At 37.8% G+C, this 72089-nt stretch overlaps 3 protein-coding genes across 3 annotated transcripts; 1 reads left to right on the top strand and 2 right to left on the bottom strand.

Moving 5' to 3' along the window:
* On the top strand, positions 13480 to 17898 carry LOC109223363 (putative transferase At4g12130, mitochondrial). Its single transcript, XM_019387643.1, has 5 exons — positions 13480 to 14326; positions 15447 to 15694; positions 16009 to 16107; positions 17096 to 17254; positions 17334 to 17898. Exons 1-5 carry the CDS (start codon positions 13890 to 13892, stop codon positions 17570 to 17572), a joined length of 1182 nt encoding a protein of 393 aa, XP_019243188.1. The 5' UTR covers positions 13480 to 13889; the 3' UTR covers positions 17573 to 17898.
* On the bottom strand, positions 19796 to 24002 carry LOC109223361 (somatic embryogenesis receptor kinase 4-like). Its single transcript, XM_019387642.1, has 4 exons — positions 23381 to 24002; positions 22186 to 22446; positions 21008 to 21889; positions 19796 to 20603 (listed from the first exon to the last, which is right to left on the bottom strand). The coding sequence occupies exons 1-4, from the start codon at positions 23814 to 23816 to the stop codon at positions 20125 to 20127; spliced, it is 2058 nt and encodes a 685-aa protein (XP_019243187.1). The 5' UTR covers positions 23817 to 24002; the 3' UTR covers positions 19796 to 20124.
* On the bottom strand, positions 31541 to 39097 carry LOC109223360 (maspardin). The gene is made up of 8 exons (XM_019387641.1): positions 38858 to 39097; positions 37364 to 37489; positions 35632 to 35730; positions 35146 to 35288; positions 34787 to 34895; positions 33540 to 33647; positions 32298 to 32438; positions 31541 to 32118 (listed from the first exon to the last, which is right to left on the bottom strand). The coding sequence occupies exons 1-8, from the start codon at positions 38930 to 38932 to the stop codon at positions 31699 to 31701; spliced, it is 1221 nt and encodes a 406-aa protein (XP_019243186.1). The 5' UTR covers positions 38933 to 39097; the 3' UTR covers positions 31541 to 31698.

The following is a 72089-nucleotide window of genomic DNA, read 5'->3' as shown; positions in this document are numbered from 1 at the left end:
GAGATCCACGCCACGATCTTTGACCAATCACGGATATCTCGCCTTTTCCGTTATCAAGCTATACCTATATCACTCGGAGTCGGTTGTACTTAGTCTCGACTGCTGCTGGCCTCGGTCTCGACGGACACTTCGATCTTTGGACTCGATGCCTCGTCTTTGAGCTCGGGTCTGATTCATTACGAGGTTATCCCTGACGCAACTCCCTTGTCTCGATCAAATAGTAAAATCGGATAGGCCCGATTTTGACCGTATACAACTATATCTTAATATTTTAAAGATATTTAACATTATCAAAGAATTTTAACTATAATAATATATTAGTGACCTCTTTCACTAAATTATCAATTAATAATGATAAAAATTACCAACAATTAAACTAATTGTACAAATATTTTTCTTTTTAACAGTTATGAGCGATGAAGATTGAAGCTAAAAAGTAAATGTGTATGCTTCAAATTTGATTTCACCATGTTTATCTTCATACTAGTAAAGAATTTCCCGTGCGAGGCACGGGCCAAATTCCATGAGAATACTATTTCTTCATTTCTATATTTGCGTATTTATGCTTTCATTGTTGACTTATTCACATAAGTTAACATCTCATCTGTGATTAAATAAAATAATATTTAACTTATATTATATTGATAAAAAAATGTGCAACATTAAACTTATATTAACCGAATTGTCCTTAAACAAATTAAACAAAAGTGATTCATACATTTTTAGTAGGAAATACTTCCTTCCATTCATAGAATAAAACTGGAAAGATTATTGGATTTCCTTTACTTTTCCTTCTTCACCTAACATAATTTCGTAAAATGAACCTAATTTATTTTTACTTAATCCATGACTGACATTGAAAACAGACATGAAATAAATTAAGTGGCCAGAAATTTTACTGAGTATATGTTCTGATATTTAAACACATCATTTTTTGGATGACATATGATATGGCACTGTCATTTTTTAAATCCAAATACTTGATAATATATTTTCACGCACTATAATTCTGTTGGAATTGACTTATAGCTAGCGTCAGATATCTCAAATTAAACTTTGTGTTCTTAATTTGGAGAAATAGGTAGTTTAAATTTACAAAATAAATAAAAAGGGAATAAAATTCCTTTTTTCTGTCGGATAGCTATGCAAGTAATTCTTTTTTTTTTGACTTGAATTGGGGGTTTAACCTAGGGCATGGGTTAAATTAAGACATTTTCTTTGTCTTTTATAATTTTAATTGATACTTTATATTAGTACTAAATCTCTTTTAACAAAATCAAGCAAAATTTGCAAGGGCAATTTTTTTTTTAATAATTATTGGAGTACATTGTTAGGTTGTAACAATAATGTTCTAGTTGAGTTTTAAGGAAGTGCTGTTGCGTTTTTATTAAGGGGTGTGAATGGGAAATGGAAGAGGCACCTTTTAGATTGCACCTCTCCATATCAACATTCCTTTGTCTATAAATTTAGAGGCTTGGCCTCATTTTTTAGACATGAAATCAGACATGGAAAATCTGAAATCTTCTCCCTTCTTTTTTACATTGTTGCATTATTTTCTAAATAAACATAAGTGTCATGTGTGATTTGCTCCGTTTGTTGAGTTCGTTGAAGTTCTGTGATTTGAAGTGCCGTTATCACAGAATAGTTATTCCGTTCTATCCTGGGAGGAATTAATCCGTATACCTTGGGCAACAGTGAGGGGATTAAATTCCTTAAGGAAACACTGTGCATTCAGTGGGCTCGGAATTATTTTACGATTTTGTTTATTGAACTAATTAACATTTGTTTGCTTCTCTGATTTTGAATACAGTAATACAACAATCTTAAGGAATTTAATAATTATTCTGTTATGGCCGATAGAGATATATACGAAGTGGTATTGAATTTAATTGTTGTTTTCTGCCATGGAAAAGACGATGAAGTATTGTCGATGCTGATCTTGGGCAGAAACTACTTGATACGTTGCATCATCAAGATCACAAAGAGAGGAAGAATTTCGTTTCTGGTATCTGGCTTCCAACATATATATACAGTATGCTGATCTTATATGGCCTAGTCACAAAGAAATAAACTACCTTGAATAAAGAGGGGCATGAAGTCAGTGGGTTCTAAACCGGCAAAGAAAGAAAACGGTATACGACTTAGTTACTTGCTTTGGCAATTAAGGAGTTGTTATACTTTCTGCCAACAATGCCAATTAATATGAGAAAAGGAATGATGAAATTTCCTAAATATTCATAGATATTGGCACGGTTCGTTTATGGCTTACTTTATGTTATCATTAAAGTGGATCAAAGTCTCCTATTTAATCCTGTTACACAATGATTTAAAAGAAAGGCAACACAAATGAATAATGAACATTTGAACGTGTGGATTCACTGGTTGGAATATACATGTATTGCAACGGTTCATAAGATTTGCATCGTTCTGGTAAATTTCCAAAGGAATTCTGAAAGGAACATTGCTCTCGGTACATGAATATCAAAGTCTTTGCGGGACTAACTCAGTATCTTCAACAGAAAGTGATAACTATACCGGGTTATGCTTTCTCTACTTTATTTTTGATTTTCTACCCTGTGTAATTTATGAAATTATATTTTTGAATGTTAGGGTAGATGTTTATTATGTGATGATCTCAAAATAGATCCTATTTGCATGCTAGGAATAGGATAACATATTATTGAAGGAAAATTGTTATTCGTATACCAAATAGAATTGAATTGTCAGTATATAGTTGGTTAGCATGCATAAAAATATGTGAAAGATTATTTCAAGGTATGTAAGATATGAATTAGGCTTACCGTAATACTTGAAGTATTCTTGAGATCATGAATATAATATATGTAAAGATGAACATATATGAGTTTGATTAGAGAAAGAGATCAAATTGTTTAAAGTGTTATAATGGTTTAGTTGGAAAACCATTTGCAAAGGGAATTAAAATTCTCATGATTTTCTACACACATTATGGAGAATAAAATCTTCGTGATTTTCTACTCCTGCTTCGAGATCAAAATTTGCGTGATTTGTTACTCGTTTGTTGAGATTAAAGTCTTCGTGACGTTCTACTCATTTGTCGGAAATTAAAGTCTAAGTGACTTTATACTCGTTTTGGAGATTAAAATCTTAGTGATTTTCTACTCCAATTTATTATTCGGTTTGAAGATTAAAAACTTCATCGTTTATCAAATTTGATTGTGTCACATGTTAATCGGTTTGAAGATTAAAAACTTCACCGTTTATTAGATTCGGTATCAGATATTACTCGGTTAGAAGATTAAAAACTTCATCGTTTATTAATTCTGATTGTGTCAGGTTGGTTTGAAGATTAAAAACTTCACCATTTATTAATTCTGGCTATGTCGTGACACAAACAACAATTCTTGTGGTTGGCTCAACAACGTAATAGAGGTCGTCGAATATGAATCTCCTTTTGAAGAGATATGTATGGAATATGGTGAATTCACCAAACGATTGCCCCTTAGTTACCGCAATCTAATAGAATTGGGAAAAGAAAGAATAGAACGTCAAAGGAGACGATGAATGCCTAGTTGATAAGTTTTGGTTTACCCAAAACTTGTGGGGGGAAGCTATGCTTACAGCTTACCGAATACTCATTCACGTTCCTCAGATCAAGACACATTCGATTCCATATAAAAAATAGAAAAGAAGAAAACCACACTTGAAATATTTCCAAGTGTGGGGGGTATTTGGATAAAGTGTAAGTTCTTAAAGCCAAAAGGATAAAAATCGGATCGAACACTGTTGCTTCCGTTTGATAAGATATGCAACAAATAGTAAGACATATCGTTTTCTGATTCATAAATCAAAAAACCCGACATTCATATTAATACGGTTATCGAATCAGATAATTCTGAGTTCTTTGAGAATATTTATCCGTATAAAAAGGAATGTGTGTCGTCTAGTGAAATATCTAAGCGAAATCGGGAAGAAGCAAAGAAAAGTACGTTGAATTAGAAAATTCCAAGATGTAGTAAACGTCAAAGGATAACTACTTCCTTTGGACTGAATTTTCTGACATTCTTGTTGGAAAATGAGCCTCAAAAGTTTAAAGAAATAATGTCGTCCTCGGAAGCACAATATTGGAAGAGGCAGTCAATAGTGAGATAGAATCCATATTAATTAATCATACTTGGGAATTGGTTGATCTTCCTCCAGGAAATAAACCTTTGCGTTCTACGTGGATTTTCATAAAGGAAATAAAAGTTGATGGTACTATTGACAAATATAAAGTAAGATTAATTGTCAAATAATTTAGACAACGAGAAGGTCTTGATTATTTTGATACATACTCGCCGGTAACGAGGATTACATCTACTCGGGTGTTAATAGCGTTAGCCGCCGTGTATGGCCTTGAAATCCATCAGATGAACTTAAAGAAAACCTTCTTAAATGGAGATTTGGAGGAAGAAATTTACATGGAACAACCTGAAGGGTTCGTGGTTCCTGGAAAAGAAAAGAAAGTGTGTCGACTTGTTAAGTCACTTTACAGACTAAGACAAGCACCCAAACAAGGACATGCGAGATTTGACCAAATAATATTGTCAAATGATTTCAAAAATTAATAAGTGTAAATACATGTGTTTAAGTTAAGAATACTTCAAATCATATAGTCATTATTTGATTATATGTAGATGATATGTTGATGATATATTTAAAATGTGGGAGCTTTTAGCTTATGCATGACAAAAGCCAATGTTAGACGTAATGTCTAAATGATATAATTTTTGAACCCCATTGATATAGTAGTTGGTAAATTCATCATTTGTTTAGTCTTAATGAAGACTAGTTGATGAAACTACTAATTCGGAAGTTGGTCACGTGCCTTTCTCGAAAGATCATTTTCTTTATTGAAAATTTATATTGTTTAGTTCTTTTATGAAATGATGTCACTTTGAAAGTTGTGACTTTTCATAGAAAGATACGTTTGTACATTTTTGTATGGACATGATCGTTCATGAACGAATGTATTAATATGTTGATCTATAATGAGGTGAACCAACCGATGGACATGATCAAAATCTATTGCAAATTGGATTGGTTTCATGAATGAAGGTGCTATAAGTTGCATATCATATAGACGTATGAATGAATAGCATACAAATGCTTGAAAATGGCGGAATGATTGCGAAATGTGTTATATATTAAAAGGTTGTGGCCACAACCGATGCCAATCATTCCAGCTGTTGTTATAATTACTACATTAAGTGTAGTCAATAATCTGATATGTAATCGAAAGTCGAGACGTATTAGTCTACAACATAAGAAAGTTTGCATTTGAACTTTCATGACAATGAAACGAGTTTTGAAGTATTTGAAATATACTCCAAATTATGCTTTGCACTACAATAAGTATCCCGCGATAATATAGGGGTATAGTGATGCAAATTAGATCACCGGTTCAACCGATTCTAAACAGTCGGTGGAGGAGCGATGTCTTGGAAATCGTCCAAACAAATGTATATTGACCACTCTACAGTGGAGGCTGAGTTTATAGCCTTAGACAAGGCCGGTGAAGAAGCTGAATGGCTCCGGAATTTCTTGAAAGATATTCCATTTTGGCCTAAACTTTTGGCACCTGTATGTACACATTGTGATAGTCAAGCGGCAATAGGCAGGGCAGGGAGCATTATGTATAACGGAAAATCTCGTCACGTTCGACGGAGACACAATACCGTTAGACAGCTACTCCCTAGTGGTGTTATCACGATTGACTACGTAAAGTCAAGAGATAACGTGTCGGATCCACTTACAAAAGGCCTATCTAGGGAGGCAGTTGAAAGATCATCGAAGGGAATGGGGCTAAGGCCTAGGACAAGTCATCATGGCGGTAACTCTACCTAGCAGACTGGAGATCCCAAGAGCTAGGTTCAAAGAGATCAAACAAAGTTATGAATGATGGTTCAACATTGTCAAATAACCCAACCCATTCTCGTGATTAAGACAATGTTCAGAAATCAAGGTAAAGCATTAAGGCTTTTTGATGAGTCAATAAAGCTTAAAGCTTTTTAATGATTTTCAAAGTCTGGCAGGATATGACCAGATAGTGTGTCTATAGGATTACACGTTTAGAAATCACCTATGTGAGTGTAAAGTGTAAGCCGCTTTAAGGGGAATGAAAGTAAAGGCCCATTCTCTAAGCACTCATGAAACCAGGCGGTGTTCATGGCTGAAACGAACACAACCGTGAGAACCAAAGACGGTTAAGGGTTAATTGTATGACTTATGGTTGTCTAGGTATACACCAAAGTTCGACGGTTCAAAGATATCAAATATACCGATTGACCGAGTATATCCGACATAAGTTCACTACGAAAAGTTCAAAGGGAAAACCTACTTATCCAGATGCGGTTAATCCTTATTTGTGAATCACACAGTATTTTCGTGCATGTTTTTCCTCCTATGACCATTCCCCATTCATGTAGGGGATTGTTGCGTTTTTATTAAGGGATGTGAATGGGAAATGGAAGAGGCACCTTTTAGATTGCACCTATCCATATCACCCTTCCTTTGTCTATAAATTAGAGGCTTGGCCTCATTTTTTAGACATGAAATCAGACATGGAAAATCTGAGATCTTCTCCCTTCTTTTTTACATTGTTGCATTATTTTCTAAATAAACATGAGTGTCATGTGTGATTTGCTCCGTTTGTTGAGTTCGTTGAAGTTCTGTGATTTGAAGTGCCGCTATCACAGAATAGTTATTCCGTTCTATCCTGGGAGGAATTAATCCGTATACCTTAGGCAACAGTGAGGGGATTAAATTCCTTAAGGATACATTGTGCATTCAGTGGGCTCGGAATTATTTTACGATTTTGTTTATTGAATAAATTAACGTTTGTTTGCTTCTCTAATTTTGAATACAGTAATACCAACAAGTGCCTCTTAAACGTTTTTTTAACACGACTCAAATAGGAAGAAAAAAAATAATTCCAATAAAAATATAATAGCTTCTTAATATTTGGTAATAGTTTCCACAGTAGATAGTTGGACTTCCTAATGTCAATGAAACAAACCATTCTGAAATAATAGTTCAGTCATTTTCACTAGCAAATATTTTTTTTTTGGTTAAAGGGAGAAAGCATTTTGTTGCATACTAAACGGTTACAGGGAGGTTACTGGTTACATGAACACTATCATGGATATATCTATCTACCTTTTTCCAATTTTGCCTGACGGCATTACAATAAAATTATATGTCACCAACTTCACTTGATATGCAATTTATAAGATGGTATTTTTTACTTTTTACAAGAGACAAAAAAATACTATTTGGAAAAAGCTTTGGTTGGGCCCGGGCTAACCTTACTAGTGCTACTTATAGAACATTGGGGTTTGTTAGGGTTTATTTTATTAGAGTATGATATCACCGATGATAGTTGCTTTTGTTGTGTTTCTGCAATTAAATGAACGGTTGCGATTCGGAGTTTAGTTTCAAACACAGTCCCTGATTGGTTCATATTATGTCTCGAGGACAAACACACCCCTTCCGTATTATGTGTCTGTCATTGTATTTATATCCCATTTCACTTTTTTCATAAATGCTTGAAAATAACAAACACACACATATATATAAGACGATACATGAGAAAATACAATTAATCAAGAAGCACAACTCGGTCACAATTTTTTAATAATGGAGTAGTAAATATTTTAATTTACTGATTTAATAGACTTGTGCAAGTGTCACACCTCCTTTTTACTACCCCTGGAAGGGTATAAGGGAGTTTTTTTCAACTTAAAGTGACAATCGAAACGGGATCATTTTATTAAAATTCAGAGTTGCCACTTGGGATAATTTTATGGTGTCCCAAGTTACCGGTTTAGATCCCGAATCGAGGAAAGATTGACTCTGTTTTACAGTCCGCGAACACAAAAATCCGAGTAAGGAATACTGTTAACCCGGGAGAAGGTGTTAGGCATCCCTAGTTCCATGGTTCTAGCATGGTCGCTCAACTGTTATAATTGGCCTATTATCTGATTTTAATACCTGTTTTAGCCTATGGTGCAATTTTAACTTTATAAACCGCTTTTATTTATTTTTAAGGAAGATTGCTACGTCATTTAAAATACGTCTTGAACCACGTCACATAAATGCACCCGCAGTCCGCAACACATTTTTATCTAACGTTGTTGAGATTTGGATTTGGGTCACATAAATGCGCACCCGAATTTAGGAAGGTAAATTATTAAAATAATGCGCCTAAAGCAACTACGCGTTTGCACTTTGCGAGGGCCATGGAAAATTCGCTAAATGGCGCACCTCGATTTCTAAGGATTCAAATACTAATTAAATGAGGGCCATGCATTTTGAGGTTTTATTTGTCATGGCGCACCTCGGGTCTACCTAACCCCAAAAGGTTTCTAAATTAACTCACGAGGGCCATAAATTATTTGTTTGACTAACATGGCACACCTCAACCTATTTTAAAGATTCTAATTAATTAAGGAAACTTAAAAGATTCTAATTATTTAGCTAATGTTCGAGATTGGCCTCGATTAAAGGCATGCATTAAACTAACAAAAAAACATTCGACTTTTAGGGCTTGGGCCAACAATGGACCCAATTGCTAATCGAGGACTCCGTAGCGAGCACAGCAACACAACTGGGCTTAACGTGAAGCCCAGGTCGAGAAAAGCTAAATGCTGATGAGCATAACTAGGCCAACACTTGGCAGCCCAGATCCGATTCTGCACTGACACTTGGTGTGGAAACATTCTTTCTATGAAAACCTTGAATTGAAACAGATACAAAGACGCATTCAATGCCAACATATATTCTAAAATGAAGATTCAATTCCTAATATGATAGCAACTCTTGCACAAGTTATTTCACCATTTTAACATTGCAAATTCATTGGTTACAACTCATGCATGCCCTGATTCAAACCAACACCTTTGACTCGAACTTTTCCAGAATGAACAAAATATAAAGAGTCAAGCTAAATCTGAAAATTTCCAGATCTGAAATCAAACTCAAATTCCATTTGAAAGTCCTTTTGAAATTCACAGTGCTTATACACGAACAGGGGCGGAACTAAAGTACAAACTTCTGAAATTGGTAGACTATGCTTCAGGCTGCATATAAGCAAGTCTAAATATATGATTAATGGGAAGCAAACTCAACTCAAATTTACTAGACTAAGGCAGGAATGGTTTGAAATAATCAGCATGTAACCTATAGCTATAAAACACATTCAGAACCAACCAACTTCACAATCAAACTAAAGGGTTGCAGCTTTCAATTCATACATATTATACTAAATCTAAAAGACATTCACGAATCAACTACATTCAAGCAGAATCTCATATCTAACCCTTAAGACAAAACATGTAGCCCTGATGACATGAATGACTCATAAGAAGGCTAGGCTAAAAGAAACACAGAACAGAATACAAGAAACTAGAAAAAAATGGTGAAGCAACAGAGAATTAACAATGATCATTTCTTCAACTTGAATTACATGGCTTCACATAACAGCTCAACCAAAAATTTCATTTCCATTCATAGTGTGAAGAGAGTACCTGAAAATTGAAAGGGAAAAAGAGATGAAGAAACAGTAGACAGCAGCAGAACAAGAGCACAGCAGTATCAATGCAACAGTGACCTCACAGCAGCTTGAAACCCAGACTTTAAAATCCAAAATCAAACCATCTCCCAACTCAGGTGCAAGGTGTGAAACTTTCAGAGATTTTAACTAATGAAGAAGATCAGAAACTCCCAGCTAAAACAGAATTTTGATCAGTTTTTATCAAAGAAAATGCTGGAAATCAGTGCAGCTTCAGAATTTTCAGCCGTTTTTGTTTTCTCAGAATTTTATGTCTTCCCATCTCACTTGAATGTCAAGCAAATGTGCCTTTATAGGCAAGGCATTAGGGCTGCAGAAATTAACTATGTTTTGCACTTCTACCCTTTTCATATTTTTGTTTTTGCTCTCATACCCTTAAGGTAGAATTCAGATTCTCACATGAGTCCCCTACCCCAGCTTCCTAGAAGCTTCCCCAATCAGTTACACACAGATTCCCTGAACTAATTACCCCTTAAACCACTGAAAATTACCCCTCCAGCCAAATATGGGTCAAGCTAACCCAACTCAAATTAGTATGGGTTTGTGACCCAAGTTGAATTCTCTCTTAGGCTCTTGACTTTTCTGAGCCCAATTCAAATCAGTCAGAGATTCATAGCTTTAGGCACTGATCAAAAATTCCCCAAAAGAAAACCCGGAAACCTTTTAAAATACAATCAGAACAAAGAAAAGGGTGAATGAACTAATTAACCTAAACACATAGCAGGAAATTAACTAAGTTATAGGCCTAATTATATTAACTAGGTGATTAAACAGAAAAGCAAACCAGAAGATTAACGGACTAAAAGAAATCAGAAAAACTGATTTGAAAATAAAACTAACGAGGAACACAAGAACATAATTTATTCTCAACCAGAAAATTAGTCGAGTTTCAGTTGAATCAACCAGAGAAAAAGAAGGAGAGATGAGGAGGAACGAAAACTAAAATAACACCAAACATGAACAAGGAATGAAGGAAGAACTCACCGACCAGGCTCGAACTCGCGATTGATATTCTGATTTAGTCCCCAAATAACGTCAATCGCTTGTTCTTTGCCAAGAACAAGCGAACAACATTATTTTGTGACCAAAACGACCCTGAACACTAAGAAAACTTGGAGGAATATCCTTGCATGAATGAATTCGGCTTTGGCTTCTAGGACTCGAACCCTAGATTTGAGATTCGAGAAGTTCTAGCCATATTCGAGGGGAACGGAGTGTGGATTTGGAAAGAGGGGAGTGAGGGGGTTCTGGGTTGTTAGTTTGGGGTGATTTGGGGTGGTTTGGTGTGGCGCCGCCGCCGGAGATGGCAAGGTTTTTTAGGGCGGCGCTCGAGGGTTCGTCTCTGAGAGGTGAAGGTTGAGAGAGATGAGTGAGATAGGGGGGGGGAGGTTTCCGACACTTAAATACTTGAGGAAGATTAGTTCCGGATCGTTCGATCAACTGAGATCAACGGTCCAGATCAAATAGATGAACTGGTGTCGTTTGGACTGCTGGGGGACTGGACCGGTTAAGTAAATGGGTTCTGGGCTGGGTCGACCGGATTTTAAAGGGAAAATTGGTTTTGTGCTAGGGAATTTCGAATTTTGGCCCAAATCTGACTTTTCATTCTTTTCCCTCTTTTCTTTTCTCTTTTTTTTTTTTCAAAATTCTTTTTCTTTTCCAAAAATTAAAATGACACCTAAATTAATTCCTAAATCAAAATACCCTCCCAAATTAAATTAATTAACTCTAACTAGTAATTACTATAATTAATTAAAACCAAATTAAAGGAAAAACTACCAAAAAATCAAAACTAAAATCAAAAGGTGCAAAACTAAGTTATTTGTGATTTTTTCATTTCTTATAAAACAACTAATTTGCTAATTAATCCAAGAAATGTAAAATTAAATCCTAAATGCAAATGCAACACATTTTTTGTATTTTTCATGAATTAAACACAATTAACATGCACAGACAAATGCAAGCAATTTAACGAAAAATGCTACAAAAATCTACGAAATTGCAAATAATGGGAAAAATTTATTTTCTTGAATTTATGGGAGTAATTCACATAGGGCAAAAATCACGTGCTCACAGCAAGTACATGTAAAGCAGTAAGAGAGACTGAGTTCTTAAAGTTTAAGGACTTTCAAGTTTCATATGAGAAATTCGTCATCTAGCTGTAAATTTTAAGGATCCTCAATTTTAGAAAGTAGGGAGGGAGTGATAATGATATTTTCTGAAGAATCATCTCCTATACAAGAATAACAAAGCAGGAGCCAAGTATGAGTATAAGTAAAATATTTCGGAATATCTCGTGAATTTGACACTTTATTTGGTGCACATCTGAATTATATTTGGTTCTAATTGCACACCCCCCCCCCCTTCCCCCTCCCAACTTGGAAGTTTGATAACCTTTAACCCCCGAGGCTGACACCTAAATTTTAGGCGCTCAGCGGTGAAAAATTAAAAATTTATCTTCATGGTATTATTTTTTAACTGTAATTACTGTATAGTCGTAAATAATAATTTATTTATTTTTTATTGAGTATTTCTTCTGCTTTTTAATGTACCAATGCATCTTTACATCAACTTTTAAAAAAATTTAGTTTCTTTTATGCAATTTTCGGGCCAAATATGTAAAAAGGACTTAATTGAAACTCCATTATTTTCGCCAAGTAAAAAGTTTAAGCAAAAATAATAGAATTCAAGCTGTGAATTTTTTTTTCTTATTTAGATGCAACAATTTTAAGTAAACAGGGTATACTAGAAACAATCTCTCTACCTCCACAAGGTAAGGTTATGGTCTACGTGCATACTACGCTTCCCAGACCCCATTATGTGGAATTAAAATGGGTATGTTGTTGTTGTTATTAATTAGATGCAACAAGTATTTATTTTAACTGGTTATTTTCTCTTCTTTTTTTTGAAGAAATCTTTAATTTTTTTTACTAGAGCTCCATCATTTTTAACTAAATAAATTTTTTAGCTAAAATAATAAAATTTTAATTGTATATGTAGACAATAAAATCGCGTCGAGAAAATAAAATCAAGACCGAAAATATTGCAACAATCGTAGCATTTTATTTTCGAATATTTTGAGTGTACAATCTCGATGAATCCTCTGATTCTTCTTTTCAACAGTAAATAAATCCAAGGGCCTTTGAGCTTGATCTTGAATATGTAATTGTCGCCACGAACGATGATCTTGTTCTTGAGCTTTAGCTTGATTGCTTGAACTGGACCTTGATTTGTTCTTCGTTCTTGAGCTTGAACTTGATTGCTTGAAGCTTGAAACTTGTAGAGAAATTTGCGGCGTTTGATCCACGAGCTCTCTCTTGCTTCTTTTTATAACTTCTGGTGTCCTTTCTGAGTTATGAAGACCCCTATTTATAGTTGTGGAACGGAGGAGTTGTGATAAGAACAAACTCTTTCCGACCAATCAAATTGAAGTGTGACATGGCCGCATTTGATTGGCCAGAACATGTCACTTGCACACGTGGCACGATTTCATTGTCTTTTAGTGTGACTTGGCATGCCTTGTCATTTTGACACGTGGCATGATCCCATTGGCTCTTTTTGTTTGACTTGGCGCGCCACGTCATTTGACACGTGACACCAAATTGGACCTATAGGAAGATGACATCTTGGGCCTAATGAATTGGGCTTATCACTTTAGGCCAATTAAATGGCTAGCCCAATGAATCAAGACTTATTTATTTAATCCATATATAATTATATTAGCCCGTAGTATTTATTGGACCAATATATCTTGAATTTAAAATATAATCCAAATTTATTTATGGATTTAATATTTATATGCCTACGGTATATCTTATTACAGTATTTCATCTTTAAAAGCGATGACAATTTGTCTAAAGGTTTATTTCTCCTTTGTCCTAAAATACAACTTCGTCAGTAAACGGGTCTGTCTTCCAAGTCTAAGTAAAAATTGAAGTCGCAAAACAAGTTGGGTTTCCTTCCCATCCCAAGCTGTGCAGAGAGGAACAACAATCTTCATCTTTATTCCCATTTATTGATTAGAATTAAAATAATACTATATGCGACTTAACTTATTCTCTTTTTGCTAGGTGGGGTTAAGAAACCACAATTTTGAGGAGTGAGGCTTGGTACGATTTTCCTTTTCTTTTAGGACCTGGGTATTTTTCTCTGGGAAATTTCATCGAACACCTAACACACAACTACCTTCTCCAGTCACCACGTGGCTGTCCTAGCACCGTCTAAACCCCACGTGTCTCGGACTCAATTTCATATACCCGCCATCTTCATACCTCCCACAACCGTCACCCACGCTTCAACAATGCACCGTTTCAAACAATCTCTTCACTTCTTCAAACCAAACGCTTACAGATGCTTCTCCACTCAGCTCGAAAATGCGGGCCCCATGGCAACCCATCTCAAGACCCGATCCGTTATCCGATTTACCGGACCCGACACCGTTAAATTCCTTCAAGGTCTCGTTACCAACGATGTACGGAGGTTAGGGGACCCACAAGATCAGGATAGGACTACCTTGGCCACTTCGAATGTCCCGTTCGTTTCGGTTCCGCCGGTGTATGCAGCTCTTTTGACTCCTCAAGGGAGATTTTTGTATGATATGTTCTTGTACAGGCCGCCTCGGCCCGATGAGAAGCTTGATCGGACTGGTTCTGGGCCGGGCCCTGATCCCGGGGAGCTTGAATTGTTTGCAGATGTCGATGGTTCTGAATTGGATGAGCTTCTGCAGATATTGAAAAAGTGAGACTCTTTTTTGCTATTGCCTATTTATGTTAATTGATTCAAGTTTGTTGCTTTATGTCATTTGCTTATCAAGTTCCAGTTAATTTTGATATGAACACTAGAATGTCCATAATTGCTAATGTAGCTGTCAGGTATACCAGGAATCAATCAATTAGCTATGCTTCAATCATAAACTAGATAAGGTTGGTTATGTGAATCATCTGCATTCAGGCAGCTCTGTTATTGCATGCATTAAGGATAACTACGAACACCAAGGATAGAATAACTTGAGATGGTTTGGTCATGTCCTGCGTCAACATACCCATGCACCCAGGGGCGGATGCAGCTAAGTAGTACCGCACCCAGGGGCGGATGCAGCTAAGTAGTACCGGGTTCATCTGAACCCAGTACCTTTAATTTATGTATAAAATCCACTAAAATTGTAGTAAGGAGTAGATATGAACCCATAACTTAAAAATATAATGGGTTCAATGCTAAAAATTTAAGAGATTGAACCCATAGAACTTAAATCCTGGATCCGCCTCGGCATGCACCCACTCCGTAGGTGTGAAATTATGGTGAGTGAGTGTTAAAAGGGGAGCGGATAGACCTAAAATCACTTAAAATCACATCGAATGAAGTTGTTTCGAAAAACCTACAATTTTTTTTGAATCACTGAAGATAGGCACAATAGAAGAAAAAGATCTATATAGGTGATGTCTACTAGTTGGGAATAGGTAGGTGATATCTACTAGTTGGGAATAGGTTTGTGTCTTGTTAGAGAACTTCTAATATTGTTATTATCATTATACTTATATATATTGAACTTATACTTTAGTTGATATGATGAGGACTTGAGTTGAGCTTAAATGGAGAAGCGAGGATTCATATAGCCGACCCCAGCTTGTTTGAGACCGAGGGTGATGTTGTTGTTGCTTGCTAGTTGCTTCCTGGTTGCTGGTGCTCGTTACAGTGGTCGAAACTTGGTTTTCTTTTCATGAAAGGTTTACTTTGAGGAGACACTGAAATGATTGATCAATTGATATTGGAGATATTGATCCATTGGATACAATTACTTTTACTGTTTTATTGCTTATTTGTTCGACTCTTGTTAAAGATACGTGTATTGTTTATGCAGGTATAGGTTGAGGTCTAAGGTTGATATGGAGAGCGTGGCTGATGACTTCTGTTGCTGGCAGAGGTTTGGCCAAAATTTAGATCACAAATCCTCTGTAGAGCCAGAGGCTGCCTCCCTTGGATGGGGTGGTGGGTTTGATCGCTCTGGCCAGTCATCTGCACAAGGGAACAATCGTGGGTGGCTATGGTATAGAGATCCCAGATTAGATTGTCTTGGATTCAGGGGTATTTTTCCTTCCAATATAACACGTAAGTCTTGGTTACTTACCTTTCCAGTGCTCCACCTTTTTCCGTTTCTCGTTTGGTCCACAAACAAGTTGTCTCAGCCGCATATCCTGCTGATCTGTATTGGCTTGTTTTCTGCACCTTCATTGATACGCCCCTTAGACGCAGAATTTGACTTTGAACAAATCAGATTATTGTTAGTATAATAGGCTCTTGGGCATGTCATCTAAGTACTTATTTCCACATGATCAAACATAATCTTTAATATGTAATTTTGACATGCCATATCACTCGTAGATCTTGTATATGCTGCTCATATATTTTGATATTCGCGACAGCACCTTTGGTTGAGGCAGACAAAGAGACAAATGAAGAAAATTATCTTCTCTGGAGGTTGGAGAAGGGAGTTGCAGAAGGATCAGCTGAGATTCCTAAAGGTGCGCCTCGATTGATCTATAGTATAGAATTTCCTGAGCTATGTGTTTCCCCTTGAGTACCTTTCTCCGTCCTTGTGGTTATAAATTCAAATAGTATGTTCTCATGCTTAGCACGTTGAATTTTCATTTTATGTTCTTGTGTTTAGCACGTTTAACTCCCCCTTTTTTTGTGCGTGTGTGTATCTGTGTGTCCAAGCTTGTTAGTCCTACCGTTGCAATCGACCAACTGAAACTTGAGTGCGAAAGTCAATATTGCTCTTCAGCAATATGCATCTTGCTTCACTACCCCCTGTGAAAACCGCAGCTGAATGTCCTCTAGCAATTTCTTTCTCCACTTAGTCTGTGCTATCTTCAGTGGTTTATGTGGTAGGTGTGATGGTTTGTAGGAGTTAGAGGTAAGTTTGCAGGGGAGAGTAAAAGGTATTTTCTGCTTGGTAAGGGAGTCTGCGCAGGTTTGACGGGTTGGTGGGCTGTAGCAGCTTGCTGCATTAGTTTGCTTAGTTGGTCTGTGGGAAGATTAGCTCCTTTGACAAAGGTCAATATTGAGGATGATAAACAAAGATATAAAGAATTGATACACTAATAACATAAGAATTTCATCCTGCCTTTTTGGGTAATATTCGTACATCTTTTCCAAGTAAGTTGTTTCCACACTTGGAGGTTGTCATTGTGGAAGTATGCTTTCTGCTTGCTTTTCAGCTTCTTTCCACGCGATTGTTTTATGAGAGTATATCAATTAGAGAATCTAGAATGTCCAAGAGTCTAAAATACTCCAGATGTAGGGAAATGGATCTGTGAGAGCTTTAGAACTTTTGCGTCCTAAAATGGAATTGAGTTTCATTTATTCCTATCTTTAGTCTTCATATAATATATCTACCTTAATTGATAGTAAGTTAGAATTGTAACACTATTACAAAATTATTACTTCATGTAAGATAAGAGCTCTCTTGTGTCTGGAAAGTTTGTTGATCGCCGACTTCATTTTCAGGAGAAGCTGTCCCTCTCGAGTACAATCTAGCTGGTTTAAATGGAATAAGCTTTGATAAAGGATGCTATGTGGGCCAAGAACTCATTGCTCGCACACATCACCGTGGGGTCATTCGAAAACGTTTGCTTCCCCTTAAGTTTGTGAATGACAGTGGAAAAGGTAGCTTTCTTAGTACTTGCCAAAGTACTTCATAATACTTCAGAATCTTTGACAAATCTCCCTTCTCCTTCTAAACCAGAGGTGGAACAAAAAGTTGCTCCAAGGTCAGAAGTAGTTGATGCATCGTCTGGAAAGAAAGCAGGAACTGTCACAACTGCCCTTGGAAGCCGTGGTTTGGGTCTTCTGCGCTTAGATGAAGCCTTTAAAGGCTCTTTAACAATACGGGATCTGGACGATGTCAAGGTCCAGGCAATTAAACCAGAGTGGTGGCCTGCTGAGTGGTTATTAGATCATCAAGAGCAGACTGCAGCTGCTTAGATATCCTGTTTACTGACTGCTTGCATCCTGCCAAGGTTGGCAAATAACCCATTTCAAATTTCAGGGTTCCTTTTTTGAAGATTACCAGTACACTAAATATGAGGAACAGAAGGAATAAGACCAGTTCATCAGACGACAGAGTTCTGTAGTAGCAATTGTTGTTTTGTTGTACAAATAAATCTCTTTTATTGACTAGGATGTTCCCCGTCTTGGTCCCCTTCTATTTAAGCAAACATTGTCGATCTTAGGATCTAAGATCACGATGTATGTGAACAGTTTGAAATTCCAGTTGCTGTTAATAAAAACTGTTTGCTTCTTAACCTTAACGGTTCCCCCCCCTTTGAGTTATAGGATGTTTAGCGTACTATTATCCTCAGATCATGCGCTGAAGAACAGCAATATGGATGCGTAGAAATTAGCATGTTATGTGAGAATTGGACTGGATTCAATAGCAGCTACTGTGCCTATTGATTATGTACCTTCTATTATTTCGAGCTCCGTATTGTACTTTACTTTAAACTCAGTAGGCGTACACCCATCTAAATTATGTACCTTCTATTATTTCGAGCTCCGTATTGTACTTTACTTTAAACTCAGTAGGCGTACACCCATCTAATTGTTAGATACTGACGATTGGCTAACGAACTCCAAAAGTTAGCCAGTTCTGCAACGTTGCAAGTCAGGGTGAGGTTCATCCAAAGCTCTAACAGGGAAGAGCCGAGGACATTGTTGAATAATAAAATGGATTTATCAAGCAAGTCTAAGAGAAAATGTGATGAACGTTATCATTTTATTGATCTTTTTCTAAAATTTTATTACCTAAAGGGTAGGGGAAAGGGAAATGGGGAGGAGATTACAAGATGGGGAAATTTTAGAAAAAGCCTCACAGATAGAAATTGAGAAAAACACACGAAAAATATTGAATCTAAAATTCTTTTCCCAAGGCAAGAAAGTTGCCTACGGCGAGTAAAAGTTTATGCATATTAATCGAATCTTAAAATCCATTTAGTGAGAGGGCAATGCATTGAATTTTCCATATTACTGCACAAATACATCTTCAGAAATGTTAAGTGCTCTTAAGTAAAGATCCCAGGGGAGGACAAAAAGGTGAAATCTTGTTATCCCCCGGCCATCAGCTACAGATCTCCAGCAGGCAGCGGCATTGCAGACAAAAGGTATTCACCATTCATGTCCTTACTTTTCCAGTTTCTACTTCTGCTGAAATGGTGTTTGGTAAAAGGAATAATTGTTACTATCTGATAGATTCCTTGATATCTTTACATTGTTACTATCTGATAGATGCCTTGGTATCCAGGGGCGAAGCTATATGTTTTGAAGGGTCGTCGGAAAATTACAGTGTACTAGGTAAAATATTAGATTTTAGAGGTATATATCATATATTGACCACCCACTATTTATCGGAGAACTTTTTTCACTTCTTTCAATTTTGAACACCCTTGAGTAAATTTCTGGTTTTGCCACTGTTGGTATCTTGTATGTTATCCTCAATTTCCATTTTTCTATGTGATACTGTCAACCTTTTCTCTCTAAAGTTCAATATATGATATTCTTTGTTCTGTCGATGTTCTGATATATGTTTTTTGGTTTTGCCTGCTTCGTTTGGGACTGTAGAACAAACGTTTTAGCACTTCTTTATCCAGCGATGCACGAATGTAATTGGTGCTGGAGGGGTAATAACACGTTCTATTTTGAATTCTGTTTTACGAGCTGCAAGCTATTTAATTGAGGTGATTATGTAGGAATTATCATTTGTTTCTTGGGAGAGCGTCCATTAACTTAGGAATTGCTAAGTTTTCGGTGGCCTTTTAGGTTCATATCAATGGATAGCTGAGAAAATTGGCTTGAGCCAGTCTTTACCAATGCTTTTAATGTAAACAAGAGTGCTGTGGCAGCCATAAGTAATACATCAACAGGTTAAAATGGAAGTGAAGAAAAGAATAGTATTTGTGTGGGGTGGGGGAGGGAATGGGGGAGGAGCACAGAAAACCATTTTCATAATATTATTAGGAAACTATTTTCCAGGAAATGTTTTCACTTCTAATTAAAAACTGGAAAATAATTAATGATTTGAACTTGAAGCATTCCTAGAGGTATTTCCACCTCTTTTTCCACATTGTGGTATTAGTTCTTTGCCAAGAAAGGTGGATATTTTAATATGGAATGGCTTTTGCGATGATTTTCTTCTCTGTATGTATGACTATATGAGATAGTAAAAAGAATGCATCCATTAGATTATTGACCCTGAATAATACATTGAAATACTGTCAAAAGATCAGATAGTGGTACAAGTTCATTAGCTTCCTCTTTATCTCTTGTGAGCTTCAATCAAAGACGCCAAACGAACGTCCCAATCTCACCTTCAAACCTTCCAAAGAATCTGTTCAATCTGCTTCTTTATTTACAGAAGATCAAGTGATGTTGCATAACATAATCCATCCAAAAACTGCAGTCGTTATCGCCATGGTACTTCTTCCTATTGTTAATAATCAGCAGCAATTTTCAACGTGGAAAAAGACCTTGTTTTTCGTTTTTCAGCCACCACTGGACTTGTTCAATTCTTCATTCACTGAAACCATACTTGGCCTACTGTCTGGATCCTCAAGAGTACAACTTATTGCAAGTTTAGTAAGCAAAGTTGCTTCACTTACAGAGAATGTTCCCTTAAGATTTGGGTCAATAAAATTCTCAAAGTTGTAAGATTCAGCTGCAAGTCGCATTGAGCAGTCAAGAAGTCCTTTACCAGATAGTACTTGAAGGATAATTACTCCAAATGCATATACATCACTCTTTTCTGTAAAGCGTCCAGTCGTAATGTATTCAGGAGCCATATATCCAAGCGCAGCACTGACCTTAAGCGCTGAATAAACGACATCATCAGCAAGTAGCTTTAGTAGACCACAGTCCAGTATTAGTGGAGTGAACTGTTGATCAAGGAGGACTTTCTCCACTGATATGTTGCGATGAACCATCGAAGGTTTGTTCGGTTCAGAGCTGTGCAGATATCCTAGACCTGATGGAAAGAAGCATAACAATATCAGCCAAAAGGTAAATGCAAAAGGTACATGCAGGAATTAAATAAAGGATTTAACTTATATACACTGATAGCGTAAAAATTTAGCACTATCACTAATCTAAGGTTGCTTGCCTTATTTTTCGAGTAACTAGTTCCACTTATTATAGACAGTTACTTGTTGTAGTGTAAGCGTTTCTTTTACGCTGTCAATGTATTGAGCCGAAACAGCCTCTTTACCTTCATAAGGTAGGAGTAAGGATTGCGTACATACAACCCTCCCCAAACCCCACTTGTGGGAATATACTGAGTATGTTGTTGTTGTTGTAATGTATAGATAATGTTGAAGAAAATTTTGAAACTGAATAAGATGCAATAATGGACAAAAAACAAAGAAAACCAACCTTTAGCAATCCCCTTGATGATTGAAACTCTTGTGGACCAATCAAGAACATGGCTGCTGTTTCCTTCAACATCAAGATACTGAGAGAGGTTGCCTTTAGAAGCAAAATCATAGATTAAAAAGCACTCACCCCTTCCCTTTGAACAACAAAAACCTCTTAATTTGACTAGGTTTTCATGTTTCAGTGAGGTTAATAAGCTCAATCCTTCCATAAACTCAGTCTCCTCCGACTTACAACTCGTCACACTGATCATTTTCACAGCTACTATCGATCCATCTTTTAAAATTCCTTTATAGACAGCGGAGAAGTTGCTCTTTCCCAATAGATTTACCTCACTAAAATGCTGAGTTGCAGACTCAACTTCTTCCAGATTGAACTTAAATCCATGTAAGAACTCGTATCTCATGCTACCATAACTCTTTTCTGGAGTCATAGGGTCCCAATGATTTGAGTACTCAACAGTAAGTAACGGCGAGGGGCTTCTCTTATATATTTCCTTTGTCTGATCAGTACTAAGCCTATCATCAGATGCATCAGATGTATTTCCAACTCTTTGTTTAAGCCTTCTACGCCTAAATATACCGAAAACTACAGCAACTACCAAAGTTACAGTGACTGTAATCACTGAAGCAACAATAATTGCTTGAGGAAATTTTGATGATCTTGAACAATGAGTTTTATTACAATGTAAGCGACTAACATTAGCCGTTTCTGGAACATCTTTAGGGACGCCGTTATTATTGGTATTAGGATCTCCATTGGGAACAACTTGATTCACATTGACATTATCCCAGGCAGTGCAAACTCTCAATGAAGTAAATCCAGTACCACATAAACCAGGATTGCTTTCATAATTGAATTTTCCACTCAATCTCCTCAAAGCTTCAAAATAAGAAAAAATACAACACATTTAACAGACTATAACTTCAAAAACTAAACCAAAAAAGGAAATGGTAGATTATAAAATGGAAGGGGAGTCTTGGCGTAACTGGCAAAGTTGCTGCCATGTGACCAGGAGGTCACGGGTTTGAGCCGTGGAAATAGCCTCTTGCAGAAATGCAGATTAAGGCTGCATACAATAGACCCTTATGGTCCGTCCCTTCCCCGAACCCCGCGCATAGCGGGAGCTTATTGCACTAAGTAGATTATAAAATGGCAAGCTCAAATAGGGAACTAACCTGGAGGAACAACTCCAGTAAAGGTGTTGTTTTGTATTTCTAGAACTTCTAATTGGGGAGCAGCAGCTAATTTTGATGGAATTGGACCAGAAAGTTGATTGAATCCCAAATATAACCTTTTCAGCATCCCTTGGATTCCTAAATTTGATGGAATTTCACCTGTTAATGTGTTATGTTCCAATGCAAGAACACTTAATTTTTTCAAGAACCCAATCTCTGTTGGTATGCTCCCTGTCAACTGGTTACTACTCAGGTCCAGCACTGTGGAACCACAAAATGCATAAATCATATCAGAACAGATATCATTGTTAGAGTAGGAAAAAAGATATAAAAAAATCTCCAATTTCTTTTTCTGAATTGCCAAAGTTTTGATTTTTAGATGTCACCTCTTTTTTGGAAAACTTAAAAATTCAGTATTTTGTGCAAGACCAAAAATATAACCTACAAGAAAGAGTACTCAACAACAACAACAATAACAACAACCCTGTGAAATCCCGAGGTCTAGGGAATGCAGTGTGTACACACTGAGACGGATTCAGATTTTAAAGTTTATGGGTTCCTATAACGATCTCAAGTTATCAATTGGGTTCACAATCAAATATTTATATATATTTAATAAATTTATTAATATATATATACAAGGACTGTGCAAAAGCTACTGGGTTCCCGGGAACCCGCACGCTACCCTCTAGATCCGCCACTGTGTACACAAACCTTACCCCTACCCCGAGGAGTAGAGAGGCTATTTCCGATAGACCCTCGGCCAACTTACAAGAAAGAGTGAAGACTTAAAACTAGCGGTGGGGATGTAACAGTGGTGGAACAAGGAATTCTAACAAAGGATTCAAAAAGCGTGAGGAAGAAATTCTTGGAATAATTTGAACCTGCAACATTTAGCAATTTTCAAATCACCTTTATTGTTGAAATTAAAACTTTCCTTATGTAAGAGAATTCAACAATATATATACACACAAAGTTAAACTTTTACCAAATTTGAACTATATACACCTTCTTCTCGCAAAACCAAATTAAAAAGCCACCAATCCACACAAAGTCTTATTTAACACAACCAAAATATCTGCATAGATCTCTAAGAAAATTTGCAACCAAAAATGAAACCAATTTTCATCAAAAAAAATTCCCAATATTCCCAACAATTTAAATAGAAGGATATTTAATTAAAATAGCTACAAACCTTGTAAACTTTCCATGCTACCAAGTTCAGGTGGTATAGTACCAGAAAGATTATTGACATTAAGATAAAGATCAATCAACTCAGTCAAATTCCCAAGTTCCTTTGGTATTTCCCCAGACAACAAATTATAGTGCAAGTAAAGACCAGATAAACACTTCAATTCCGCCATTGCTGGTGACAATTTACCAGTAAGTCCTCTACTTTGCAATGAAATATTTGCTACTTTATGATGTTCATTACAAACCACACCAAGAAAAGCACCACTACATGGATCACCATTACTTGTCCATGAAAAAAGTTTCTTGTTTTCTGGGTCTAAAGTAGACTTTATTTCCATTAAAGCTCTTACTTCTGCATTTCCGTTACTAGGTTTGATAGTACAAGAAAATGCAAGAAATAGAGAAAAGAAAGTTAAGAGGAAATAATTAGCACCCATTTTGCTGAATTTTGTGATCTTTCAGAATAAGAGAAAAGTTGAGGTTTTTAAGAGGTTATTGTTGTAACACCAATGAGCTTTTGCATTGGGATTGAAATGGAGTTGAGCTTGGTGCTTCACAGTAGAGAGAGAGAGAGAGAGAGAGAGAGAGAAGAAGTAAATTGGTGTGAATTGTCGAAGGAAAAAAAGAGGGTTAGTTAGATATACGACGACTTTTGAGCGTAGTGTCTGACACATGCATGCACATTCCTAGACATACCCATCTTGTAATTCTTTAAGTATTAACTTAAATCCATAAAGTTGTTATGAACCGTGTACCTTTTTTTGTTTAACTATCTAGAATTGGGAATCATTAGTCGGACTAATTCAAATTTGTATCGCATATGGATTATTTCAGGAATTAAGAATTGTTTCCTGCATAGGCGGGCCCAAAATTTGAAAGTAGTCGGTGGTGGGGAAGCCAGAAATTTTCTCAAGGATATGTGTTCAATATATATTATGTACCTTTAAAACTTAATACTTTACCTATATACGCAATATAAATTTCCAACAAAGGATGGTCAATTGACCACCCTAAGCAAAGTGTGGCTTCGCCCCTGGTAGTCGGGGCACCACTTGAGTCTTAGGATGCTAATCAAAATATATACCTATTATATATTTAAGATATATACACAGATATACACATAATTTTCTGAAGTTATTGAGGGTCGGTGACCTTTCTATCCTAAGAGTAGATCTGCCTCTGGTTCCAAAGGCGGATTCAGGATTTTAAGTTTATGGGTTCAAACAAAAATCACAAGTTAATAAACAATAATATTGGGTTCCAAGCTAAATATTCTTTTATATTTAATAAATTTTTCAATACAAATACAGTATCTAGACAAAAGTTACTGAGTTTACGAAAACCCGTAACTAACGCACCGAATCCTCCCTTCTATCATAAACCTTTTCATTTCCGGAACTGAAATCCAAGATCTCTAATTAAGGGTCAAGTGAACTTATCCATTTAACCATGCCACTATATTCCTCGATGGTATGAACCAAGTTCTTTGAATATCACTATAAGATAAAAAGGAAATTGTCGTGTCTAAATTTTATTTAACAACTAATTATCCTTATAGTATAATTTATTCTGATAAGTTAGATAAATGTTTGGTTGAAAAACAAAGAGATAAATAAAAGAATTTTTACAAATTTTCAGAACGAAGAATGTAAAAATTTGTTAAATCTGAATTATTGAGGTTCCTCAATTTTTTTTTTAAATTTTTATTTTCAATTTCCCTCTCTGACCGCGTTTCCTTTTTTCCAATTCAAATTTGTAATAATGTGAACATGTAATCAGCTTCCAGCCGTACAAAACATGTATTCAATTCTGCAATATTTACACCATATAGTAATAGTAGTATTTAATTAATTTCCTGTGGAGATAATAGCTGTTATTGCCAGATAGTCTACAGAAGAATCAGTCTACACGTATAATGTCTCACCCCAAATGGAATTTAAATATACAAATGCATATATACAAGTATAGAAGAGCATGCATGTGATTTCTCAGATTGAGATTTAGCTAAACGCGGATTTAAACAAGCAATTTAACTATTATTGGCTTAATGTAGTAATTCTTAAACGTATATACAAAATAGATTGACACCACTTGAAAAATAATGCAAGGTAAACATTAATTTCAAATAGCAAAAGAAGCCTTAGAACCTGAATAACAGGTTTGAATTTTATGAGTTCAACCTTCACGATATGAACTCATTACTTTTAAAATTTTGGATTCATATTTAATATTTTGCTAAAATTGGTGGTTTTTACTTATATATCTAAATATTTGTAACGAAAATACTGAATTCAGTTGAACCCGCGGCACAAACACTGCATCCACCACTTTAGACTCAAATCTATGCACAACTGTGACAAAAGATGAACACCGCTTTTACAGATACTCCCTCCGTTCACTATGAACTTTGCACACCCCTTAAGAAATAATAAATGAAGTGTATAATTTACCATTATACCAATATTTATTGATGCATATTTTTAATGAATTTGAGAAAATAATTTCAAATGAGTAATTAATATTATGTATATACAGAAAAAAAGAAATTGTCTTCTCTTGATATGCTTAAAGTGACAAAATAAAAGTGAAAATTTATTTTGAGAATATTGAACAAGTAAAAGTAAATGGAGGGAGTATTATGTACATTTATTTGAACCGTGCGTAACTAAGTCGTCGCCAAAAATATGAATGAACCAAGTTATGGGGACACTGAGAAATGTAAATGCAGTGTGCTATTTTTGGGGCCAAATTTTGAATCAAAGCCGAGAAATTAATGGGTTGATGCTGAAATATCGGTCCTTTTTCCACTATAATTCTAACGCTCCTTTTTCATTCTCAGCTCTCTCATTTATGTTTCCTTATTCATGAACCTGTACATCTCATTCAATGATTCAAATTTTGAAAAATTCTCTGCTTCGACCCTCCTCCACATCTTCCCAAAAATAAAGAGGCACTATTTTAGAGGTAGTGGATTTTAAATGATTAAAAATGGTAATGTTTGAATGGAGTAAATTCTAAGCAAAATATACTACTCTTTCCTGTTCAAAATAAGTGATTTTTTTATTTTTTTCACACATATTAAAAAATTTACCTTTTAACATTAATTAGCAATGAAATCGACCATATTAACATTTACTATCTATTCACATAAACACTCCTAACACATACTCTTACATTATTTACTCCAATGGCAATGTAGGAAAAAAATAATTAATTCATTCTTGAAATGTGAAAAAATCACTTATTTTGGACCATTGTGGACCTGAGGGAGTACTATATCCAATGTTTTAAGGACCGGTTTTTTTTTTCGAATTAACTTTTCAACTATTAATTCTTAAAATATTTCTTTATCAAATTAACTTTTGAATATTTCCCTCCATCGTCACTAATATCAAATGTTGGTGAAATAATGTGTAAATTAAACTTTATATTCAGTGAAACACCATTATTTAAAATGCATAGATTTGTTATTTTGAAGAGAGGAAAAAAACAAAATATACAATTAAAAAAGGGAAGATATATATCAAAAATTCCTGAAATTGAGGCCATATTCATCATTGAGAATTGAGATGTAAGTCTTAGCTGAAGTCCAAATTAGATAGTACCTAATTTGGACTTTAAACAGTTTTGTCAACAAGTAGGGTTGACTCCTTGAGCCCCTCTAGCTTCTAGACAGTACTTTCAACGAGTATTTAAGTTTAAAATTAAGGATTGATGACACAAATATTTAAAAATATTCAATTAAGAAATAGCATGTTTTGGTAGTTTCTTGCATTTATTTTAAAATAAAATAAAATATTTTTGTCGGGAGAGTTGATTGATTCTCGCCAGACATATCTTATTCAATATGCATATCACTTTGGATACCCTATTAAGAGGCGGAGCCAGAATTTGAAGTTTATGGGTTCGTGATTGTAATCCGTTTAAGTTACTGGGTTCTAAATTGATAATTCGTATATATTTAATAAATTTTTTAAGATAAATAAAAGGTTTGGATTAAAGCAATTGGGTTCTTTCCGAACCCGTATACCGCATGCTAGCTCTGCCCCTGACCCTATTCTTATAATAGAAATGACACTAGATAGCCACTCTAAAGGGATATATTTAAGAATAAGACAGTGAGTTCTGGATTTTAGTTTTTCAGTTCAAATTTTCAGGATAAAAATGTCCTGGGTTTTCCTGAAGTTAAGATTTTTAGTTTAAAATTTTAAGACAAAAATAAGAACTGGCTAATCCCTAAATAGCATCCCCAAAAATGGCTATCTGTGAAATGATAAATTCATAATTTAGACATTGTAAATTTTGAGTTAAAACTATGAGTTTCAAGATGTTAACGTGTGTGTATATATAGAATCAAATAAATACAACATAAGTGTTTTCAAATATGATTCTACTATTAATTAATGCATATTCTCACATTAACCAACCGAGAAAAGTAATTCTAGAAACTTTAGTTGTCCTTTTTGTATTTTTGCCAAAAATATGCTAACAGTTGGCAGTCACAAGAAAGAAGAAGGGTGGGCTAAATAAATAAACAAATGTCACATTGAGCCACTGATTTTGACATTTTGAAAATGCTACCTTTCAAATTCATAAAATTGCTATTGCTTTTGAGTGTTCAATCGTAGTTCTCAAAATTAAAACAAGAAATAATATGTAGATAGTAATACTCGAGATTCATTGTCAAGATCAAGAAATTAGTCCTTAATAACTTTGACTTATGAACTTAGTAGCTCATTTAATATTATATTTTGCATGTAAATATACACATTATAAATTCGTATTGTCACGTATATAAGTTGTTTAACTGGTGCGTAAGAAACAATCAGAAAAGTAACCTAATTCGTTAACTTGCAACTACTAGATGCAAATTTTAAATTATTTGTCAAAAAATTCTTAGTTTAAGAAAAAAAAAATCGAGAAAAATCATCATTATGATGTTAAGATTTGAAAGAACCATAAAATATGATCTACAAAAGTTCTAAGGGTGGAAACTAAGAATCTCAAGATTAAAGGCTCATTTATATTATTTTTTAAAAAAGGGTAAAAGGTAAAAGGGAAAAGCCTCTCTTTTTTCTTTTTATCAGAGGAATTATCATGTTTCACTTTTTCTTTTTTCCTTTACCATTTATTTTTCACTTTAAATAGAACACAAAAAAATCTCAATGATGGAGAGATAGAAAGTAGATTTACCAACTTGGTTAGGAAGGAAAAATTTTATTTTGTGCCTCACACAACTAACACTAGTTGTGTGACGCCTCTTTTTTGTCTCACAACTGTGTGGGTCCCAGAATTTTGTGAACCCAGATGTGTAAGATATGGGCCCACAAATATGTAAGATAAAAAGAGGCCTCACACAACTAGTGTAAATTGTGTGGGACACAAAATAAAATCACTCGTTAGGAAGAGACATAATTTTCAAAAATATCACTGTCAATTGGTTTTGGTCCATTAAAGGGTTACATTACAACCACTAACCAGCAATAACATTTACATCTTCCTAATATTTTAAAAGGTTTTGAAAATAATTAAAACAGACCCATATGATACATTAATGGGGAGAAAATTGAAAAGTCGATTTTAGTCATAATCATTATGAATATTAAAAGATGATGTCTAATAATATTATTAATGTTTCTAAAATCTTCCCTCCACCATTCACGACTTGATTGAGATATAAAGAGATAGAAAAAGAAGCGTAGGGGTGTTAATTAGGTCATGGAATTGGTTTTGAAAATTGACTACAAATTTGAAAGTTCAATACTAGCTGGAATATAAATTATGCAACCAAAAGAAGCATATACGTGGACTAATCCTGTAATTACATTCTTTTCTGATTTGATTTGATGTTTTAAACGTTCTACAACTTAACTAATCAAGTATCAAGCTCGATGACCTAACGGGCAATAGAGCGGGTGAAAATTATAGGAAACCGAAGTTTGAATTTCAACATAAATAAATAATGCTAGGTAATATTTTTTCATATATTTAAGTTTTGGTGGACAGAATGGCTCATTACGTAGATTGGGAAGAGATAGTATGTACCAAATGAACTGATTTAGTTGCGCAAGCTAGTCTGAATATCATAGTCTATGCATATTTAAAAGAAAAAAACAATGTTCTTTTTTTTTCTGGCATAAACCAATTTGTCTCAAATTTCAAATCTCTTGTTGTCATTTAATATGATGTTCTATTGACCTAAAATGAGGTAGTTCTGATAAGATGGTATTGTTGTACAGTCTGTATAATCTCTACTTCTATCCTCATAGTTGTAAATGAATAGTCTTTACACAAATTCCACCAATATTAGGTAAATATAGTGCTACCACTGAATATTATTGACTTGAGATATTAATCGTCGATGACACTTGGTCTTGAGTCAGTACCAAAATTCCAAAACCTATTCATGTTAATTTGTGGTGTTAGTCAATCCCTTTAAACTACCAAATTATATATGCTTTTTGCTGGATTCTAATAAAATTCATGGAAATGACATCAGCTAGCCATTTTTAAGTATGATGTTCAAAATATATTTACAGTTTATAATGTATTAAAAGATTAATCAATTTTGCTCATACATCAGCACATGACGTCCTAGAGTTTAAATCTCAAAGTTCAAACTTCAGGACACTGTGTCTTAAATTTCGAAAATTATGTCTAGAAGTTCGAGTATTATGTCCTAAATTAAATTTAGTAGTTCAGAAATTCAGGACACTTAGTCCTGGATTTCAAATTAGCAGCTCAACAATTCAGGATACAAAATTCTGAATTTCCAAATTCAAGATACTTAGTCCTGAAGTTCAGATGAATTGGTTAATCTTTAAATACATTGTAAATTGTGTATATATTTTAAATTGCGAACTTAAAAGTGGTTAATGCTGCACTTCGCCCACCGTACCGACTAACCTCAGTTCGTATAGCCGAATATCTCTCTTGAACTTAAGATTTAGATTGTAGATCTAAAGATTGAGTTCCTGCCATATATGGGAGAAATTCAAAAATAGCCAGATTTACAAGTGGTCATTCAAAAATAGCTAGAGTTACAAAAGTAATCGAAATCTAGTCACTTTCATGTAAAGATAAATCTGAACAAAAACACTGTTCAAAATCCGAAAAATACTCCAGCAAAATATACTGGAGTTCTAGTATAATATATCTGTCCACCATAATATGATGGAAGTTCATACACAGGTGATCCAATCTCCAGTATATTATGCTGGAACTTTCCGCGTGTTGGAGTTCCAGCATAATATGTTGGAAGTTCATACACAGGTGCACCAATCTCCAGTATATTATGATGGAACTTTCCGTATTTCAGCAAAATAGTGACTATTTTTCAATGACTTTGCAAATGCTGGCTATTTTTTAATGACCAGCCCGAAAACTGGCTAGCCCGTGCTATTTTGACGCCATATATGGATTCTACTTTTGCCTTCCACTAACAAATTACAGGCGTCTCACACAAAACTAAGAAGACATGGCTGACATATTATACATAACTTTTTAAAAGGCAAATAAGCAGTCACTTCATTTCATAGTGATCTTAAAGTTTATTCTTTGTCCCTTACGTATGATTAAAATTTTGGGTAAGATCTCCTTAACGGGGGAACACAAGAGTACGAAAATACTGTTCTCGCCCTCATTCTTCTGCCAATTTCTCCTATTAAGTAGGACAACTCATATTGTCCCCACAAAGTTAAAGACTTTTATTCATAGATGGTAGCATTATGAGTAATGACTATGCTGAGAGTTTTTGAACTTTGCAAGATATGAATTCGCTAGCGTTTGGACACAAATTTAATTGAAACTTGAAAAAAGAATTGTTGAAGCTGTGTTAAAAAATAATTTTTGAAAGTTGAACTTGTGTGAGTAGAAGAAAAAATTTCACCCAAACAGTGTCCTAAATCAATTTTTGGAACTTGGAATTTTTTGATTTTCTTTCCCCCAAAACATGATCATATTTCGTAACCAAACAATGTTTTCAATTTGTTTTTTGAAAAAATAAGCCAAAATCTATGATCAAGCGGGAGCGAAAACTGAGTTTCGAAACTGAAGTGCTAGCTATTTCATCTATAGATCATACCTTCCTTGTAGTGCAACTGCTGTATAGGGTATGAATATAAACTTCAACAATCAGAATATAACATTCTGGAGCTCAAAAGATTTGAAACTGCAACATCATATATTCATCTCACTCAGAAAGATTTTCCAGCACAATCTTGAGTCTTCAATTTGCATACTCTCTTTGCAACGACACATTTCCAACCCATAATATACAAAGTAAAAATGAAAAAATGAAAAAAATCTCACACAAAGTGTCTACATTGCAGCTACATTTCCGGTTAATGTACAGTACCCCGAGTAAAAGGGCAGCAGATTAAGAATTAAAAACTCACACGCGACGTTCAGAAGAGCTCCTGAGACAAGTAACTTCTGCTTGTCACGGAAAAATGCATCCGGTAAAGGAGGTGTGGCAGATTTATCACTGCCTTCGGAGAGTTTGGCCATTTTAAGAAGTTGGTTGCCTAAATCATGAGAACCGGTAGCTTCTGGAGCCAAGGGGGGATCTGCATTTTCTGCGGTAGAAGGAGCTTCCGAGTCCCTTTTATCACTTTCTGATGAATCATCAGCATCTTCTCTTCCATTATTTGGCTCATTGGAACTTCCACCACTGCCATCCTTCGGAACACTAGGGATCACATCAGGTTGAGCTTCAACACCAACACGTCTCAGGTGTAGCTGTTGAATAGAAAATACAACCAAGTGCTTAGTTGCAACATATTATTCTTTTTCGTAAATTACAAGATAAACACTTCACAGATTGGTAGACCTAAATACTTAAATTCTAAACCGAAAAAAGAACAAAGAAGAAATAAATATGATGCTCAGATGAACAAGTGGCAAGTAGTAGTTTATACCTGAAGATGAAGATTCACTTCATCAGGCCTTGAAAGAAATGGAAAATCACCACCACTCTTCAAGTATGCCTGTCTCGCGCCAGGGTACCTTTCGACCACTTGATCTTTGAGTGATTGAGGGGTTGCGCAATAGTCATTTGTCTTCACACAGCAGAAATTACAATGCAACAGGAATCCATCAGATGCTTTCTACTATACTGACTCTAGTAAGAAAGAAACTAGCAACATTGCAAAAGGGCAATAATATCAATCAATCAACTACGCCTCAATCACAAACTAGGTGGAGTTGTTAATAAGAATCCTCTACATTCTGCTCTATTCGAACCCATTTCATTCCAATACTAAATAATTTTTTTTTAAAGTCAAGCTAGACGATTTCTAGGACGGCCATGAGCTACATTAGTACGCCGACATCTTTTTTTTTTTTGGACGAAACATATCAATCAAACAATTAATTACAGCTAAATTCCAACTCACAAGCGCTCTCATGCATGATTTCTCTATATCCATTCCACTCAATTCAGGTCCATTTCCCTTGGGGTTAGGAGTTCCATTCACTCTCACACTTATCCATACACGATAGCTAGTATAATCCCCACAGTTAACTTTTACGTGCAAAACTCGGAAGAGTGGTAATCTGCTCATTAGTAAATGCTGAAATTATGTGGTGAGGCCTTGGATCAAATATTCCTATCCCACTAGGTGAGGAAGAATTAACTGGTCCTTTCCTTCCAACAGAGAGAAACGTCAACTAGTGAGGAAAGATTAAAAGCAATAGTGTATGGGGAATTCCTTGATGTCTAGCAAGTAATTGGTTTCTTAATTTTGATGACTACTGACTAGTAAAAAGGTGAAAGACCAAAATCTCTTCACCAAGAGCTACAGACTATAACTACTCCAGGTTAAAGTTTATATTCATGCAGCCTGTTTCCAAGCAAAAGATGATGATCATGCTTACTATGACTTCTGGAATAAGCACATCTCAGAGAAAGAAAAGATTCATGCGGAATCATGAGAGCAACAGAATGCAGGAGTGTCCTGTTAACTTGAAAGATTGATGTCCTAAAATTGCAGAGAGGAAAAGATGTAAAGAAACACTTGATGTGCCAACGGCATTATGTATTAAAAATTATCTTTCTGTCACCCCATAGTACCAAAAACGAGAAAGTTGGGGCATGTTGACTCACGCACGCATATACAGAAATTCAACAAACAATATAGCTTTGCACATTATAGACATACATCCATTATAGTGATGGAAGAATCTGGAAGAAGAAGGGGTCCAACTGATGAAGCATCAGCTGTCAATGTCAATCTCGATGCCAAGTCGTCTCTTGAGAGTGTCTCAACCTGCATCAAAAGTTTCATGAGTTTACGGGAAAAAATGAGTCAACTTTTTCTATAAGCAAATAGTTGTGGTGTCAAGAAAGAACAAAAATCAAGGAGAATATGTGATGGTAATTTATTGTTTGGACAACTGAAAGAAAATGGACAATTAGGCTCAACAAAGTTAGAGGACTATCAAAAAGGAAAAGATCTAAAACCAACCACTTTGACAGTGTACAGAATGAAGCATACAACAAGAAGAAGGTATCAGCAACAACTGGTTTTATTACAGAGCAGCTCAATATCTTCATGTCGATTTATTATACGCATCTGCATCTAGTATTGGGTAGAACTCATAATTAACTGTCCTAGCTCTTCCATATCTTTTGTTTCATTTCTTTTGGAACAATCATAACGACTTTTTTGATCATGGATCTACTACCAGAAATTCAATGTGTAATCTCAGCATTCAATGTGTAATCCTGAATAATCTCATTGTTCAATTATTCATCCATTTCATTTTACCAAGTTCAATGTTAGCCGAATTAGTCAACATTTATCGAAAGATATATGAGTAGCACTTTAAAATATTATCATCAAGTGTCTCATGGTGCAATAGTAGCACATTAAAACATCTCATGTTCTACATTTTGGGCAGCTTGAAGCTAAAAATCCAGATTCCAGAGAAACAACGAAAGCAAGAATGCTATGAACCAGATTAACTTAAAACGTAGCGAAAATGACACCAATCTGACAGGAGGTAAAAGATAATCTGCATCCAATTTTATCCACTTGAGATTCTGGACTTACAAAAAGAGGGACGAAAAAGTTTTGGGAAAAAGAGAAGGTTAAGTATGTTAGAACTGTCTCAAAATTGTTTAACATGATTCTAGAGCTTCTTCTGATAATGTTTGACAAAAGAGAGGAGAAAAAGGCACAAAAATGAATACTATACACGTGCAATGAACAGAACATGCATAAAAAGTCACTACACTTTGTTTAGGGAAAAAAGGCCAACTCGGAAGCAGCAAAAGAAATATGCTGAGCCAAGTTCAGTAGACTGCTAATGGCTACTTTCTGAAAACAGGAAATTTCCAAAGAATTTGTGGTAAGAGTGACACAAAATGACTGTAATATAACAAAAGGCTGAACTTAAACATTACCTGGGAAACAACAAAATCTACAGAGTCTGCAATAAAGGGTTCCTGGGGACTATCACGAATTCCAGATAACACATGCCGCTTCAGTATAAAAGAAGGAGCCCAACCAACACTGCAATAAGAAACCAACAATAGAAGAAAAATACCTTTTAGAATATGACGAACTATGTAGTTAAAATCATAAAAACATTGACATGCAAGCACAATGATGTGGTACATATACACAAAGATATTAGATCACCTATCGCTTAGTTAAATATAAGCAGAAGATGTAAAGTATCAATGCTAATCAGTCATATTTAACCTATAACAGCAATTTAGCAGCTCTTATGATATGCAAAAACAATACAAAGAAAACTTACATGGGAGCCCATGGCATTGCAGCTGAGAAACTAGTGGTCTCCACAAATGTGTTCGAAAGTACCAAGGACCTAACACGCCGGGGACGATGCTGAGCAAAAAGTTGTGCTAAGAATCCCCCAAGGGCTGTTCCATAGAGATGAATCTGTAGTGAAAAAAGTTTAATACATCAGTTACTCCCTTTATCATGATAAAACCTTATCTCTCTTTTTATTCTGAACATTCAAAATGTATGATTTAATAATATAATCAAACCACTATCAAACAAGTGACAGGTCAAGAAAACTTATAGATGTATCTTTATATGCACTTGTTTGCATACTCTTATCTAAATACACACACAAATAAAGAAAATTAACAAGTTGCATCTTGCTAATTCTAAGTTGCTTATCTCCTGGATAAATAAGACAGGTCAGATTACACACATTACAAGTTCAGGCTTAAGCTGTAGCCATAACCTAAGCTACTGAGATGGAAAGAAAACATACGTGGTGAACATCAATAGCATCTAGAAACTTCTCAAATGCTTGAATCCACTCGTGGTTGTTCCATGCGCGCGGAATATCAACAGAAATTACACGGTAGCCCTGAGAAGGTAAAAACCAGAAAATGTTAGCTTCCTTCAATTGAATTTGGGAGTTGTCTTGTAGAAAAACTTGCTGGGATCTATATATCGTGGAAAAAGAGATATCCATATAGATTGTAAGATGCAAAGAGAACCTTTTATCCCCTGCATATGCAAATTATCTCTAGTTTAATCCTGAAAAATATGTTGCAAAAGATTCTGACATCACTTGGAAAATGGTAAATTTTATTTCGGTTTATGAGGTTGTTAGTCATCACTCGACATGATACTAGGCCATGTAGTAAAGAGGGAAAGCCAATGGCGTGAGCATTATCTATTTTCCAAGATTCAGCGCAGGAATGTGTTTTCTTGAAACTTAGCTTGACAAGGAAATCATTAAAGGAAGTGCAACTTCTGGTACAATTCATAAATTCCAGTAGTTATCACTACTATAGGGACATATTTCCCTATTTGTATCAAAGACAGTTTCCAAGTAACATGCTAGGAAGGTACTACAAAGTTCCTTAGATTATTGCTTCTACCTATAAAAGTAATAAAGCCCATAATTTATTAATAAGAACTATGTTGCTAGACTTTTAATATTGAAGAAAGAGGTTTTAGGAATCGCCGAATTGCTTGTTACATTGCCTTTTATCTATCGACTAAAATCTGATATCTATAAGATAAATGGAAAAAATGCCACGGCAAAACTAACCAATATTTTACATGTTCAATTTTATTTTGCAGTTGCATTCGGTCAATTCCATGGCACTTTGAGCTGCAATTTGGTTTCTAGATAAGATAATCTCTGATGACAGGTTGAGAAACTGCCTAAAGTAATCTCAAAGTGATCAATTTGGTCTCCGGATATGATAATCTAATGGATGGTTAAGAAACTCAATAAGGTAATCTCAAAGAGATCGATGTTTACTCTGGGGGGGGGGAGGGGGGGGGGGGGGAGACAGGCTCATGCTCAAGTGATACGCTTCTAGTGATAATCCTAATCACTAGCTATCAATAATCTATTCCTTCCATCTGCTTAGTGGTAGTTTTGAATAAGTTTTAGGTGCACTTTTGTCATAAATTTTAGGCACTACCAAAGTGCATGTTTTGTTCTAACGCAGTTCTAGTCGTTTGGCAACTTATTGATACCTATAAGAAATTCTGGAAGTTTCCATAGTTCTTGCACAAAGAAATCGTAAGGCATGCAAGTTTAAGCAATTACGTGATCCTTTATATTTATATATATATTTATGAGTAACCCTCAGGGGTTGGCTTGGTGGCAATTGACTTGAGCCTTGGGGTTTGCTCCCTTTCAAGGTCTCAAGTTCGAAACCCACTGGGTGCAAACAATTTCTGAGGGCCATCGGACTGGGTAAAACCTGAATTAACCGTGGTGCACTTGCGGGAAACTCCTTGCCGAGGGCCTGTGCACCCCGGGATTAGTCGGGGCTCTAAGAGACTCCGACACCCGGTGCAAATAAAAAAAAATATATATATAAATATATATATATATATATTTATGAGTAGCTGAAGTGATCACAGTCACAAATATGAGACCATTGTTCACTGTCGTTATCACTCTCAAAGCAGATACAAACATTTAGCAATAACTAGACAAAACAAGCAGAAGAATCAGGAGTTTGCCTCCTTACCTTCATAGATAATGACATGATCTGTTTGTAATATACATCAGCAGTTCCAGCTATGCCAGGGAGGCAAATAAGTGGAGGAACTACTTTAGGACCAAAATCATAATATCTCCACTGTTTTGACCCGATCTGCGCAACAGATTGGAGTGTTAAGAATATTCGAACATTCAACGAAAAGACAAAGTGTCCATTTATGCATCTCAATAGCCTAACTAGAGAATGTCAGATACCAAAATAGCTGTATTTGTTTGTGAATGAAATTAACATTCAAAATTAGATGTCATTGGTCACTTAGGAACATAGTATCATATCTTCACTCAATTAAAGAACAATCAAAGTCAAATGCATAGAATTGAACACAAGCTTTATATTAATTCCAAGGGCGGGAAAGAATTTAAAACCATATTTAAAGTCAAGAATCAAAGTCAAATGCATAGAATTGAACACAAGCTTTATATTAATTGCAAGGACCAGAAGAATTTAAGATCAAAATCAAGGTCAAGATGCAACAACAACCTCAAGGAAGTAGCCATGTTCTTCATAAGAAAAGAAAGTAGACATTCCAATTAACCAAATTATCTATATGTAAGCAAAAATGAGTAGAATGCAGTTCAAGACCCAAAATTTAGGAAAAAAGATCTTAATACAAATATAGATTTCCGTTTCCTCATTCCACTGTGATTAGTACGAGAAGTTCTTCAGCTCTCACGGAAAAAGATCCACTCTCCAACAATATTCACACACAAACTAATCATACCAACAACAAGGCGAGGAGATTTGCAGTTGAAAAGTGCAAATTCTATTGAGAGGAACTAAATGGGATTCGCTTAACATATTTGAAAAGGGAACTTGATAAGGTTAGCACTACAATCACCACAATATTAATTCAGGGCAAAATTGCTTTAGAGTTAAAAATGATAACTTTAAGCAACTTTTTTTTTTTACGAGGTAAATTGTATTAATCAAAAGGGAGAAAACTCCCGTATACAAGAAGTGTACCAAAAAGTAGAGAATTTACATCAGAACATGATTCTCTACAAATGACGCCCAATCTTCTATACAAGTAGGGGCTATATGAGTGCACCAAAAAGCGATCAAAGAAACTTTAAGCAACTTAAAGGAGCTTGCTGAACTTATATTGAGGAGCAAATTCTCAGTCTTTTTCATCACTCACAAAAAACACACTTGGTAATTTCTACAAAGATTACATACCATACTCATTAACATATGATACTCATTGGCCACCTAACAGTCATAATAGATCACAAGCAAACTCAGAGGTCCCAATTTACAAAAAATTAATAAAATAACTGAATTCATATGGGTAAATCACAACATGATCAGATTCATTGAAATCCAAGAAAATTATAAAAATGCAATCAAATAGAATAAAAGATGCAGACCCATTTGAGAGAATTAGCAGGGAACAGAATTAAAGAAACCCAAATCAGAAAAAAGCCAAGAAATTGATGCATAAAGTAAAAGTGAGAACTTTACAGGGATCTTATGAAGGGGAACTTGAGACTTAAAGTAGATGTAATCACCAGGCGCCGAAAAGACGCCTCCTTTCATAGCTCTGAATAATATTCACCTCGTTTGACTGCAGCATATACTCATCAATCAAAGCTATAAAATTTGTTCAATGGAAAATCTCCATCTTCTTCCCCCAGCGTGGGTTTTTGGGGTCTATTGAATTTCTTCCTAAAATCAGACATAGACGTACAATGAGCTGTGTGTTTATGTAATGGGATTAACATTCCACGATATGAAAGAGAACCCACGTGGACGGGTCCCACTCACAGTCTGATGATTGGTTCAACCTTGTGTTAACACACAATTCCCTAATGTAATTTTTTTTTTTTTTTTTACACTAAATCATTTTTTATTTATCGTAATTAAATAAAAGATAAGATGATAATATAGCGACAAAAGTATATGTCAAGATACGTATTATGTATTCACTCAATTGATATAGTTTTATCTATTTGCAAATGTAGTATTTCTAGTAGGATTTTAATTTGTAGATATGTTTATGAAAGGTTTTTTATTTGTACAAAATGGTAGTTCAAGCTTGGAACTAGCATAAAGAGATTACTAACACACAAAAAGGAACTATACATAATTATATATAGTAAAAATTTAATAACTTGGATAATTATTTTCAACATCGTGAAAAGAATCCGCAATAATTAACCCATTGCTATATATTGTGTGGAAAACGATTCTGATTTTGCTTTTCTTTCTTTCTTTTTTAATTCTAGTTGATGTCCACCACTACCATACGCAACAATATTCGATAGTGAAGATTCAAATATTGCAATTTGTGAAGTAAATTAATTTTGTACTCCGTTACAAAAGTTATTTTAGTCACAAGACAAAAATATTTGTAGGATTATTTTTAAAATCCAAATAGTAAGTGGGCATAGTAGATTATTTCCTTAGACGTATATGAGAGTTTGTCTTAAGTGTTGTTCAAAATTGTTGATGGATTTAATTAAGGAAAATCTCACTTTATACCTATTAGGGCCAAACTATTTACCTTTTAATACCCATCCCCAAACTATTTACCCTGCCTACCCAGTCAACCCAATCTATTTACCCGGCCCCTATATTTCACGCGGCCCAATCTACCCATCTCTTCCTTATCTTCGATCCAGCCCATTCTTCCCACGATCTACCCATCTCGCTATTATCTTCGATCCAGCCCATTCTTCCCACGCTTTCCTTCTTTCTCTATCAGTTAACAGAGTACACTTTCCATAACTCCATAGCCAACCGATGAGAACGCAAAAGTGAAACACATTCGAGTTGTAATTTTTTTCTTCCGATTCCGTTCAATCTCTTCGTCTAGTACCTAATTTTGGGTGACATTTTTGCTTTGGGTGAATTTTTTGCTTCTGAAAGTACATTTTAGTGAAAGTGGGTTTTCAAAATCATAGGATTTTTATGTTTTCCTTTGTACTTTTGTGAATCAATGTCTATGGGTTATTGTTTTCTCTATGGGTCGGAAGCATTGTGCGCGTAGATGGTGGCGCTTTGGACAATATCATTCTTCAAAACAAGTAGCTGCTGAATCCGTTGCCTCAGCCATGTCTGGGCCTAGTTTTTCCTTATTTTCTGATTCTCAGTCTCCACTTAGTCGTAACCCTAGCAGTAGTCATGTTGAAAACACAACTGAAAATGTAGAATTAGAGGGTGGAAAAGGCAAAAATATTAATGCCGCGTCAGTCGATGAAACTCCCTACCTGTCATTACCCGACACAAATTCCGAACCAGTCATAGGAGGTGTTTCTGTGACTGATAAGGGAAAAGGTAAAGTTGTTGAGGATTCTGAGTTAGGGGGAAGCCGACGTGAATCCGTGCGTGAAACAGAGACTCAACCAGTAGATCTTGATTGTAGCGATGATTCTCAGTTAAAGAAGAGAAAAATTGGTGTCGCACCCAAGAAGGTAATTTTCTTACAATTATGATCTTTGCGATTTTTAATGTATAGTACATTGTTATTTTTTGATTTCCTGTTATGCTTTTGTATTATATTATAGTTATAGTCAGTTGTGTTAATTTTTTGAATTAAATAGACAGATTAAATTAATGTTCTGCTTGAGGTTTAAAAAAATGGTCTCTGATTCACTAGTGCTGTCAATCAGTAGCTGTTGTTGTCAACCAAATTTATTGAAGCCAGAGCTGCTTTGTGTGATTTCTGATTTTCAGCTTTGCATTAGATGATTTTGTACGTGATCTAGTGTTTAGGCCAGTTGATAGTGGTGGTGAGAAGCAAGTATGGAAGGAATAGGACCGTGTAAGTTATGTGTGCAGAATGAGCTTTTCTTTATAGGTGGCATGGTGTGGATGGGGTCAATGTGCAGAACCCCCACGGCCTTGGCTGGTGACCACCACTGGCATTGATTATAGGCAGGCATCGGGGTAGAGTGATCATGTATGGGGCGTTTTCTGAATAACACCCATTGTCCCTTTTGAACCATCTGAAGAATCCCTTAACCTTAAGTAATAAGTTAGGACATGATTGACTTATTTTCTAATGAAAATGATTTGTTGAATTGGTGCTAAGTAGTAGACAAAAAAGATGCCAGGTACTCAGTTACATGATTGACATAGTACTTGAGTCTGGAAGGGGGAGGCAATGCTATTGGGTTAAAGAAATCTTTTGCTCAGAAAGCATGTCCACCAATGAGCGACCCATGATTTTCAAATTTTGTAAGGAGATCGGCAGTCACTAGGTAGGCAAAATTTAGTTTGAAAAGCTTGAAGATGCTCTTCACGGCTAGTTACGAATCATCCTGAAGCTCTGTGTCTTTCTGCTCCTATGTTTGTTTGACAAAGGTTTCCTTGCATATCCTGAGAGCCAAGTGTGATGTTAGCTTTTAGATACTTCTTAAGAACCAATATGTCCCACATACCTTGGATTAGGAATCAGCTTCTATTTTTGACTTTAGACCGTCATACCAATGGAAAGAGGGGTTCCCTTCTTTTATCAGTTAACTATACTTGCTGCTTTTATGTTTCCTTCGTAGCAATTCTGTCACGACCCAAAATCTAACCGTGGTCGTGATGGCGCCTATCGTGTTACAAGGCAAGCCTATTCCCAAAATATTACTACTAATTTGATTATAAGAATTTAATAAAACATTTCCAATAATTTAATTCCTGATAAACTAAACCAACTCTAAATATAAATAATATAAAATACAGAAATGAGTCCCGAACATCGGGGTGTCACTAAGTCATGAGCGTCTAAAACTATGAACTAAGATATATAACTGTCTAAAAGAAGAAATGACAAAAAGAGTAACGAGGTCCTGCGGATGCTGGCAGCTAGCTACCTTGCAATCTCCACAGATAGCCGGCCAGAACTCAACGATCGCCGCGCTCTAACTCACCTAGATCTGCACATAAAGTGCAGGGTGTAGTATGAGTACAACCACCTCAGTAGTAACAGAAATAACTAAGGAACTGAGCAGTAGTGACGAGCTGAGCGAAATAGTCCAATTATTTATCTTTCACAATTTTAAAAATAACAGGAATAAATAGGTAAATTTCATAACTCAGTAAATGCCACAAAGAAATTTAACAAATAAATGCAGCAACAACAAAAGTAAATGCAACCTCACAGCAATGTCACTCCATCACTCAGCACTCGCACTCAGCACTCAACACTCAACACTCTGCGCTCACTGGGGGTGTGTACAGACTCCGGAGGGGCTCCCAAAGCCCAAGCGCTAAGCACGGACAACTCACGTGCTACCATATCAATACCTGGATCTGCACGGTCAACTCACGTGCTACGCGGACAACTCGCGCGCTATGGTATCAATACCTAGACCCGCACGGTCAACTCACGTGCTACGCGGACAACTCACGCGCTATGGTATTAATATCCTCACAACCAGGCCCTCGCCCTCACTCAATCATGTACCTCACAAGCCTCACCGTCATCAACAAATAAGGGAACACAACCCACATCAAGTATCACAGCATATTAGCAAATAATAGAGACTGAGGTAAACATGTACAATAATTTCTATGACTGAGTACAAATAATGTGAGCATTAATAAAACCTAAACAGGATCTTTAACATGAAGGCAAACAAGTTCAACAACAAGTAAACACATAACCACAGATAATAGCTTTTAGGCCTGGCCTCACGGGACGGACCAAGTCTCAATACCTCGCGGTGCACACCCACACGCCCGTCACCTAGCGTGGGTATCACCACCAAACAATCACATGATATTAATTTCTCCGGGTTTATACCCTCAAAGCCAGAGTTAAAACTGTTACTTACCTCAACAGCGTAAAATCCTACTCCGGGATGTCCTCGTCCCTCGACTCGGTCTCCAAAAGCTTCGAATCTAACCATAATCAGAATACTACTATCAACATAGTCTAAAGAATCGAATTACACAATAAAACTACATAAACATGCCAAAAATCCGAAATCGGCCAAAACTCGGCCCCCGGGCCCATGTCTCGGAATCAGTCAAAAATAGCAGAATAATAATCCTCGTCCTCTCCCGAGTCTAACCATATAAAATTTGTCAAAATCGGACTCCGTTTGGTCCCTCAAATCCTCACTTAAAACTCTGCAAAACTCAAACCCTAACTCCCTCAATTTCACTTTGAAATCATCAATCAAATCCCAAAAAACGAAGATGGACTCATAAAATATAACAAAAACCGAGTAGAGAACACTTACCCCAATCCATATGATGAAAATCGCCTCCAAAATCGCCCAAATCCGAGCTCCCCAACTCAAAATATGACCGAACGAACAAACCCTTATTTTGTATATTTTTCTGCCAGCTATTCTGCCTCGTTTCTCGTGCCAAACGATCCCGAAACTCGTATTTTATGCCTCCAATGGATTCCTTGTGAAATTTTAGTCAAGTTAGGCTTTTGAATCACTCAATTTGACCTTATAACGAAGGAGATATGTAGGTTTTAATATTTGCAAATAGTGCAGATTTTTAAATACGCTGCTAGTGGCAATTTCGTAATTAAACTAAAAAATCTGGCAACTAAATTCTTAGTAAAATGACCATAAAATCCTCATACGATGTCCAAATTCGACGATTCTTTTTGCTACGGGTCCGTAATTACGATACAGATCTAATGCTTCAATCAAAAACGAAACCGGAGCTCATTTGTTCAATATGATATCATTTATGCTTGAAGAAACGGCGTCGAAACATAAGAAAAACGAGCGCAACACAACTCAAACCTATCCAAAACTCATCCGAGGCCCTCGGGACCTCAACCAATAATTCCAACAAGTCACATATCACTAGCCGAACTTAGTCTAACCTCCGGAACACCCCAAAACAACACCAAAACACCAAATAAACCTCGAATTCAAGCCTAAGAACTTCTAAACTTCCAACTTTCGCCAATTCAAGCCTAGTTCTACCACAGACCTCCAAATTATATTCTGGACACACTCCTAAGTCTAAAATACCCAACAAAGCTAACTGAATCATAAAAATCCAAATCCGAATTCTTTTACTCATAAGTCAACTTCCGGTTGACTTTTCTAACTTAGCTTTCTAATTAAGAGACTAAGTGTTCATTTCACTCCAAAACTACTCCGAACGCAAACCTACCAACTCAATACAACTCAAAACAACTGAACAACATATAAATAAGCATAGATGGGGGAAATGTGGCTATAACTCTCAGAACGAACGATCGGGTCGTTACACAACTAAAACTATCAAACATAAATCTATTAAAACTATAATTTTAACAATTAAACTATTAAACAGTTAAACTATTTTAACAATTGATTCATAAATCTTTTAAGAATAGAATTATTAAAGTTATATTTTATAGAAGAACCATATATCATATATTTTAAAATTTTCAAAACTTACTACTCATATTTGTTGAATATCCAGATATATACTCCATTTTTACCAATTTGTTTTTAGCTCTTTTGTTTATTTAGCGCCAATTTAACTAGTTCTAAAGCTAAATGGAATATAAGTTAGTTTATATATTAAAAGTATACAAAGCCTAATATAATTGCGCTGAAATCATCCATCTAAAGTTTAAGTTAAAGACTACTTAAACTAAACATGACAAGAAAGAGAGAGAGAGTAAATAAACTTGAAAAATTCAACAGATTATGCAAAGCCTAAAAGGGTGTGAACTTTTTTAACAATAAGACGATGCTTGCAGTGATATGGGGCTACTACATAGGGGGCTTAACCGATATGGAATATTTTGCTATTTATAAATAGATCATAGTCATCATAGAATAAACATGTAAATGAGAAAGAAATCTAGCCAAAGACAACTTGCCAATTTTCACTATATTGGTTCATAAAATTTTTAAGAATGGAATTATTAAACTTATAAATTATACAAATTTGTAAGGCTGGACATTCTAACTATAACTAACAAGAAACTAATGGGTACTGACTGTCGAAGGATTCTATATATTGCTAACAACCCAAGTTGTTTCTTAACAAACAAATGAATTACTGTGGTTGAGAGTCCTATTGGCTATTGAGCTTTTAGATGATGAAAAGTGGCCTTAGAAAATATACAGAGGAACCAATTCACAAAATAATACCAGAACAGAGGAGGAAAAAATTCAATCAATCGACTACCAATCTAACAGCAGCCAGATATCACAAACGACTTAGCAAAAACATAAAAAGCTATACTTTCACAAATTATTACTAAGTTGTTGTTCAACGGCCCTTGGCTTATCGCTCTTCTTCGTCGAACATGTACCACGATACTAGAGACTAACATGGATATGCCAATTCCTATTCTTTCTATAGGTCTAAGCCTTACTTGTCTTCCTTTTATTTTAGATGCCAATGGAATGAGCATGCAGTCATAGATAAGTATCCTAATTGTTGTAGTTCATTCATAGTATTTAAGGTCATATTATTACTAAAAGATCCACTCGCACATCGAGCTCCGAGCTAACAAAATGCATATCGTTACCTTCAAATAGTCAAACAGAATGAGACTTTGAACCAAACCGTGGCGCCTAAAACTAGGAACTTTCAGCTGAGACTAAAAGAACGATAAAAAATAGTACGCCATTAAATTTGGCAATGTTGGAGGATAATGGAAAAAGGTAAGGGACAATCGTGTGAAGAATAGTGCACAGAAAAATCTAGTACAAGGTCAAACTGGTGAGGAAATTGTTCCAGTTGTTTCTAACAGTGTGCAACAGGTTCAAACTACTGAAGGTGTTCATCGAGCTACTGAGATTTCTGGAAGAGAGATTGTGCCAATTTCTGGGAGGTCCAACAAGACCAACGTCACACAAGGAATTAAATAGTCATAGCTACTGGGCAATTGCAGCAAAATGATGTTAATACAAGGAAGGAGATGGCCCTTGCAGGTGTAGTTAATAATCAGCAAATCCAAACCTCTAACAAGTTTGCAATGTTAGAGGTTCAGGATGATGATGAGGAGAACAATAACCAATTGGTTATGGTAGAAGGAAGTGCTGAACCTAGTAGTCCTACTACTAATCTCAATGCAGGTGGGAGATTAAATCCTAAGGCAGCTGTTTTTACCCCTAAATCTACTGGGGTTGGGAGTACATCAAGGAAAGGAAAAGGTGGAAACATTACCGGGAATGAGAGTGCAATAGTTGAGGGTGTACAAAAGGAGTCCACAACAGCATGGGTTAATAGAGCTTTTGCAGGCAATCCTGTTACAACTAATCAGTCCTGTCAAGAAATCCCTTCTCAGGCTACTGATATAGATGCAGCATTGAAGGAGTCCAATATTAATGAAAGATTACAATTAAGTGGAGGGAAACTATGGAGTCAGCAAGTTGAAGAGGATCCAGAAGAAGGTGAACTATCGAGAACCATAAATTTACTGCTTGTAAGATATTTTGTGTTAAAGGTTGTCATTATATGAATTCGAATAAGTCGTCTTTCCTAACCATGACGACAGAAAAGAAACAAAAATACTACAAGATAAGGTTCTTAGTCGACAGTGACAAAGTTCCAGTTTGGATTAATTTCTAGTCAGCCTTTCGAATACAAATACCATTATGCACCTAACTGTAATACAAAAGACCAAAGCCTCTTAACTATTTTGCTTTCTACAATTGCTTCCTGAAGATTGAAGTGTAGCCTAAAATGCAACCAGAAAAAGAAGCAGATAGGAAGCAGATCATGTCCAAACGTATCGTCTTGTGCTTTACACTTATAATAGTCTGTCACAGATGTTTGTTTTCTTTCATTAAACACTCTGCTTATTGCTATATTTAAGGTTGCTGTTTCAGAACTGGGATGAATCACTGTCTTCAAACACTATCAAAGTGATTAAATGAGAGTTTATTGGCTAATTAGATCAAAGTGATTAACCGTACCCATAGTCACAATGATTTATTATTAATCGCGCCTAAAGCACTCTAACGATGTTCATTATTCTTCCTAAACTTGTTTGGGATTTCATGTACGAGTCATAGATTATGGACTTTAAACTAGGGGGAATTTGATATATTAAGGCTAATTAGATCAAATGCTTCTTGAAGCTGTCATGCCCCATTGATTGTTGTTATTGGGCTTACGGTGGATCAATTGGCCTATAAATATGAGAAACTAAGTTTTGATCGTCTAATTAACCTAAACATCTATTAAGAGAAACAATCTGGATAAGAACAAACTAAAGAGAAGGAATCAAAATGCCAAAATTAACAGGAAGTAAAAGCTCACAAATATCATATGAATTTGTTCAAACACATACGCCATTTTCAATGTTTCCATATTCTACAGTTGCACTTAATGCAACAACAGCTCTTTCCCATCACATATTATTGCCAAAAACTTTTTATCTAGACATAAGCTTGTGTTTGTATTTTTAATCAGATTAACATTTAACTATCATGACATATAAATCAGTAATAACAGTCAATGAAACACTAACAAAGAAAATATTAATCAGTGCAACCAATTTTCATTTATTTCCTCTAAAAAGAAATAATTACAGATTATTTAACATACCTAAGCTGAAGATAGCAGCAACAGGAACAAAATAAATGCTGAAATGAAGATGGATCTCGGCTACTCAACCATTAACAACAACAAACAACGAACAACAGCGAGAAGGCAGTAGGGCCAACACAAAAACTTCAATTTCCAAATCTCAATAGCAAGAAACAAACTTAGCAGAACCAAACAGAGGTTAAGAAACAGCCACAAATTGAAACTTTGCTACAAATGAAGCGAAATAGCAACAAACAAAGAACGATCCGATTGAGACCCGCGCCGGCGACTCAAAGCCTCGCCGTAAAACTCGAACAACGACCTCACAAACTCGACTTGACTCAGAAGTTTTAACAAATTTTTGGGGCTGTTTTTGAGGTGAGAAGATGGGTTTCAATGGCCATTTTTTTAGCTGTTTTCATGGAGTTGAAAGAGCTGTTGGTTCGCCTATTTTCATGGCTATTTGGTAATGGATTTTCAGCTGTGATTTTTGGGTTGAGAGGTGGAGATTTGCATATGGTTTTTTGGGCGTTCTATGGAGGATTTAATGCTCATTTTTTTTCTTTATTCTGGGGCTGAAAAGAAGTGCCTTGGGGTGTTTTCATGGCTGGTTTTAGGTGAGGTTTGTTCTAGTGAGGGAGAAGAACGGAGAAGGAAAAGGCAACTCCCATTTAAACAATCAAGCATCATCAATCAATTGTAAATAAATCTATATAAACAATCAAGCAAAAGGATCCACTGTAAAACAATCCATATAATCAATCGAGTCAACCATCAGTCCATTGTAAATCAATCCAAATAAACAATCGAGCAGCATCAATCCACTATAAATCATTCAATCCATATAAAAATCGAGCAGCATCAATCAACAATGTATTGCAAGCAACCAATATAACAGGGGAAGAAGAGAAATTAACAGGGAAAGAAGAGAAGGTCACAGGAACGAGAGAACTTACCTGGAAAAGAATCGACGACTAGGTACTGGAAATTGACGCAGCAGCAATCTAGGTTTTCCTATCGTTCAATCCATATAAAAATCGAGCAGCATCAATCACAATGTATTGCAAAATGATTGCAAGCAACCAATTTAATAGGGGAAGAAGAGAAGGTCATAGGAACGAGAGAACTTACCTGGAAAAAAATCGACGACGAGGTACTGGAAATTGACGCAACAGCAATTTAGGTTTACCTATTCAATTGGCGGTATCCGTTTCTATTAAAGGGAAATATGTTTTCCTAGTTCCTACAAGTTTCTAATTGGAGGGAATGATAATTCTTGTCCAAAAAATTTGGGGGGAATGACGTTTTTCTTTTTGTGGGGAGGGAAACGTTAAAATAATAAAAAATTAAATTTAATTAGTAATTTTTAGTGGCAATTGTATTTTTATTGCCGGTAAAAGGATATCTTTTACTGGCTAATGCTCATGTGCCGCTAATTTTTCAGCTTAAGGAATTTATTAGCAATATTGCCTTATTGCCGCTAAATAATTACCGCTAAAGGTCTTTTTTGTAGTAGTGTATCTCATATCATAATGGGTACCCGCGCTCACTGGGGGTGTACAGACTCCGGGAGGGGCCCCTTACGGCCCAAGCGCAATATCAAGCCACTCGTGGCATCATAAACAGGCTCTCGGCCTCATATCAATCCCAAGCCACCTCGTGGCGTACAATCTCAGGCCCTCGGCCTCATTATCATAATCAGTATATCACTGGTGCGCGCGTGCAGCCCGACCCAAAAGTATCCTCACAACACAGGCCCTCGGTCTTACTCAGTCAGAATCTCATAAGCTCCTCGGGCATCAGTAAAACATGAAGCTCAGCTCAAAATATCTTTAAAATATTATTTAATGTGTTTAAAACAGAATAACATAGCTGAGTTTTGAAAATAGTGAAAAATATAGTATGACTGAGCATCGGTATGAAGTCAAACAGTGAGGAAAATATCATTTAAAATCCCCTAAGGGTTCAAACAGCTGGCACGAAGCCCAAATATGGCATTTAGCCCAAGGTATAATAATATCAAACAATTAGCTGCCAATTATACAGAAAAATAGTCATTCGGGATGGACTAAGTCACAATCCCCAATGGTGCACGACCCCACGCTCGTTATCTAGCGTGTGTTTCACCTTAATATAGCACGACGCTGTGCAATCCGGGGTTTCATACCCTCAGAACAACATTTAAAATCATTACTCACCTCGAACTAGCCCGAAAAGCTACTCTGCAACACGCTTGCCTCTCGACCCAACTTTCGAGTGCTCCAAATCTACCAAGTTCAGATTTTTATCATCAAATTATGCTAAACGAATGAATTCTAATTGAAAAATACCGATTTTAAGCACAAAACCCGAAATCAGTCAAAACCCGACCCCCGGGCCCGCGTCCCGGAACTGGACAAACTTTATACCAAAATGTTCTTCATCATCTCACGAGTCCGTACATATAAAGAACTCGAAAATCGAAGTTCATTTGACCCCTCAAATCATCCCTAGAAGGTCTTATAATCTCAAGCCCTAACTCCACCTTTTTCTACTGATTTTCATGTCTAAATCCATGTAAGATCACATATTTAACTCAAAAATAGGAAGAAATCACTTATCTAGTGTTGCTTGGTGAAAATACCTCCTTGATCTCTCCAAAATCGTCCAAGGCAAATGAAAGAAATGAAAGAAACGGGCTAAAACTCATGTTCAAAACAATCTGCCCGGCCTTCATCGAGTTGTACCTAGCGCTGTGCAGGTTGGACATCCTATTACCATTTTCCCCTGTTGTACACCTTCTGTTAAAACGCCCATAACTCCTTTTGGAACTATCCAAATGACAAACGGTTTGAGGATTTAGAAATTGGACTCGAAGATCTTTCATTTGATAGGTTGTACACCATATAACTCTCTATATATTCCGAGATATGAGATTCTAAAGTCGGCTCCATGCATCAGAAAATTCTGTCGGAACTGCTCCACCAGCCATCTTCAATCGATCAAAACTTTCTGATAAAATGTCCAAATCATGAATGGTTTAACTTTCTGAAAACAAGAATGCAAGGGCTACAACTTTCATGTTTTGCAAATGTTCTGATTCCTTATAGATTGCACGATATGTGCTTCCAAACTCGACTCCTCGCACCAGAAATTTTCTGGTGAACAACTGAAGCTCAAAAATCTGCAACTTTTCCAAAGCATGAAATAGTCCGTTTAACCACCCGAAACTCACCCGAGGCCACTGGGACCTCAACCAAACATGCCAACATATCCCATAACATCATTTAAACTTGTTCCAACCTTTGGAACGCTCAAAGCAACATCACAACACCAAATTCGCATCGGATTCAAGCCTAAGAATTTCAAAATCTTCTAAATTACGCTTTTGATCAAAAACCCAACCAAACCACGTCCGAATGACCTGAAATTTTGCACACACATCCCAAATGACACAACAGAACTACTGCAACTCTCGGAATTCCATTCCGACCCCTATATCAAAATCTCACCTATCAACCGGAAAATGCCAAAAACTCAATTTCGCCAATTCAGGCCTAAATGTACTCCGGACCTCCAAAACACATATCGATCACGCTCCTAAGTCCCAAATCACCTAACGGAGCTAACCAAATCATAAAAAGTCGAATCCAGGATCATATACTAACAAGTTAAATCTTGGTCCAGCCTTTCAAATTTCAAGCTTCAAACTAAGAATTGTTCTTCCAAATTCATTCTGATCACCCTGAAAACCAAAACCAACGATTCATATAAGTCATAATACACTACACGGGGCAAGTCATGCCCGAGAATGGCGAGCAAAGTGCAAAAGCTCAAAACGACCGGTCGGGTCGTTACACTATGTGGAGTCGCGCAATGAGAATTGGCTTGCTAGGTAAGAGTAAATTAGGATTTGTCGATGGTAGGTTTTCTAAGTCATGTTTGAGCTTGAACTCCATACCTTCGCTCCGTACCTTATCCTTCGATCCAAGCCACGAGGCAAAAGGCAAGCTGACTTAGAGGCTGCGGTCATTCTTGATTGATGTAGCTTCGTCGTCTGTTTTGGTATGAATGAGACAAAGAACAGTAGTAGCCAATGATCTGTGGGAGAAAATGAATGCTATTGTTTTGTCATAGATAATGAATGTTGTGAAGCCGGTTTTGCTAAGTAGTGTCCTATATGTATCTAGTGCTCATAAAGTTTGGGAAGACATAAAAGAGAGATTTGATAAAGTAAATGGTTCCAGAATTCTGTACCTACATATGGAGGTTCACACTTTGACTCAAGGAGTTATGATTGTAACTGACTATTTCTCCAAACTATGAGAGCTTTAGGATGAGTTTGATGCTCTTATGTCGTGTCCTGGTTGTCCCTGTCCTGAGTCAAAGAAGTATGCTCAACACTTTGAATATCAAAGGCTCCTTCAATTTCTTACTGGCTTAAATGAGTCCTACTCGCAGTCAAGGAGTCAAATCATGATGATGTCTCCTTTGCCTAGTATAAATAAGGCCTATTCTATGTTAGTTGATTAGGAAAACCAAAGAAACCTTGCAAATATGACACAAGTAGCTCAAGTTTCTGAAGCATTGGAGAATGCAGCTATGTATAGCAGCAAGAACACAAATAATACTGGAAACTACAAACCAAAGAGGAGTCAAGTTCAATGTGAGTACTTCTACTACAAGGTACATACAAAGGAAAATTGCTATAAGCTAGTTGGATATCCTCCGGATTTCAAATCAAAAAAGAAGGGAATCAATACTTGACAGTATGCAAATCAAGTGTGTGGTGCAGAGGTGAACTGTACAGACAGATATATTATGGGCAACAATGTAGCTTCTAGTGTGACTCAACAAGGTAGAGGAGGAAGTCGCTCTAATTCATGTGTTCCACAACCAGCAAATCAACCTATTTTCTTCCAGCAAATGCCACATCCTGCTCCTGTCTTTACTCCTGAACAATATCAGCAGATTGTTCATCTGTTGTCCAAAGGAAGCACAGAAGGATTAGACTCATCAAGCAAATCAGCTACTGCAGGTATTTTGAGCAAAGTGAATGCTTTTATGTCTCATTGTGTTAATGACAAGTGGATTGTTGATACTGGGGCATCAAATCACATGAATTCAAGCCTAGACATGCTGCACACTCACATAGCACTTCTAAACACAGAAGAAAACAAAGTACACTTACCTACTAGAAGTGTTGTATCAGTATCACACACAGGAAATACTTCTATATTAAGTAATCAGGAAATCTCTAATGTTCTCTACATTCCTGACTTTAAGTTCAACCCACTCTCAGTTTCAAAACTCACTAAGAAACTAAAATGTATGGTTGGTTTCTTCCCAGACTTCTATATTTTTCAGGACCTCTTCAGTGGTCAGGTAAAGGGGATGGTAGAGAGGAGCATGGATTGTACGTACTGTGTGGGATTACTTCTATATCAGCCTCATCCCAGGCAACAAATAAGTGTGTCAACACAACAAATGATGTTTGTACTTTCTACTTCTTCTGCTACCAATAGTTCTTCCAGGTCTAGTGTGTCTGTTTCTAGCATTTGCAGTTAATGGCATAAGAGATTAGGACATGCTCCTATAGGCATAATGAAGAAGATAGAGGCATTGAGTAAGCTGACAACATGTAACTCTAATCAGCCCTGCACTGTATGTCATGTTGCTAAACAAATCAAGATGCCCTTTCAGCTGAGTAATACTGCAACAAAGTTTGTTTTTAACTAGTTCATTATGATATTTGGAGACCATATAGAGTACCTACTGTCACACCTCCTTTTTCCCAAGGGATAGGGAGTTTTTCCAAATAAAGTGACATTAATCGAAATGAGACTATTTATTTAATCAGATTCGCCACTTGGAATAATTTATGGTGTCCCAAGTCACTGATTTATTTTAAATCTCAAATCGAGGAAAATTAACTCTATTTTTGGTTCGCAAGACAGACGTCCAAATCCCAAACCAATTAATCACGAAATGCAGCAAAAGGTTTAATTGAAAATTTTATTATGGCAAAAGGAAACAAAATAGAATAAAGTTTGGAGATATAGAGATAACACCAAGACAACAAACCAAACGTGAACCTCTGGCCCGTCAACATTGAAAGCATTTTAATTAGAGTTTTCATTCATGATTAGCAAATTAATGAAATAAAATATCTAAATTAACATGTCCAACATAGTTTTCTTCATCTCACATTAACAAAATTAAACAGGTAACTCAATAAAGCACCGTTAAGGCTAGTTGAAGTATGAAATTTATTTAAAAGTTGAAGAAAATGGACCTTTATAATTGCTTGACTGTTTCCTTCAAAATTCGAAAAAGAATGAACCGCTGACCGGAGCCGTAACCGCTAAACGGAGACCTCACCGGCTTGATCGAACTGCGACCTTGAACCCGGCCAAAGCTATGGATGGAGACGTTGGACTGAGAAGTATCAGCTACAACAAATGGGTTTCGGGTTGGTGTTCCAATGAATTTTGGGGCTGTGTGGGTTAGAGAAATATACTTAGGGAGTATTTTACTTTTTGGAAGTTAGGGACGACAGAGCTTTTCTTTTCAGGTATGATCAGTGTCAAATCTTCTTTTATTTGACAATAAACAAGAGTGTCTAATTTCAATGGTTCAAATCCGGATCATCGCGCTGAAATGGACACCAATTATCATCCTTCTCGTTGTTGCTACTATTCTTATACGAACATTCTTAATCCTCCAAGATGATTTTCGATAATGGGTGGGCGACCGCTTCTCTTTTGTGTATTGGAATATTAAAAGGTTGGACGGATTGAGGTTTTTTTATTGGTTTTGGATTCTTGAGGAAGAAGGAGATGAGCAGCGGCTCTTTTTGCCTTTGCTCTCTCTTTGCCGTCTCTTTTGTCTCTGTTTTTGTGCAGGTTGCGGCTGAAGAGATGGAGAGGGTGGGGAACGGCTGACCTCTCTTGTTTTTAGAGGATGAGAGCTTTTAAAAGAGTTCTCCAAAATAGGATTTTGGGGAGGAAGAAATCTGATGGGTTATCGGCTAAGAAGATTGGGCTTGCCAAGTTGAAGGGTATTGGGTTATAAAATTGGCCCTTTAATTCTACAATTCTTGCAATTTGGCTAAAAAATATATTAATTTATTCTAAAATAACAACATAAAACATGTAAAATCAATCCTAACTAATTAAACAACTATATTATGACATGAAACTATTTTTTGGTATTTTCAAGGATTATACTAAAATAAAAATGGGTTAAAAATAATATCTTTTTAAAAATACGTAATACCTGAATTAAATAGAAAAAATGAAACTATTTTTTTGTGTTTTCAATTTTATATTTTAAAACTAAAATTGAAGATAAAAATATCTATAAACTCAAATAAATATTAAAAATACTACGAATACTAAATATAATCTTTAAAAATCGCGTGGGTCAAAAATTACGTGCTTACAGATGCCCCTCTTTACTTGGAAACTCGATGAGTTTTTGAGCAAAGAATTAAGTAAGCAATGTAATTGACTTCTGACCTGACAATTATTCAAATGAGATAAAGATGGATAAAAGATTGTGACCGAGCCCTGGAATCTGAGCTGCCTACATATCCTTGGCTATAAAGGAATCATGTCACGTGTAGTTCAGAAGCGAGAAGAGATGGAGTATGTGGAGAGGATGAGAGAGTCGAGTGAGGAGCCGTTCGAGGCTCCGGTTCGTGGTCTTGTTATTACATCAAAATCAAAACCTAATGGAACTAAACAAGCCTTTCAGCTATGAGTTACAAGATTCCTATCTATAAGTCTTTTGAAGCTTGATCTTGAGTCTTGAATGGTTCTTCATGAAGACTTTTGATTGGAACCTTGATGCTTGCTAGTTGCAGGTGCCAGTTCATTCTTCTACGAATTCTTCTAATAAAAACAGGGAATGCAATGCTCGTGACTTCAGTCATGTCTTGAGCAGTTCACATCGTTCATCTGCTTCTGCATTTTGGATTCACTTCCTTTTTCTTTTCTTTTATTCTGGATTGAGACTTCTTCTTTTGATCATCTTGAAACCTGTGCCTCGAGGTAAAACCTGCTCAGACACCAAAACAAAACAAAACAAGCGAACGAAATTTTTCTGCCCCTTTTTTCACTAGGAGAATTTCTTGAGTTATTGGCGAAATTGTAAATCACCTATGCTATTGATGAAAAATGCAATGATGAGAGTAAAACTAAAGACTCGACTAGGATGTGCGTCTCTCGTGAGATTGAACTTAAGGAAGACTATAAACTAAGCTTGACTAAACTAAAAATTGACCCTATTCTCTAGGCGGGACCCCTGAACTCAAGAAAAACTAGAGATTGAAAACTCAAGGAAACTAACAAGTAACCATATTCTCCAGGCGGGACCCCTGAACTCAAGGAAAACTAAAGACTAACAACTTAAGAAAATTAAAAGACGATCCTATTTTCCAGGCGGGACCCCTGAACTTAAGGAAAACTAAAGATTAACGACTTAAGGAAACTAAAACTGACCCTATTTTCCAGGCAGGACCCCTGAACTCAAGGAAAACTAAAGACTAACGACTTAAGAGAATTAAAAGATGACCCTATTTTCCATGCGGGCCTCCTGAGCTTATGGAAAACTAAAGATTAACGACTTAAGGAAACTAAAATTGGCCCTATTTTCCAGGTGGGACCTGAGGAAATTGAAACTAGAACTGACCCCTTCTTTTTTAAAATCCAGACTTCTTTTTTTGGTTAATTATCCTAGAAGAAAATTCATCAGACTAGGTGTTTTTTTTTAATAATTATTATTATCTTAGGAGAAAGATTCATCAGACTAATACGTCTATCCTAGGAGAAAATTTATCAAACTAAGGCTTTTTGTCTTAGGAGAAAGATTTATTAGACTAAGATTTCTAATCCTAGGAAAAAGATTTATCAGACTAAGTTTCTTATCTTAGGAGAAAGACTAAGACATCGTATCCTAGGAGAAAGATTCATCAGACTAGGTTTTCTTATCTTAGGAGAAAAATTCATTAGACTAAGACTTCTATCGTAGGAGAAATTCATCAGACTAGGTTTCTTATCTCAGGAGAAAGATTCATCAGACTAAGATTTCTATCCTAGGAGAAAATTCATCAGACTAGGTTTCTTATCTTAGGAGAAAGATTTACCAGACTAAGACTTTGTATCCTAGGAGAAATTCATCAGACTAGGTTGTTTTATATTAGGAGAAAGATTCATCGGACTAAGACGTTTATCCTAGAAGAAAGATTCATCAGACTAGGTTTCTTATCTTAGGCGAAAAACTCACCAGACTAAGACATTGTATCCTAGGAGAAAGTTCATCAGACTAGGTTTTCTTATCTTAGGAGAAACGTTCGCCAGACTAAGACTTCTATCATAGGAGAAAGATTCATCAGACTAGGTTTTCTTATCTTAGGAGAAAAATTCATTAGACTAAGACTTCTATCCTAGAAGAAAATTTATCAGACTAGGTTTCTTATCTTAGGAGAAAGATTCATCAGACTAAGATTTCTATCCTAGGAGAAAATTCATCTGTCACGACCCAAAATCCATTAAAGGTCGTGATGGCGGCGGACACCGCTGTCAGGCAAGCCAACAGTAATTTAATTCATTTGGTTCTCTTTTTAGTATTTTTAAAATCATGGTTTGCCTTTAATTACATAGTAGCAGATGGGAATTTCAGAGTAAATAATAATGTTCACAACAATCTCAATACTGAATAACCCATAATCATCCCAGAACCCGGTGTCACAAGTGCATGAGCATCAACTAGGAAAAATAAAGTAAAATACATCATCTGTCCAGAATACAACATTGGACAGGAGAGAAAAACATAAATACTCTGAAAGAGACTCTGCTGGCTACGGATCGTCGTAACATAAGATGCAGCTCACGTAAGTCCCCGTATCAACCACGCCGATGCGCCCACAAGGCCACTAGACATACATGTGTCTGTACAACAAAATGTACAGCAAGTGTAGTATGAGTACGAAAAACAATGCGTACCCAGTAAGTATCCAGTCTAACCTCGACGAAGTAGTGACGAGGGGTCGACTCCGACACTTACTATGGGCTATAAATAAAATGCCAATGATATAATTTAAACATGGGTTATATAAAACGGCTGTAAGCTCAATATTTTGAAATAAGTAAGCAATTCTTCTATAATTAAGAAATCTCCACATTTATTTCTCATCATTTAACAATTTATCAGAAGCCAAAGAGGTAATATCATTTATTATAAATTCCAAGCAATCAATTCAATCATGCGCAAATCATGCCGAGGTTGTACGGCCCGATCCAACATATAAATATAAACTGTGCATTGCCGAAGGTCGGACGGCCCGAACCAACATATAAATATAAATTGTGCACTGCCGAGGATCGAACAGCATGAATCATAGATGCATCTATTAACCTACCGAGGCGAACGACCTGCTCCCATGAGAGTAGCGGAAATTTACCATGCTCGCGGAATATAATTGCGACACGCTTACAAATAGATTTCTTAAGTTATTATAATATTCCTCAATTCTTTTCGAAAATACGAAGTTCAAATGGAAACCTTTAATATCTTAAATTCCTCAATTCCAATTCTTTTCAAGACAATTATTACGCAACCACAATCTCGTTTCTTCTCCAAGCAAACAATAACCATAAATCAAATAGCCATATCAACAAGGCATGATGTAAACCTAACACTACACGGATATAGGCATAGCTAGTAGCTACGTATGGACTCTCGTCACCTCGTGCGTACGTAACCCCCATTATTAGAAGCACATATTAATTTAGTTCACATATGGGTTAATTCCCTCTTACAAGGTTAGAAAGGAGATTTACCTCGCTCCGGAGTTCCATAGCCGGTTCCCGCATCTTTCAAACAACTCAATCGATTTGCTCCAAAACTAGTCAATAAACGAGGGAATTCCATAAATATATACTCTAATACTCATTAAAATCCTATTTACAATAATTTCCAACTCCTTTCGAAAAGTCGATAAAAATCACCCTCGGGCCCACGTGCCCGGATTCCGAAAATTTTTAAAGATAAACTTCAACCATAAACCCACAAACTCAAATATATAAATTTTTCCTAATTCCATGTCCAATTTCGTGGTCAAAATCCAAAATACCAAATTTCTAGGTTTTCTACCAGAGCCCCAAATTTCTACTAATTTTTCATGCTTGAATTCATATAAAAATCATGTATTTAACTTATAATGGATGGGAATAGCTTACTTTGGCATAGATGATGAAAACCCCCACTTGAAGCTCTCCAAAAATCTCCAACCAAGAGAGAATGGAAGAAAATGGGCCAAATCCCCGTTCTTAAAGAACCCTTCTGCCCAGCGAGTTCTCGCACCTGCGGTCATTTGACCGCTTCTGCGGTTCCGCAGGTGCGGCAAATATTCCGCTTCTGCAGGGATGCCCCCAGCTGCCCGCTTCCGCTTCTGCGCCTTCCTTTCCGCAGGTGCGGTCTCAGCACTCCCCCCACAAAAATCACATATGCGCCCTTCTTGGCCGCTTCTGCGGCTCCGCACCTGCAGCCCAAACCTCGCAGGTGCGGTTACACCAGAAGGCAACTGCTTCAGCCCTTCTTCCAAGTCGAAACTCGAGCCGTTTACCATGCGAAATCCACCCGAGGCCCTCGGGACCTCAACCAATTATACCAACACGTCCCAAAATACATTACGAACTTAGTCAAGCCTTCGAACCACATCAAACAACATTGAAATAACGAATCGCAACCAAATTCAAGCTTAATGAACTTTAGAACTTCAAACTTCTATTTCGATGCCGAAACTTATCAAATCACATTCGATTGACCTCAAATTTTGCACACAAGTCACATTCGACATTACGGACCTAATCCAACTTCCGAAATCGGAATCTGACCCCGATATCAAAAAGTCCGCTCCCGGTCAAACTTCTCAAAAACCTTTAAATTTCTAACTTTTGCCAATTGACCCGAAAATGACCTACGGACCTCCAAATCCACTTTCGAATGCGCTCCCAATACCAGAATCACCATACGGAGCTATTCTCAGACTCGAAATCCCAAACGGACCTCGATAACATTGAAATACACTTCAACACAAATCTATTAAATTCTTCCAAAAATGCTAACTTCAACAATAGGTGCCAAAACGCTCCCCGGTCATCCAAAACCCTATTCGGACATACGCCCAAGTCCAAAATCATCATACAAACCTGTTGGAACCTTCAAATCCCGATTCCAAGGTCGTTTACTCAAAAAATCAAACCTTAGTCAATTCTTCCAACTTAAAGCTTCAAAAATGAGAATTTTCTTTCCAAATCAACTCAGAACTTTCGAAATTCCAATTCCGACCATGCGTACGAGTCATAATACCTGAAGTGAAGCTACTCATGGCCTCAAACTGCCGAACGACGCTCTAGGGCTCAAAATAACCGGTCGGGTCATCACATTCTCTCCCACTTAAACACACGTTCATCATCGAACGTGCTAAGAACTGCGCTGGAGTTGTCTCAAATCACTGTTTAACACCTCGTGCACCTACCCGTGCTACCACAACTCAGTTGAGCACATTTGCTCGAGCATATATAAAGATTCCTCTTTTGTTTAGTCAAATTAGCCTTAGAGCCCAATTCCAACATCAGAAATTCTCTACCAAGCCTGTTCTCCATCATACGAACACCGTATCAATCACTACACGATGCACCAATACATGATTGCATACCCTTGTTGAATCTACACTTGCACTGCATAACTCACATGACCCTAATTACATCCTCTGATAACAATAGACGAAATTTCACGAATCCGATTCTCACTACAGACCTCATACTCATATAAGTCCTGTTCCATCCTTGCAATACCGCCACGACAGAAGAGATGTGTAGAAATTCATAACCAACTGCCGAGTCAACAAATCATTGAGTCTATTCTCCTTACAAGAACCATTACCTCATTCTAAACCACGCAACGGTAATTGCTCTTTAATATACTTCATATAAATCCGATCGCACTGATCCCAGGTCCAATAATCTCGTCTCACCCAGCATAAGCTGCCCAGGCAACAAACCACCTCAGACACTGCCAAAAATCTCGTATGATGCCACAATGTGTGATATATAAGGAAAACGAACTCTGGAAAGAACTACTCAACCCACATAACTAATTTAAACCACCAAAAAGATGTTATGAACCTTCCTTGGAAAATGAGAAGCAAACACACAATAATAGATATAGGGGGAACTGTACTCAACATCACAGTGTTCCGGCGTGCAACCGATCCATACATAATACCGTTGCGGCGTGCAACCAGATCCAACCATGATACCCGTAGCGGCGTGCCACTCGATCCACAAATAATGTACCCATGGCGGCGTGCCACCCTATCCACATACGATAAACAACGCGTACCCAGTAAGTATCCAGTCTAACCTCGAAGAAGTAGTGGCGATGGGTTGACTCCGACACTTACTATGGCCTATAAATAAAATGTCAATGATATAATTTAAACATGGATTATATAAAATGGATGTAAGCTCAATGTTTTTAAGTAAGTAAGCAATTCTCTTATAATTAATAAATCTCCACATTTATTTTTCATCATTTAACAATTTATCTCAGGCCAAAGAGGCAATATCATTTATTATAAATTCCAAGACATCAATTCAATCATGTGCAAATCATGCCGAGGTCGTACGACCCGATCCAACATATAAATATAAACTGTGCACTGCCGAGGGTCGAACGGCCTGAACCAACATATCAATATAAACTGTGCACTGCCGAGGGTCGAATGGCACAAACTACAGATGCATCTATTAACCTGCCGAGGCGAATGACCTGCTCCTATGAAGTAGTGGAAATTCATCCCGGTCGCGGAATATAATTGTGACACGGTTACACATAGATTTCTTAAGTTATTATAATATTCCTTAATTCTTTTTGAAAATACGAAGTTCAAGTGAAAACCTTTAAAATCTTAAATTCCTCAATTACAATAGTTTTCAAGACAATTATTACACAACCTCAATCTTGCTTCTTCACCAAGCAAACAATAACCATAAATCAAATAGCAATATCAACAAGGCATGATGTAAACCTAACACTACCTAGACATAGGTATAGCTAGTAGCTACATACAGAATCTCGTCACCTCGTGCGAACGAAACCCCCACAATTAGAAGCACATATTAATTTAGTTCACCTATGTGGTTAATTCTCTCTAACAAGGTTAGAAATGAGACTTACCTCACTCCGGAGTTCCATAGCCGGTTCCTAAGTCTTTCAAACAACTCAAATCGATGCCCAACGCTCCAAAACTAGACAATAAACGAGCAAATTCCATAAATATATACTCTAATACTCATTAAAATCCTATTTACAACAATTTCCAACTTTATTCGAAAAGTCTATAAAAATTACCCTCGGACCAACGTGCCTAGATTCCAAAAATTTTTGAAGATAAAATTTACCCATAACCCCACGAACTCAAATATATAATTTATTCCCAATTCCATGTCCAAGTTCGTGGTCAAAATCCAAAATACCAAATTTCTAGGTTTTCTACCAAAGCCCCAAATTTATACTAATATTTCATGCTTGAATCCATATAAAAATAATATATTTACCTTACAATGGATGGGAATAGCTTACCTTGGCATAGATGATTAAAACCCCCACTTGAAGCTCTCCAAAAATCGCCCAACCAAGAGAGAATGGAAGAAAATGGGCCAAAACCCGTTCTGAAAGAACCCTTCTGCCCAGCGACTTCTCGCACCTACGGTCACTTGACCGCTTCTGCGGTTCTGCAGGTGCGGCAAATATTCCGCTTCAGCGGGGATGCCCCCAGCTGCCCGCTTCCGCTTCTGCGCCTTCCCTACCGCAGGTGCGGTCTCTCTTCTGTGGCGAGATGATCGCATCTGCGATCTCAGCACTCCCCCCCACAAAAATTGGATCTGCACCGCTCTTGGCCACTTCTACAGCTTCACACCAGCGGCCCAAACCTCGCAGGTGCGGTTACACCAGAAGGCAGCTGCTTTAGCCCTTCTTCCAAGTCCAAACTCGATCTATTTACCATTAGGAATCCACCCGAGGCACTCGGGACCTCAACATATTATAACAACATGTCCCAAAACACATTACGAACTTAGTCGAGCCTTCTAATTACATCAAACAACATCAAAATAATGAATCGCAACCCAATTCAAGCTTAATGAACTTTAGAACTTCAAACTTCTACATTCGATGCCGAAACCTATCAAATCACGTCTGATTGACCTCGAATTTTGCACACAAGTCACATTCGACATTATGAACCTACTCCAACTTTCGGACAGAATCCAACCCCGATATCAAAAAGTTCACACTCGGTCAAACTTCTCAAAAACCTTCAAATATCTAACTTTCGCCAATTGACCCCAAAATGACCTACAGACCTCCAAATCCACTTCCAGACGCACTCCCAATACCAGATCTACCATACGGAGCTATTCTCAGACTTAAAATCCCAAACAGAGCTCAATAACATTGAAATGCACTTCACCGCAAATCTATTAAATTCTTCCAAAAATGCTAACTTCCACAATAGGCGCCGAAATGCCCCCGGGTCATCCAAAACCTGATCCGGACATGCGCCCAAGTCCAAAATTATCATACAAACCTGTTGGAACCTTCAAACCCCGATTTCGAGGTTGTTTACTCAAAAAATTCCAACCTTAGTCAATTCTTCCAACTTAAAGCTTCAGAAATGAGAATTTCTTTCCAAATCAACTCTGAACTTCCGAAATTCTAATTCCGACCACGCGTACGAGTCATAATACCTGAAGTGAAGCTACTCACGGCCTCAAACTGCTGAACAACGCACTAGTTCTCAAAACGACCGATGTCACGACCCTATTCCCCGGACCCGGTCGTGATGGTGCCTCTCGTGAAGACAAGGCCAGCCAATTAAACCCAATTTACCTTTTTAAACAGTTAAACAACACAAAGTAGTCTAAAACATGATTTAATAACATTAAGTAGCGGATAATATCAATAAAGTGTGGAAGTACAACCCAACACAGCCCTAACCGGGGTGTCACAAGTCACGAGCATCTAACAACACTGAATACTCAAATGTAACTACAGAGTTTAGTACTGAACTGAGAATATAAAAAGGAAAGAGATAGGGAGGAGCTCCGGTCTACGAATGCCAACAGCTACCTAAAGACTCCTTGAGATCCGCTTGAAGCTGGGATGAATCAGCACTCGGAGGCGGGACCAGCTACGCCTGAATCTACAAACAGGGTGCAGGGAGTAAAGTGAGTACTCCAACTCAGAGAGTAACAAATGTAAATAACGACTGAAAGTAAGAAAACACGTAAGGCACAAGGCATACAATAATGAAGCAGTAAAACCATTAAAAAAACAATAAATCAGTGAAGAGTTAAGTAAAATCCTTTCCCAACGAATAAACAGGTAACTGACAGGCAATTAAGGTAAAGTAAACAAATAGAAGTTCTCCCCTCGGCACAGTATCCACAAATCCGCCCCTCGGGCAACATCTCAGAAACAATACCAGCCCCTCAGGCTCAATCTCACATCACAATGGGTACCCGCGCTCACTAGGGTGTGTAGACTCCTGGAGGGGCCCCTTACGACCCAAGCGCAATAACAAGCCATCTCGTGGCATCAAAACTAGGCCCTCGGCCTCATACCAACCAAGCCACCTCGTGGCATACATATCTCAGGCCCTCGGCCTCAAATCAATATCAGTGTTTCCTCACAACATAGGCCCTCGGCTTTACTTAGTCAAAAATCCTCACAAGCCCCTCGGGCAATAATAAAACAGTATTTCTCAGCCCAAACATCATTTAAAATATCATTTTAAGTCTTAAAACTGAGTACACATGGTTGAGTATGAAAACAGTGTAAAATAACAGGACTGAGTTTAAGTATAAAGTCGAAACAGTGAGGAAATATTAATAAAAAAGCCCCGAAGGGTTCAAATAGTTGGCACTAGGCCCAAATATGGCATTCAGCCCAAATAATGATGATAGCAAATAGTTTTTAATCAAATACGCGATAAAATCATCAATCGGGACGGACCAAGTCACAATCCCCAATAGTGCACGACCTCACGCCCGTCATCAAGCGTGTGCCTCACCTCAACATAGCACTACGATGTGCAATCCGGGGTTTCAAACCCTCAGAACATCATTTACAATCATTACTCACCTCGAACCGGCTAATTCTCTAGCTCGCAAAGCCTTTGCCCCTCGAATCGGCCTCCACGCGCGTCGAATCTATCCAAAATCAGAACGAGGACGTCAAAATATGCCAAGGGAACAAAGCCCAAGAGAAAACAATCAATAAAGGACACAAATCCCGAAATTACCAAAACCCGACCCCCGGGCACACATCTCGAAATTCAGAAATTCTTACACCAATAGATTCCTTACCTTCCCACGAGTTCATACATACCAAAAACTCAGAAATCCGACCTCAATGGTCCATCAAAACCTCAATCATAGGTCTCCAATCCTAAACCCTAGCTTTCCCAAATTTCACCATTAATTTCCATAAATTCTAGCTCTAGTCCATGAAATAATAGCATAGGAATGAGTTTTAGGTCCAAAATCCTTACCTCAATGAAGTTCCCTTGAAATCCCTCTTTCAAATCGCCCAAAAAGCTCCAAGGCCGAAGTCAAAAATGGTGAAATAACCCAAAATTCGCGAAGGACTTCTTTTAATTCTTCTGTCCAGTTATTCCGCATCTGCGGCACTATAGCCGCTTCTGTGGTACCGCATATGCGGTCTTACCTCCTCATCTGCGGAAATCACTTAACGGGCAAACTACCGCATCTGCGGTCAACTCTTTGCATCTGCGCCTTCGCAGGTGCGGTCAATCCGCCGCATCTGCGGCTCCTTGCTCTTCCTCTCAAATCCGCTTCTGCGGCTCCCCACAGGTGCGGAAACACCAGAAGCAGCAATCTCAACAGCTGCAATAACACATCAACCTCTCCGTTAACTACCCGAAATCACCCCGAGGCCCCCGGGACCTCAACCAAAAGCGCAAACATAACCTAATACGTTATTCAAACTTGTTCAAATCATCAAAACACTCCAAACAACATCAAATCAACCAAAACACCTCGGATTCAAGCCTAAGTTTCTAAAAACTTCCGAATTCCGCTTTTGATTAATAACCCAACCAAACCACGTCTGAATAACTTGAAATTTTGTACACACATCCCAAATGACACAACGAAGCTACTGCAACTCTCGGAATTCCATTCCGACCCCTATATCAAGATCTCGCCTACCAACCGGAAATCGCCAAAATATCAACTTCGCCAATTCAAGCCTAAATCTTCTCCGAGCCTCCAAGACCCATTCCGATCACACTCCTAAGCCCCAAATCACCTCCCCAAGCTAACCGAACCATCGAAACTCACATCCGAGCCCTCTAGCACATAAGTCAATGTCCGGTTGACTTTTTCCAACTTAAGCTTTCTTAAAAGAGACTAAGTGTCTCAACTTCACCAGAACCAATCCTGATTCAATCCGACCAACCCGATATCATAAAACATGGATAAACAAAGCAATAAGAAGCAGAAATGGGGGAAACGGAGCGGTAACTCATGAGACGACTGGTCGGGTTGTCACATCCTCCCCAACTTAAACAAACGTTCATCCTCGAACGAGTCAAGAAACATACCTGAAGCCTCAAACGGGTGAGGATATCTGCTCCACATCTCCCGCTCGGTCTCCCAGGTAGCCTCCTCCACGGGCCGACCTCTCAACTGCACTTTCACCGAAGCTATATCTTTTGATCTCAACTTCCGAACCTGACTCTCCAAAATAGCTGCTGGCTCCACATCATAAGTCAAATCACCCTCCAACTGAACCGTGCTGAAATCCAGAACATGAGACGGATCTCCAATATACTTCCGGAGCATAGAAACATGGAATACCGGATGCACACTCGACAATCTGGGTGGTAAAGCAAGCTCATAAGCCACCTCCCCAATCCTCCGAAGTACCTCAAAAGGCCCAATGAACCGCGGACTCAACTTCCCTTTCTTTCCAAATCTCATAACACCCTTCGTGGGCGAAACCTTCAACAGAACCTTCTCACCAACCATGTAGGACACATCTCGAACCTTCCTGTCAGCATAACTCTTTTGCCTCGACTGCGCTTTACGAAGTCTCTCCTGAATCACCTTCACCTTATCTAAGGCATCCTGCACCAAATCTGTCCCCAAAAGCCTAGCCTCACGGGGCTCGAACCAACCAACTGGAGATCTACACCGCCTCCCGTACAAAGCCTCATATGGAGCCATCTGAATGTTCGACTGGTAGCTGTTGTTATAAGCAAACTCTACAAGCGGTAGAAACTGATCCCATGACCCTCCGAAATCAATAACGCAAGCGCGTAACATATCCTCCAATATCTGAATAGTGTGCTCGGACTGCCTGTCCGTCTGAGGGTGAAAAGTTGTGCTCAACTCAACCTGAGTACCCAACTCTCGCTGAACAGACTTCCAAAACTGGGAAGTAAACTGAGTGCCCCGGTCTGAGATGATGGAAACTGGGACACCATGCAACTGAACAATCTCCCGAATATATATCTCTGCTAACCGCTCTGAGGAATAAGTAGTACAGATAGGAATGTAGTGCGCGGACTTGGTCAGCCGATCCACAATCACCCAAATAGCATCGAACTTCTTCAATGTCCGTGGAAGCCTAACTACAAAGTCCATAGTGATCCGCTCCCACTTCCACTCGGGAATATCCATCCGCTGAAGCAAGCCACCGGGTCTCTGATGCTCATATTTCACCTACTGACAATTGAGACACCGAGCTACAAATCCCATAATATCTTTCTTCATTCTTCTCTACCAATAATGTTGTCTCAGATCCTGATACATCTTTGCGGCTCCTGGATGAATAGAATATCGCGAGCTATGGGCCTCCTCCAGAATCAACTCCCGAAGCCCATCTACATTGGGCACACAAATCCGGCCCTGCATCCTCAATAACCTATCATCTCCAATAGTCACATCTCTGACATCATCATGCTGAACTCTGTCCCTAAGGACAAGCAAGTGTGGATCATCATACTGGCGCTCTCTGATGCGCTCATATAGGGAAGACCGAGAAATCACACAAGCCAATACCCGACTGGGCTCCGAAATATCCAACCTCACGAACCGATTGGCCAAAGCCTGAACATCAACCGCAAGAGGTCTCTCCCCAAATGGAATATATGCCAAACTCCCCATACTCACTGCGTTTTGGCTCAAAGCATCGGCCACCACATTGGCCTTTCTCGGATGGTATAATATAGTGATGTCATAATCCTCAAGTAACTCCAACCATCTCCGCTGCCTCAAATTAAGATCCTTTTGCTTGAACAAATGCTGAAGACTGCGATGATCGGTGAACACCTCACAAGATACTCCATACAAATAATGCCTCCAAATCTTCAACGTGTGAACTATGGTAGCCAACTCCAAGTCATGAACGGGGTAGTTCTTCTCATGGGGCTTCAACTGACAAGAAGCATAAGCAATAACTCTACCCTCCTGCATCAACACACAACCAATACCTACTCTCGAAGCATCACAATACACAGTATATGAACCTGAAGCTGATGGCAAAACCAATACTGGAGCTGTGGTCAAGGCTGTCTTGAGCTTCTGAAAGCTCTCCTCACACTCGTCCGACCATACGAATGAAACACCCTTCTGAGTCAACTTGGTCAAGGGCGATGCGATAGATGAGAATCCCTGAACAAACCGGCGATAATAGCCTGCCAAACCAAGAAAGCTGCGAATCTCTATGGCTGAGAACGGTCTGGGCCAACCCTGAACCGCCTCTATCTTCTTTGGATCAACCCGAATACCCTCACTGGACACCACGTGTCCCAAGAATGCCACTGAACTGAGCCAAAACTCACACTTGGAGAATTTTACGTAAAGTTTCTCCTCCCTCAATCTCTACAACACAACCCTCAAATGCTCTGCGTTCTCCTCCTGACTACACGAATATACCAGAATATCATCAATGAAAACTATGACAAATGATTCAAGATAAGGCCGGAACACGCTGTTCATCAGATGCATGAACGCTGCTGGGGTATTGGTCAGCCCAAAAGACATAACCAGGAACTCATAGTTACCATATCTGGTCCCGAAGGCCGTCTTAAGAATATCCGAATCCCTGACCTTCAACTGGTGATAACCCGAACGGAGATCAATCTTGGAGAGCACCCTCGCTCCCTGAAGCTAGTCGAATAATCATCAATGCGAGGCAAAGGATACTTGTTCTTAATTGTTACCTTGCTCAATTACCTAGAATCAATGCACATCCTCATAGTGCCATCCTTCTTCTTCACAAACAGAACCGGCGCGCCCCAAGGCGATACACTAGGCCGAATGAACCCCTTGTCAAGGAGTTCCTGAAGCTGCTCCTTTAACTCCTTCAACTCCGCTGGTACCATACGATACAGCAGAATAGAAATGGGCTGAGTGCCCGGCACCAGGTCAATACCAAAATCAATATCCCTGTCCGGTGGCATACCTGGCAGGTCTGCAGGAAAAATATCAGGGAAATCCCTCACAACTGGGACAGAATCAATACTGGGAGCCTCAGCTCAGACATCCCTCACAAAGGCAAGATACGAAAGACAACCCTTCCCAACCATACGCTGGGCCTTCAAGAAAGAGATTACTCTACTAGGAACATAATCAGTCACACCTTGCCACTCGACCCGTGGCACACCCGGTATAGCCAATGTGACTGTCTTAGCATGACAGTCCAGAATAGCGCGGCACGGAGATAGCCAATCCATGCCCAAAATGACATCGAAATCCACCATACTCAATAATAAAATATCCACTCGGGTCTCCAGACCCCCAATTGTCACCATACACGACAGGTACACACAGTCTACAACAACAGTATCACCCACCGGGGTAGATACATGAACAGGTAGAGCAAGAAACTCACGGGGCGTACCCAAATGACGAGCAAAGTATGATGACACATAAGAATAGGTGGAACTGGGATCAAATAATACAGAGGCATCTTTGTGGCAGACTAAAACAATACCTGTAATAACAGCATCTGAAGCGATAGCATCGGGTCTGCCTGGAAGAGCATAGAAATGGGCCTGACCGCCCCCTGATCGACCTCCCTCTTTACAGCGACCCCTGGCTGACTGACCCCCACCCCTAGCTGGCTGGGCGGGTGGTGGTGGAGCAACTGGCACTGAGGCTGATGACTGGCCCCTCTGCTGGGATGAACTAGCAACACAACGGGGACACTGCCTCCACATGTGCCCCATCTCTCCACACTCGTAACAACTCCCAGGTGCCGGATAAGGGGACTGATGGAAACCCCTCGCACCGGAGTGACTAGCAGATGCACTCGGCATAGAAGACCCCTGAACAGATGGAGCACGGGATGAGCTCTGAGCTAGAAGTGCACTAAGTGAAGAATAGCCCTGGTATGAACTGTGGGAACCATGACCCGATGACGCCCCATGATAACCTGGGCGATCTGACTGACCATGTTGGAACTATCGGCCTCTGTCGTGCTGAAACTGGCCCCTCGAAGGAGCACCACTATAGATACCAGATCCTCGAGGCCTCTTGGCCTCCCTCTCCTCTCTCTCCTGGCAACAAACAGACTCAATCTCCCGGGCAATATCCACAACCACCTCGAATGTAGCACCAGTCACCCTCTCCCTGGTCATGAGAATACGGAGCTGATAAGTAAGACCATCGACAAATCTCCTGATCCTCTCTCTATCTGTCGGGACCAACCAGATGGTATGACGAGCCAACTCAGAGAACCTCAACTCATACTGTGACACGGTCATCTCCCCCTGACGCAACCACTCAAACTGTCTGCGCAGGTCCTCTCTGTGAGACTGCGGTACATACTTCTCCAAAAAGATAATGGAGAACTGCTGCCTGGAAAGGGGTGCTGCACCAACAGGCCTACGCCTCTCAAAATCCTCCCACCAGGTAAAAGCAAGCCCTGAAAACTGATAGGTAGTGAAAGCGACCCCGCTGGTCTCCAGAATACCGGCTATATGAAGCATCCTCTGACATTTGTCCAAAAAGCCCTGGGCATCCCCGCCCTCTGCTCCACTGAAGGTCGGAGGCTGAAGTCTACTAAATCTCTCCAACCTACGCTGCTCATCCTCTGGCATGACAGGAACTACATAGTCTTGAGCAGCGGTAACCGGCTGAGCTTGGTGTGCCCCCGGCGTCTGAAGTCCCTGCACGACCTGCTCAGGTGTGCAGGCGACGGGAGTCTGACTGCCTCTCCCGGCCTGAGAAGTAGCTGCGACTGTAGTGGCTGAAACTGCCTGAGCTAGGCCAGTGCAAACTGATAATATCTGAGCCAAGGCCTCCTGAAGACCCAGAATCACAATAGGCACAGCTGGTGCCTGAGCTGGTGCAGTTGGAGGGTCCACAGCTGGGACATGGTCCTGAACTGGAGCAGCTGGTGGATCTGCAAGTGCTGCCCTCGCTGCTCTGCCTCTACCACGTCCACGGCCGCGTCCTCGGCCTCTAGTGGCCCCGGCTGGTGGTACTGGTGGTCGTCCACCCTGTCCGGTAGCGCACGTCCTCACCATCTGTGAGAGAATAGAATAACAGAAGTTTAGTACTCGGATCAACAAAGTCGCACGATAAGAATTTCAAGAATATGAAGTTTCCTAAAGGTTCTGCAGCCTCTCGAGGATAAATACAGACGTCTCTGTACCGATCCGCGAGACTCTACTAAACCTGCTCATGACTCATGAGACTTATGTAACCTAGGCTCTGATGCCAACTTGTCACGGCCCTATTCCCCGGACCTGGTCGTGATGGCGCCTCTCGTGAAGACAAGGCCAGCCAATTAAACCCAATTAACCTTTTTAAATAGTTAAACAACAGAAAGCACTCTAAAACATGATTTAATAATATTAAGAAGCGGATAATATCAATAAAGTGTGGAAGTACAACCCAACACAGCCCTAACCGGGGTGTCACAAGTCACGAGCATCTAACAACACTAAATACTCAAATGTAACTACAAAGTTTAGTACTGAACTAAGAATATAAAAAGGAAAGAGATAGGGAGGAGCTCCGAGCTACGAACGCCAACAGCTACCTAAAGACTCTTCGAGATCCGCCTGAAGCTGGGATGAATCAGCACTCGAGGGCGGGACCAGCTACGCCTGAATCTGCACACAGGGTGCAGGGAGTAAAGTGAGTACTCCAACACA

This window comes from Nicotiana attenuata, chromosome 3 (assembly GCF_001879085.1).
Source record: "Nicotiana attenuata strain UT chromosome 3, NIATTr2, whole genome shotgun sequence".
NCBI classification, from domain to species: domain Eukaryota; kingdom Viridiplantae; phylum Streptophyta; class Magnoliopsida; order Solanales; family Solanaceae; genus Nicotiana; species Nicotiana attenuata.
The sequence above is the reverse complement of the archived record's forward strand: the minus strand, read 5'-3'. Positions and strand labels throughout refer to the sequence as shown.

Bases quoted from the DNA above. Each gene is read 5' to 3' on its own strand.
- LOC109223363 (XM_019387643.1), top strand. From the start codon at position 13,890: ATGCACCGTTTCAAACAATCTCTTCACTTCTTCAAACCAAACGCTTAC. The intron at 15,695-16,008 runs GTAAGTCTTGGT...TATTCGCGACAG, and splicing joins TTTTCCTTCCAATATAACAC to CACCTTTGGTTGAGGCAGAC. The intron at 16,108-17,095 runs GTGCGCCTCGAT...CTTCATTTTCAG, and splicing joins ATCAGCTGAGATTCCTAAAG to GAGAAGCTGTCCCTCTCGAG.
- LOC109223361 (XM_019387642.1), bottom strand. From the start codon at position 23,816: ATGGGTGCTAATTATTTCCTCTTAACTTTCTTTTCTCTATTTCTTGCA. The intron at 22,447-23,380 runs GTTTGTAGCTAT...GTGGTTCCACAG, and splicing joins TAGCATGGAAAGTTTACAAG to TGCTGGACCTGAGTAGTAAC. The intron at 21,890-22,185 runs GTTAGTTCCCTA...CTTATTTTGAAG, and splicing joins TACTGGAGTTGTTCCTCCAG to CTTTGAGGAGATTGAGTGGA.
- LOC109223360 (XM_019387641.1), bottom strand. From the start codon at position 38,932: ATGAAAGGAGGCGTCTTTTCGGCGCCTGGTGATTACATCTACTTTAAG. The intron at 35,731-37,363 runs GTAAGGAGGCAA...TTACCTTCTCAG, and splicing joins TCATGTCATTATCTATGAAG to GGCTACCGTGTAATTTCTGT. The intron at 34,896-35,145 runs GTAAGTTTTCTT...TTCTTATTGCAG, and splicing joins GCAATGCCATGGGCTCCCAT to TGTTGGTTGGGCTCCTTCTT.